The sequence below is a fragment of the Haliotis cracherodii genome, unplaced genomic scaffold (assembly GCF_022045235.1).
Source record: "Haliotis cracherodii isolate W230 unplaced genomic scaffold, xgHalCrac1.p SCAF_14, whole genome shotgun sequence".
NCBI classification, from domain to species: Eukaryota; Metazoa; Mollusca; class Gastropoda; order Lepetellida; family Haliotidae; genus Haliotis; species Haliotis cracherodii.
Window position 1 is genome coordinate 6,095,551 of NW_027266269.1, and position 72,089 is coordinate 6,167,639.

At 39.5% G+C, this 72,089-nt stretch overlaps 2 protein-coding genes across 2 annotated transcripts; one reads left to right on the forward strand and one right to left on the reverse strand.

Moving 5' to 3' along the window:
- The first annotated feature begins 4,170 nt into the window (after positions 1 to 4,170).
- On the forward strand, positions 4,171 to 15,171 carry LOC139460479 (perlucin-like). The gene is made up of 4 exons (XM_071241959.1): positions 4,171 to 4,238; positions 12,669 to 12,766; positions 13,219 to 13,312; positions 14,931 to 15,171. Exons 1-4 carry the CDS (start codon positions 4,184 to 4,186, stop codon positions 15,155 to 15,157), a joined length of 474 nt encoding a protein of 157 aa, XP_071098060.1. The 5' UTR covers positions 4,171 to 4,183; the 3' UTR covers positions 15,158 to 15,171.
- A 2,308-nt stretch (positions 15,172 to 17,479) lies between these two features.
- LOC139460480 (uncharacterized) lies at positions 17,480 to 25,747 on the reverse strand. Its single transcript, XM_071241960.1, has 5 exons — positions 25,450 to 25,747; positions 20,564 to 20,742; positions 20,045 to 20,130; positions 19,056 to 19,254; positions 17,480 to 17,765 (listed from the first exon to the last, which is right to left on the reverse strand). Exons 1-5 carry the CDS (start codon positions 25,745 to 25,747, stop codon positions 17,649 to 17,651), a joined length of 879 nt encoding a protein of 292 aa, XP_071098061.1. The 3' UTR covers positions 17,480 to 17,648.
- Positions 25,748 to 72,089: the final 46,342 nt, after the last annotated feature.

Consider the following 72,089-nt stretch of genomic DNA (forward strand, 5'->3'; position numbering starts at 1 on the left):
CCCTAGCAATGGACGCGTATCTAAATTCGCTACTGTTCTACTGTCAGCTAGTCACAATTGCAATGAGTTTGGTGAGTTTGGGTGAGTTAATATTTAACGTCGCAACGGCATTATTTCAGCCATATAGCGACGAGACCAAGTTTAACATGTTAACAATTGAGTCATCTATGAAAAGTAATATTTAAAATCAATTCATGCATACTATACTTAAAATAAATTTATGAAACATATTTGAGCATTATATAATACAGTTTTAAAATACCAGTAACCAAAAAGCTAGGCCACCTCGCTGGGGATCACGGGGACTTACAGTACCTCGGCATCCTGCATGATACCCCAGCAGGATTTACGTCATCACTTTAGCTACTGTGGCTGTGCATAATAATAGCCAATATTACAAAATATTCAGCAATGAGTTTGCTTAAAAACACTGGTTGATGATAGTTACATCGATTATGATAGGATTATGTGTCACACAGGAGGAACATATTTTTACGCTACGTTAACCTCCTGGACAGAGCCTTCAATAATGTCAGTTGCTAATAGCATCACACCAAATTTAAAAACAAGTATTTATTTATTCACATACATATTTAAAAATTATTATACAGACCAATTTCTTTCAGATAGCTGATGATAAGATGCCCGCTGACACGGGAAAAGAGATCTTTCAGATTTACGCTTTGATAACTTGCCCAGACTGGACCCAAGTAGAATGATTCATGCATGTACGTCCAGCAACAGAACACAAATTTAAACGGGCCGACCTTGTGTTTATGGTCTTGTGAACACAGGTCAATAGCACTTTCTCAAGATTCACATCACACTGTTTTGTTTTATCTCAATATTCATTTCAAGTTTGTCAAATTCAACTGGTACCTGCTCCCGTGATGCGGGCTTAACGGGTTGCACATGTGTGGGTCGGTCGTGCACACGTGTGCTCAACCCATGTGCATCCAGATGAACACTCGTTTCACGCGTGTTACACGCGTTCTCAAAGCGTGAAAGGGGAATGAACATCTAGGCAGTTGTGTGTAATTCCTGTCGACACTGCTGATTTATTCTTATAAAACTTGGGGTTGAAAAATGAATTGTCAAGTGTTTCCCGGACTCCAAAACAATATGCCATTTATGATCTATCTTTGTCTTTTACACTGAACCATGAGTTGGGTTTACTCTAGTGCAGCAGATTGTGTTAACACTTGTTTATGGGACCCAACATATGGAAAGATATAGGAGCGATCACTACTGCACATTGCAGTTGAAGTGTGGTGGTAAATTATAAACTTTACAGCGGCATTTCACTGAATATGCTGATGGTGGTTGGGTGGGGGAGGGTTGGGGCGGTGGAGGTGTGGTGGTGGTGGTGGTGGTGGTGGTGGTGTGTGTGTGGTTGGGTTTTTTTTGGTGTGGGGTGGTGGGGGGGGGGTGGTGGTGGTGGTGGCTTGAGCAGCTCAGTCGTCGAGTGGGAAGGAACTGGCTGAGCGGGGTAGCGTCCCGAAAACGAGCCAGAAACCGATGATCGTTGTTTCGATTATATTTCTACGTCTATCAACACCATGCACCGTGTAATTGAACAGTCAATCCTGTGATTGGCAACATGAGCATCAGTCTATGCAGTTAAGATTCTTCTCTTTATGACCAGCAAGGGTTGCTGAAGACCTATTGTAACCTGTTTTGTTAAATGAATGAGCATGTCTCATGACATGTGTTTGTGGTATATTCTTGCTTTGAACCGGGATGTCATTGATGGGATGAACGATATGTTTGCCATGTTCAAATTGAATGCTAAACAGAAATTGGTCTGTATTGTTGACCACAAGGTCTGTTGTATTGATTGTCAGTGAGCCTATCATATACTTTTCATCGCTATTTCGTCTTTTACGCCTAATGGGATCTGTTTTTCGTATAAACAAGACTGGTTACTCACTGGTGTTGACATTTGATAGTACATTGCATCTGTCATGTTCAGCCGCTATACCATTCACTCACTCACTCACTTAAATGTAAATGTTTACGGACCCCTGAAGATCCTGGGAATATTATGTCTTCAGCTATCCATGCTTGCCGGGCTGAAGCGTCCCGAAGGCGAGCCAGAAACCGATGATCGTTGTTTCGATTATAGTTCTACGTCTATCAACACCATGCACATGCCCGTGGGTTTCGGCAAGTAGTAAACATCCGAGACCTGCATCTCTTTTGGACCCTCACACATCATACATTAGTCGTGTCGCGCTATCGAAAGATATGCTTGTTGATTTGTTTGTTCTTTAACGCCGCACTCAGCAATATTCCAGCGACGGCGGGTTGTGTAATTGACCAGACAATCCTGTGATAGGCAACATGAGCATCAGTCTATGCAGTTAAGATACTTCGCCTCTTTACAACCAGCATGGGTTGCTGAAGACCTATTGTAACCCATTTTGTTAATGAATAAGCAGTGTCAGTGAGTATGGTTTTATGCAGCTTTTAGCAATATTCCAGCAATATCACGGCGGGGGACACCAGATATGGGCTTCACACATTGTACCCATGTCGGAAATCGAACCCGGGTCTTCGGCGTGACGAGCGAACGCTTTAACCACTAGGCTACCCAACCGCCCCTTGAATAACCATGTCTCATAACATGTGTTCGTGGTATATTCTTGCTTTGAACCGGGATGCCATTGATTTGAATGAACCATGTGGCGTGCGTCTTGTGTGCGGAAAGATATGTTTACCATGTTCTCGGGCATTTGAATTTTAAATGCTTAAAAGACATTAGTCTGTATTGTTGATATGGGTTGAAATATCATGTTGATGTGGTTGTCAACATGTGTTTATTTTTTACCATAAGTTCTGTTGTATTGATTGTCAGTGAGCCTATCATATACTTTTCATCGCTTTTTGACTTTTACGCCAAAAGGGATCTGTTTTTCGTATAAGCAAGACTGGTTACTCTCTGGTGTTGACATTTGATAGTATATTGCATCTGTCATGTTCAGCCTTTATACCATTCACTCACTCACTCACTTAAATGTAAATGTTTACGGACCCGTGAAGGTCTGAGGTAGAATAGGTCTTCAGCAGCCTATGCTTGCCCTAAAAGGCGACTATGCTTGTTGTAAGAGGCGACAAACTGGATCGGGTGGTCCGACTCGCCGACTTCCGTCGGTCGTAAACATTTTGTTTGTTTGTTTCTTTGTTGTTTAATGCCACCCTCAGCAATATTCCAGCTATATGACGGCGGTCTGTAAAATAATCGAGTCGGGACCAGGCAATCCAGTGATTGACATCATGAGCATCGATACACGCAATTTGGATCGATGACATGTATCAACCAAGTCAGCGAGCCTGACCACCCGATCCCGTTAGTCGCCTTTTATGACAAGCATAGTCACCTTTTACGGCAAGCATTGGTGGTTGAAGACCTTTTCTACCCCGGAATCTTCACGGATCTGAAGGAATGAAAGTATTCATGCTTAACTGACAGATACTTGTCAAAACTGGGTTCGAAAAATGAAAACTTAGTGAATACTGCGTGAAATGGGGACATGTTTCCTCAGAAACTACTGAAGTTACATGAATGAAGGTTTGCGTGCTCATCTTAGAGATACCTCTCAAGACTGAGTTATTTTTGCCAGAGAAGGGGCCTATTGTGTGTATTAATTTCACATTTGATCATTTTTTTCTGATGACATAAAGCGGCCCATCTCTCCCTAAGGCTTTATAAGATAATAGTTTATACTCACCATTATTTGAACCAACACAACCCTAATGTCCCCCATGGCGGGGGATGGGAATGATACTGTTTTCTTGTTCATCTGAACCTTTGGGAAAATATTTGTTGTTTTCAATTTCCCACAAGCTGTATTGTTTTTAAAAACACACTGGATTATTTATTATAACATAACACCTGATATCCTGGACAGTAATAACGCCATGTACTGCAGAAATAAAAACCGAAGTCAGGTGTGAAACGTGCTCAAATTATGTGCAGCAGCTGGTGTCTGGGGCGGACATGAGTCTGATTTCGAAATGCAATACCTATAAGTGTTAGGTCCTTGATCATATACCTGTCACACTCCCATCAGGTGAATATTGAACACGCTCTCTCTTTTCCCGGATCTTTGTTGCAATATTTAAAAGCTGAGTTGGCGAGTCCCTGTCAGATTGCAGCTGTACACGGCTGACACCCAGAACCATGCGGCTCCAGATCCTGGCTGTACTTCTGTGCTCACTGGCATCAGCTACTGCAGGTAACTACTTACATTTACACATTGACGTGAGTTTGGTTTTACGCCGCTTTTAGCAATATCAGGGACGGGGACACCAAATATGGGCTTACATTGTACCCGTCTCGGGAATCGAACCCGGGTCTTCGGCGTGAGGAGCTAGGCTACCCGACCGCCCCTAACAGGGGAGGGTGATATATTGCATGTGTGTGGCAGTTAACTAGGGCGGACGTATGTCGGTTATGTATCCTAATGTCACAATTTTACATTTATACGCACTCGGTTAACTGACTCTCAGCCGACCTGTCTCCCCATGCAAAGTAACAATAAGTACCATCTTTTAACGTATTTTTATTTATTATGAATAATGTATCTATGATTAAAACTTACATGTGTATGTATTCTTTTGGTGCTAAATATTGTTCTCTTTTCAATGCAGAACTGAGCGCGCATCTTTTATATACTGCATGTTTATCGTCAGTTTACCATGCAAATTTATATGTTTGTACTAGCGAAGATATTGAGTGAAACGGCATTGGTAGATGTCAATATTTTGAGCGGCTCGTCGATCTGAATTAAGGAAACACCGACAATTGCCTTTGAACAAAGTATAGGGTTACATATGGTCAAACGTGCTTTCCCAACATCTGTATGTTTAACTCGCATATAGCAGCGCATGGAAGTGAGCGAAAATAAGGGGTCTCCCGGACATATGAAGAAGTAAGCCTTACAATGTTTAGTTGTACACACTGGTAAGGCATCACTCCGCTCATTGTGATGCAAATGATATGACAGATACAGAAGAAGGGTCACATTTGTCCCCCGTTGTCCCTAAACGTTGAACGTTCTTTTTGGCGTGTTTGCCTTACCCATCATTGGGTCCTGCTATCACCTATCACCGCTTACTTACTGCTAAGTGATGGCTTCCATTTGCCCATTGCTAATCACCTATCAGCGCTAACTAACTGCTAAGTGATGGCTTCCATTTGCCCATTGCTAATCACCTATCAGCGCTAACTAACTGCTAAGTGATGGCTTCCATTTGCCCATTGCTAATCACCTATCAGCGCTAACTAACTGCTAAGTGGTGGCTTCCATTTGCCCATTGCTAATCACCTATCAGCGCTAACTAACTGCTAAGTGGTGGCTTCCATTTGCCCATTGCTAATCCCCTATCAGCGCTAACTAACTGCTAAGTGATGGCTTCCATTTGCCCATTGCTAATCAACTATCAGCGCTAACTAACTGCTAAGTGATGGCTTCCATTTGCCCATTGCTAATCACCTATCAGCGCTAACTAACTGCTAAGTGGTGGCTTCCATTTGCCCATTGCTAATCACCTATCAGCGCTAACTAACTGCTAAGTGATGGCTTCCTTTTGCCCATTGCTAATCACCTATCAGCGCTAACTAACTGCTAAGTGGTGGCTTCCATTTGCCCATTGCTAATCACCTATCAGCGCTAACTAACTGCTAAGTGGTGGCTTCCATTTGCCCATTGCTAATCACCTATCAGCGCTAACTAACTGCTAAGTGGTGGCTTCCATTTGCCCATTGCTAATCACCTATCAGCGCTAACTAACTGCTAAGTGGTGGCTTCCATTTGCCCATTGCTAATCACCTATCAGCGCTAACTAACTGCTAAGTGATGGCTTCCATTTGCCCATTGCTAATCAACTATCAGCGCTAACTAACTGCTAAGTGATGGCTTCCATTTGCCCATTGCTAATCACCTATCAGCGCTAACTAACTGCTAAGTGATGGCTTCCATTTGCCCATTGCTAATCACCTATCAGCGCTAACTAACTGCTAAGTGATGGCTTCCATTTGCCCATTGCTAATCACCTATCAGCGCTAACTAACTGCTAAGTGATGGCTTCCTTTTGCCCATTGCTAATCACCTATCAGCGCTAACTAACTGCTAAGTGATGGCTTCCATTTGCCCATTGCTAATCACCTATCAGCGCTAACTAACTGCTAAGTGATGGCTTCCATTTGCCCATTGCTAATCACCTATCAGCGCTAACTAACTGCTAAGTGATGGCTTCCATTTGCCCATTGTTAATCACCTATCAGCGCTTACATACTGCTAAGTGATGGCTTCCATTTGCCCATTGCTAATCATCTATCAGCGCTAACTAACTGCTAAGTGATGGCTTCCATTTGCCCATTGCTAATCACCTATCAGCGCTTACATACTGCTAAGTGATGGCTTCCATTTGCCCATTGCTAATCACCTATCAGCGCTAACTAACTGCTAAGTGATGGCTTCCATTTGCCCATTGCTAATCACCTATCAGCGCTAACTAACTGCTAAGTGATGGCTTCCATTTGCCCATTGCTAATCACCTATCAGCGCTTACATACTGCTAAGTGATGGCTTCCATTTGCCCATTGCTAATCACCTATCAGCGCTAACTAACTGCTAAGTGATGGCTTCCATTTGCCCATTGCTAATCACCTATCAGCGCTTACATACTGCTAAGTGATGGCTTCCATTTGCCTATTGCTAATCACCTATCAGCGCTAACTAACTGCTAAGTGATGGCTTCCATTTGCCCATTGCTAAGCACCTATCAGCGCTAACTAACTGCTAAGTGATGGCTTCCATTTGCCCATTGCTAATCACCTATCAGCGCTAACTAACTGCTAAGTGATGGCTTCCATTTGCCCATTGCTAATCACCTATCAGCGCTAACTAACTGCTAAGTGATGGCTTCCATTTGCCCATTGCTAATCACCTATCAGCGCTAACTAACTGCTAAGTGATGGCTTCCATTTGCCCATTGCTAAGCACCTATCAGCGCTAACTAACTGCTAAGTGATGGCTTCCATTTGCCCATTGCTAATCACCTATCAGCGCTAACTAACTGCTAAGTGATGGCTTCCATTTGCCTATTGCTAATCACCTATCAGCGCTTACATACTGCTAAGTGATGGCTTCCATTTGCCCATTGCTAAGCACCTATCAGCGCTAACTAACTGCTAAGTGATGGCTTCCATTTGCCCATTGCTAATCACCTATCAGCGCTTACATACTGCTAAGTGATGGCTTCCATTTGCCCATTGCTAATCACCTATCAGCGCTAACTAACTGCTAAGTGGTGGCTTCCATTTGCCCATTGCTAATCACCTATCAGCGCTAACTAACTGCTAAGTGATGGCTTCCATTTGCCCATTGCTAATCACCTATCAGCGCTAACTAACTGCTTAGTGATGGCTTCCATTTGCCCATTGCTAATCACCTATCAGCGCTAACTAACTGCTAAGTGATGGCTTCCATTTGCCCATTGCTAAGCACCTATCAGCGCTAACTAACTGCTAAGTGATGGCTTCCATTTGCCCATTGCTAATCACCTATCAGCGCTTACATACTGCTAAGTGATGGCTTCCATTTGCCCGTTGCTAATCACCTATCAGCGCTAACTAACTGCTAAGTGATGGCTTCCATTTGCCCATTGCTAATCACCTATCAGCGCTAACTAACTGCTAAGTGATGGCTTCCATTTGCCCATTGCTAATCACCTATCAGCGCTAACTAACTGCTAAGTGATGGCTTCCATTTGCCCATTGCTAATCACCTATCAGCGCTAACTAACTGCTAAGTGATGGCTTCCATTTGCCCATTGCTAATCATCACCATTTATCTGTTGGCTTCCCATGTTAAGTTTCCACCTTTGTTATCTTATTACTTTTGTTGTTCCTACCAGTACATATATATGTTCTCTGCTTCATAGCATTAATTCACCCGATGAAGGAGTAAGTATATACTCCGAATATTATTTGGGTTGTTGTTTTACGCCGCACTCAGCAATATTCCAGCTATATTCTGTAAATAATCGAGTCTGGAACAGACAATCTAGTGATTTACATCATGTCATCGATCCACGCAATTGGGATCGATGACATGCATCAACCATGTCAGCGAGCCTGACCACCTGATCCCGTTAGTCGCCTTCTACGACAAGCATAGTCGCCTTTTATGGCAAGCATGGGTTGCTGAAAACTATTCTACCCCAGACCTTCCCTGTAGGATATACTCCGAAACATTATGTTGAGGTTACATTATCTTTAGTTTTGTATTAATTTGAAATTGAAAATAGAGAGATTTTTCATGTTTTACTACACATTTTTGCCCATCATTCGATATAAATAATTTTGCTATTTTTTATTTCTTCTATTGTAGATTTCCTGTGTCAGCACATTGTTGTTTTTGTTGTAAAATGAGCATTCAGATATCAAAAATGACTTGTTTAGAGACATGTGTTTGATTTACTTAATATTGACACATAAATGTGCAATTTACAACCAAAAAACTTGTCTACCATCACAGGAAATCACCACAACCAGCATTTTCTCATGCATAAGTGACGTCTTGTGAAGAAAAATGTGCTTTATTCTACCTTGGGGAGGCGTTACTCATTAAAAATAGGTTGGAGGCTACTCTATTAAAACAGATGAGGACGAACCCCCAAAGTGTATTCCTTGTAAAGAAAGGTTCACCGTCAAGCATATTTTGCTTGACTTTGTCGACTTTACAATCGCAAATGATTAACATTATCAAACAATAAATCTGAATTATATTTTTTCCCGTATAAGCGTATAAATTTGCCTGTATCATATTTGTTTTATATATGTAAATAACAAATTGTTTGCTTTTAAATTTGGTGGCATGCGTTTATCAACAAAGATTATTGAAGGCTCTGCCCAGGAGATAGAAGTACCGTAAAATAATTGTCCCCGGGTGTTACGTAATTCCTGTCATAATCGATGTAACTATCATCAACCAGTGTTTTAAGCCAACTCATTGCTGAGCATTTCTATAATATTGCCTTGTATTGTGCACAACCACCAGTAGCTAAAGTGATGACGTAAATCCTGCTGTGGTATCCTGCAGAGGCAGCTTATGTCCCAATGATCCCAATTGCAATTTATCAACATTTTACTGGACAATAATAGGCCATTGTATGCATACATGAAATTATCGAGTATATTTCTGTGATATTCGCTGCCTGCTTAAGTGTGTCTCGTCCTACACTGTCGTTGATCGTTTCTGATGCTATCCAGCATTGGATTTTCCGATAAAAAGCGTTCGCTTGTCACTCATCTAAGACCCAGGTTCAATTCCCCATTTGGGTACAATTTGTGATATCTTTTACGAGTAGTTCAATCAGTGCTTGGCACTGACATGAGATCGATCCAGTCTCAGCCAATAAGCCCCGTCCCCTAGCTTAAAGCTTCCGTCTTAGTTTCTGACGTTAGTGGGAAAAAACATTCGCGTGGTTCACTTTGGCGTCACAGACGGCGGGACTTTTATTTACGTGAGCGATGAATTGGGTTTGGCATAGTTTGATACTAGTCATTTGCCAAAGAGGTCTAAAGAAAGGGGTTATTCATATTTTGTTGTGGGTTATATCTTAAATTAGTTTTTTAAATTGTATGTGGTGAGTAAAAATGACGTATATGTTCCGTAACGGTCATTGAGGAAGGCAATGCTGAATATGTGAAGCGCATTACTTCGAGCACATCAGGCAGGGCACAGATAAGTAATTAATACATTATTCTACCATGAATCTGGAACATACGTGATTCTGATTGGTCAATCAGAGGCTATTAAATCACTATAAACCCCCTCTGATTGAAACAGCTGGTTTGACGGCCGCATCACTGCAGAAGCTAATATAAATATAATAGTACTTTCTTCTGTCATTGTCGGTAGGCATATTTAAATAATTATATCATACACATAAGAAAGAGAATTGATAGAATTTAGAAGTGAAACACATAAGAAAGAGAATTGATGGAATTTAGAAGTGTTACATATAAGAAAGAGAATAGATGGAATTTAGAAGTGAAACACATAAGAAAGAGAGTTTATGGAATTTAGAAGTGATACAAGGGAGATAATGTTTTCCATTTGCCCATTGCTGTTTCCATTCTTTTACCTATCCGTACTAATTACCCCCGGCCTCCCGTTTGCCCCTTGCCCATTGCAAATTACCAACCAGTGATAATTTAAGTCCTGGCTTCCAGTTGTCCATACCTTACAGCTCTCTGCCTCATAGCATTCATTCACCTGATGAAGGAGTACTCCGAAACGTTGTGTTCCTAATGATAAAGAAGTTGACATCCATAAATTCTCTTCACTATATATATATATGGTGATATATATTAGGGAAGAGAATTTATGGATGTCAACTTAAATATATATATTTGAAGAGAAATGTGCCATTTAACACGGTACGTTGGTTCTTGTACCATGAATTATATAGTGTTTATTTGCCTAGTCTACTGTTCAAGCATATGGGCCTGACTTTGATATCCTATTAATCAATTCACCGATTGGAACAATTATTGATTACTTTTGTTTGTTTCTTCGTTGATTATCGCAGCAGTCACCAATATTCCAGCTATATGACGACGGTCTGTAAATAATCTAGTCTAGACCATACAATCCAGTGATTGACATCATGAGTATCGATCCAATCAAACGGGATACGATGACAAGCATCAACCAAGTCCGTGAGCCTGTCCGCCCTTTCCGTTTAGTCGGCTCTTACGACAAGCATAGTGGCTGAGTTGCTGAAGACCTGTTCTACACCGGATCAATTACGGGTCAATTACTTGATTAGACTATAATTCATATCATTACATTACCATCATTAGATATCATTCCAGTAAATTTATGAAAATCACTTCGAAATTGCTTTTAATCATTGAGTTATTTCACTAGAATGTATATTAATATACCTACCAGTAGATATGTTGAACGTGAATGAAATGTCTCAACATGGAACTTTTAAACTGTTATTCCAATCTGTCAGAACATTGCAGCAATTCAATTTTCTTCTCACCAAATATATTCCTCTTCTTTCTAGACACTGGAGGAATATGATGAAGGAATGAGAACTCATGTGATTATTACTGAAAGCTTTTGCGTAACCGAAAACCATTGAAAATGACTAAATTTCCATGTTTATTGGTGAAATTCGGAATTCGGAATTTGTGTGATTTTAAAACTAAAACATATCTAAAAATCTGTAAAATATTATAATATTTAAGAGAGTGAGAAAACATTTATACCAGATTGTGCTCTGGTTTAAATAATGGTTTGATTTCTATCTGCACAGACGGAAATCAAATGACTGTCGTATTTATTCACACTTTGCAACAGCTGTTTAGCAATATGAGCTGCTGACTATGCCCCATAATTGGCGAAAATGGTAAATCAATAATTATTTTTTAGTTATTAACACTATCCTTGTTTATAAAATGTGCAAAATCGTAACTAACTACTTGATGTCATTTACTCGTTTTCAACATGCATTTTACGCAAAAGTGTGGGAATTCGTGCAAATGGGCTTGGGAAAAAGAATACATCACGCTCTTAGCGATACCTAATGGGTATCACGTGTCAGAACTGTACAAACCGTAGGCACATCGCGTCAAAGACCTCATTTGACCCAGAAGTAAGTCTGACAAAACAGAAAAAGCGTGCTCGGCCTTCTAATTTGATCAAACCGACGCATGCGCCAGTTTTGATTTCCAAGCTGGATCGGTCTGTTCCTATAAATATATTAACCCCTATATTGTCCTTTGAAGCGGAAATTATTTTTCTCTTAAACATCCACTCTACTTTGGCGGTGGGGAAGTATTGCGAGAAAAGCTTTCGCTCGTGACGCTGAAGTCCAATTTGCTCAGTTTATTCTTAAAGCCATCCACACTCACTCACCCACTTTACACCTGATATTGCTTGACTGATGAAGCTAAAATATGGAATGCATTTATATTCTTATTGTATTGCGTTCAAATTATTGTGATTTAAAGAACATACATTTCCACAAAAGATTTAGAAACCATAATCTCAAGAACTACAAGATGCAGAATGCCCTAACTTTGTGTCAATGTTAATAGCTACAAGGCTATCCATATGTAAAGTCATGTTATTTTATTCAAATTATTGTGATTTAATTTTATGGGTATATTTCTTAAAAATATTTTGAAAATCAAATTTTACGCAAAATTTAGAAATCATAATCTCAAGAACCACAAGATGCAGAAAGCTTAAACATTGTGTGAATGGTAATAGCTATAGGAACATCAAACTGTGTTGTTCAAGGCATTATAATTAGCTTCTGTATCTTCGACTAGGTCAGTTTTCTTTTTCCTCGATTCTAATGCAACAGTTTTCCTTTAACACACTTCTCTAGGAATCATAGTGTATTAATGTTTCTTAATATTGCAGGTGAACTCTCTCTTTGTGTTTCATTTGATTTTTGTTCTTCGTATAACAGGGATATCCGTTGATCAAGTTTGGGGCAAATCCCGTTAAACATCTTGGTTGAGGTCACTTAAATCATGTGATGATCAAATGTTAGGTTGAGTGATACAAGATGCATGTTTGTGTTTGGCCTACAATGTTTCGAACTTCTGCCATGGTGCGTGCTTTTTTTAGTGTATTCAGGTAGAAAGTCTTGTCCTCTTGGGTTTATGCAGCACAAGAAGTCCTGCTACTGGTTTTCCAACATACATGGATCATTTGCTGAAGCAAGCGTAAGTTGTGAAGCAAGTGTCATGCAAGAAGCAATAAGCCTGTTTCAGAATCTGACAATAATATAACCTGAACAACACTGAACTTGACTGATATAGGGCACAACCAAGGGAAGGACATGTGTGAACACTAAATTGAATGATGCATAAAGTCTACAGATCATATGTAACAACTTGATATAACAATACTCCAGGCACGTAGTGTCAAAGTACTGCACACGGTGCATGACAGTGCAATGCAGTGTGTGGCAAGTTTGAAACTTAAGGAATAAATATATGTGCAATCACTCCTACGGGAATTTATCAGCAAGGCTTTCTTTGCCAACAATGTCTTATTTGTCGCACAGTGGGTTGCTTTTGCTGTAACATACCTTGTTAATTGTTACCTGGATTATATTTGTATCAGGTTGAATATCATTATATTCAAAACATCATTGTGTCTCTGACTGTTTCAGGCTTACTGTTCCTACATGGAGAGCCATCTCGTAAGGATAAATAACAAAGATGAGGACGGCTTCCTAAGAAGTTATGCCGTTAGAAGAGGCAAAGGTGAAATGTTTGGTACTCATTCATATCTGATATATACTATTCGTCAGTGTGGTCAACGTCGGAGTCTGTAAACACCTAACACTCATAAACTGTGAGACCGTTCTTAATTTATCCGCCGTATTTAAACATTTAGGGCATTTGAGGAAAAAAATATTCTAAATACAATTTGGTATATGAGTAGTGGAGTGGTGGGGGTTTGCAAATGTACACATGAATTGATCTCTGAAGTCGGGCTATACTCACAGAATGCGTTAAAATCACTCTGAAATGTTATGCGGTTGTCTGACACTTTTATGGGGTCTTGTGGAAGGGAATGTTTCAAAACTGAAAGTTTTTAAGAGAAATGCATTTCTTATTTCCAGAAGGTGTTTAAAGTTAAAGTTCAGAAATGAAACGTTGTATAAACTTGGCTTTCTGTTAAGCAACATACATAGAGGTTATCACGCGAGTGTGTTTGGGGATGGTAAATATCCTGCATTAGGAATAAACATTGTATTTAGCGAGCCTTGGTGAGCTAAATACATAGTGTTTATTCCTAATACAGGACATTTACCATACCCAAACACACAAGCGTGATAACCTCTTTATCATATAATGTCATTCTTTAATTCTGTGCTTCAAGATCGCTTTCCCTCTCTCGCAAACATTACCGAAACATTGCGAGTTTTCCTGGAATGCGCGCATTAATATTCATTACGCCACAGGGTAAGTGATGTGTCAGTCCGACAGTGACAGTAGCCAATATAGTTCCAACTGAAATCTGTTTTTTATACAGTGGCGAAGAAACATATGCGCAAAACAACAATTGTTTTTAATTGCCTTTCGCGGCAATCCATCGGTCTGTCCGCTAGAGTAACTGCCCTTTGTCAAAGGGACAAAGGGAAGCTACTCTAACCCTAGTCTATGAGACGTCACGGCCACGGTCAGACGTTGTTGACAGTCGGTCAGTCCTGTCATAACGTTAAGAAGTGTAGTCAGATGTACACACAGCGACAAAACGAAAAAGGTAACAATTCAGACATGTTTCGGCCAAATCCAACTATTTTGATTTGTGGAGAAGGTTTCAAGCCGCAGAGGTCTACAAGCACATGGCTACTGATCCCGCTTGGCTAGGCCTAGTGCCCTCGCAAAATCGTTTCGAAATTTATATTTCCAAAGTTGCCAAAACTAATAAAATGCCTTAGCTACGTCACAGTTAGACACTGATTTTCAGTATATTAGACTGTTCTTTGGATAATGGTAGCAATTATCCCTGTAGTTTATCCAGATTTCCGATAGTTATTTCTGACTCGATCGCCGAATGACGAGGGCGACGCCATGTTTGTTTATAAACAGTGAAAGTAGTCCCTACATGACCTTTGATATTTGCATCTCTGTCCGCATATGACCCCAACGGATATCGTTTTTATCCGTTGGCTTTATCCTGCCGAGAAACCCACCCATTATATGATAAATATTAATATACATGCATGCGTACCTAACTACCTTAATACCGACTTTTGGCGTAGTATTTACAGTTGCCTTCATATAAAGTTGGACTGTAATAACATGGCGCCGTCTTTAAATATCTGTATGGTCGAATGAAAGTGCAATTTTATTGGTTCTAATTTGTTTATAGCTGAGAAGTATTGGCTTGGTGCGACTGATCTGAACCTGGAGGGGAGATGGCTGTGGGAGGGTCGGCGTCCTATGGTCTACAGCAACTGGTCTCCACATCAACCTGATAATTACAAGGGGAAAGAACATTGTCTGGAAATGAAACGGGCCTATAGTAACTATATATGGAACGATGCTTCGTGCCATGGGTACAGTAAGTCGCACTTCATTTGCGAAAAGGAAATCTGATGTCAGTCAGTAACATAAGTGAAAGTCAGTCGATAATAAAATACGACTGAAACATGGTTTTGTGTTGATTTTAAAGTGCGTGAATGGGTGTGTGTGAGTGAATGTAAGGAATTAAGTTGCGATCGATGACATGCTACAACATCGTCAGCGAGCCTGACCACCCGATCCCGTTTGTCGCCACCTACGACAAGCATAGTCGTCTTGGGTTACCGAAGACCTATTCTTCCCCAGATGTTCACTGATCTGACATAATTCAACGATGGTCCATTCTCTTCCAAGGATTTATCCACATGACTTAGAAATGAAAGATACCAGCAGAATCGCTTCATTATATTGGCAGTTTCATAATTAGATATATGCATAACGAGTCATTGATGACCCTATCCATCAGACAACTTTCGCTTGTGTCCAGCAATATTCAAGGAGCTACAGCTACAGCTCTTGTTGTGTAGAATTCACAGTATGTGGGTTATAGTCATTGGCAAGGGGTCAAGAACAAGATTTTCGTTCCCACAGTTTCCTTAAGAAAAAAACACATGTGGTTTTCAAGTAATTCAATCTGTCATTTTATAGTCTTTAATAGTGATACATCGGCTTCGCAGATTACCTGAATGTCTTACACATGTTACCAAGAAGCCCAGCGGTGACACCTTGCTAATGGCAGCCCGTTCCTCATTCTTCCAGAAGAGCATGGCGTAATCGCTGCAGATTCTGTGGACATGGTTGTCGTTAACATAAATATCTGTGTGTCTCATCCCACGGAGCTAACCTTGACGGCCATGGCAGTACGTTTATGAGCTCTCAGGAAATCAGTGAAGACTACCGCTGTGTGGGGAGGAGCATTGCCATCATGAGAAATGGCGCCTGGTGCTTGCAGTCCAGGGACAACGTAAAGTGAAAGCTCCCTCACCATGACACCATCTCCACCGAATCTTTCATCTAGTATGCCACACTCGTTACAACACTTACTCTGTCACCGATACACATCAATCCGCCAGTCTCTCCTTTACACAAAGGATTCGTCACTTTGCATAAGCCAGTGATGATGTAATCGACACAACTGCAGCCGCGTAGGGCCTTCTTGTAGGGCTTGTCAGTCTGTGCCACGAGTTTGTCAGCTCGTAAACGTTTACATACAGTCTGTGATGGTACGGGTCCTAAACCACGAGTTTCTCAGCTTCTAAACGTTTACAGAGAGTCTGTGCACAAAACCTTACATGACTTTTAAGGAGAATATGTTTTTCTAGTTCCATACATTGTACATACATCCCATACATTCGATGAAATAATTTCTAGAATCCTAATGATCAGGACCAAATATGGTGTAATTTGTTTTATATTAAACCTATGACCAAACACATTGTTTTCGTAATGACACATTGCAACAATGTAATTTTTGAGGCAGGCCAATCTGTTTTCCACAATGTGAAGCATAATTATATTTTTCAAGAATGTGGGGGAACTTTTTTTTTAACAAACAAATCTCAGAATTGAAAAGGGCAAATCAAGGTTAGAAAATAGATGTCACACAAAAATTACCATATCAGTCAGATGATCAAACAATGGTTTGAAAAAGGCAAAGGTCTCATACGAGCTTGTGGATAGGAATGTACTTCAAATTGAAAAAGAACCTATTGAGATCAGTGCCTGGTTTGTTGTTTAACCTTGTACTGACCTATGACGGCGGTCTGCAAGTATTCGAGTCTGGAACAGACAATCCTGTGATTGCTATCATGAACAACGATCCACGCAACGGGTTCCCAATTTTGTCGCTTCTTACAATTGCAGGGGTGTGCTGGGGACACATTCTGCCCTGGAGTCCTCTTGGGGGCACCATGTTTAAGCAACTAAACGTAAAAGCAACGTCTTATTGGCAACATTTATTCACCTACACGGCTACTGGCGATAACGGGTTCACCAATCAATAGAAACAATGAATACAGAAAACTGTAGTGAACTCTGCTGAAATGCTTTCGAAACAGTTGGATCAAACATGTAAGTTGTACCCACAATGGATTCACGCAAAGCGTCTTAATCAGACGTAATTAGGAAATTATACCAAGAAAATAGTTTCAAGTTTCCCAGTTCAAATGAGACATCGAAAATGCAAGAGGGTGAATGAAATTCAACAGTCGTAGTTTAATCAGTTATCAAAATATGCCAAAAAAGGAACTATATATTATTCAGATTAATGTATATCAAATTCATAATGATATATACAGAAATTGGTTCGTAATAGGCCAAAAACATAAAACCATCAGAAGTCTCTGAGCATCTGTCAGAGACACGGTATGTGGGTCCCTCAGCTTCACGGGCCTCGTAGTATTGGCTGTGGTGACATACCTCGAACCTCTTGAACAATTGCAAAGTGTGCCTCACAATCAGGCCACGATGTAACCTGACTTCACTTTTAGAAAAATCGCCAAATAGGTTTTCTATGCTTTGGAAATACATTGTTTTGTCCCAAAATATAGCAAAATATTATTTTCGACTATGGATATTTGATCTGCACTCGTTTGATGAGGCTGAAATGAACAACAAGGGCGACGGCCTCATTTGGAGGGATCCTTATTGGAGCAGCAAGCAGACTGTTGCCATCAAGAGATATCTGAAATGGACAAGAACCAATTCCATCTTACATTAAATTCTAGTGTAAGTTTGACATATTATTGTTTGATATGCATTGGTAAGCATGTCTAAGAAGTTGACGGATGACAAAGTAGACATACTGTATGGATAACAACTTCTTTATTTTCTGGTACGAGTGACGTTATTATTAAACCTACTCATGTTAGTCTCTTTCATGTATGCCTATTGTTGTTACTGTTAATTCTTCACATACAATATAACATTGTGTACCATGTTCAGTATGCAGTCTTGGATCCATACCGAAACGTTGTTATATCAGTATAGTACAAACGTTTTTTTATCCATACATTGTGTCTACTTTGACATGCAAATATTAGTACATATATATGACCCGTGAAGATCCGGGGTAGAATAGGTCTTCCCATGCTTGCCGTAAAAGGCGACTATGTTTGTCGTCATAAAAGGCAACTAACGGGATTGGGTGGTCAGGCTCGCTGACTTGGTTGATGCATGTCATCGATCCCAATTGTGTGGATCGATACTCATGATATCAATCACTGGATTGTCTGGTCAAGACTCGATTCTTTACAGAATATTTATAGCTGGAATATGAGTGAGACGTAAAACAACAACATCAATCAAAACAAACAAACATAAAATATATGCATACATCTTCGAAGACATCTAGGCAGAATAAAAGCCAAAGAAAACAATGGTATTTGTTAAGGTTATTTAAAGACAAATATGCACATCTGAAAGGTCTGGTACTTTCTTCATTCTACATTCAGTGTTTACAATCTTCCGTTGCATCGGGTCAGGACTTGACCATCAGGGATCTGGACAAATTACTGGATTGGTGAAGTATAATCAGGTGAGGTGAGGTGAAATGGGGTTTAGCGTCGTGTCCAAGATTATTGCACTTGTATAGCGACGTGCATGCACGTGTATATGTGTTTGTGTGGCTGCTTGTATCAGTCCGGACTGATGCCGATTTATAGTGCTAGCTCACTGAGATACCATGCCGCAGTTTAACATGAATACCCCACTCAGACACAGTATACTGACTCTGAGCCGACCAGTCCTTGTTTTACCCCTTAAATGCCGAGCGCCAGACAGGGTAACAACAAGTACCTTCTTTTAACGTCTTTTGGTATGACGCGGCTGGGGATCGAACCCCGGACCTTCCGCTCCCCGGGCGTACGCTCTACCATTAGACCACGGAGGCGGTTGAAGTATCAGACGGATGCATCCAGAGTATTAGGGACAACGGCTTCATTTACCCAAACCGATACCTGACTAAACAACATACCAGAAACTGAGTGTCTGTGACTTTAATGGAGAGATTCGAAATCACGTTGGGTGTGAACGGAACGGGTGACTGATTCAGCTCCGTCGACCAGGCCCAAGATAGCCGAGTGTTGTAGGCGATGTCACCTGCGTCCCACCGTACAAAGAAACCCATCACCAGTGTACTATCACCATGTGCTGTCAGCGTCACCCCGTTTCGCCTGAAGAGAAAAGTCTTCAACGATAAAAATCATATCTCTATTCAAACTGTCTATTGTCTGTATAGACGTAAATTAGAGCATGTAGACCTGTGTGGGTCTGGGTTTCCAGTCGTTAGAACTGTGTTCGGGCTCGTTGACTGTAGTGATTGGGTGTCATCGTGGACAGGATTGATTTGCCTGTCCACGCTTTCAGTCTCTGATTTGCCTGGTGTTAGTCCCGTTAACTTACTGGCTGTCTTGGTTTGGGTGACAGTTTGCAGGGTTAAATTATATTCACTCAATCCCGTTTCCTCATCCATAGTATAGCAATTTGCCTGAACTTTCAGACTCTGATGTTTTGTTTTTTTTGTTGGTTGGTTGGTTTGTTGTTTAACGCCGCAAGCAATATTCCAGCTATATGACGGCGGTCTGTAATATAATCGAGTCTGGACCAGACAATCCAGTGATTGACATCATGAGCATCGATCCATGCAATAGGGATCGATGACATGCATCAATCATGTCAGCGAACCTGACCACCCGATCCCGTTAGTCGACAAGCATAGTCACCTTTATCGGCAAGCATGGGTTGCTGAAAACCTATTCTACCCCGGATCTTCACGGGTCCAGACTCTGATGTGCCTTGTATAAGCCCCGATTACCTACAAGCTGCCTTGGTATGGATGATATTTGTCAGTTATAAATGATATTCACTCCTCATCCACGGCATAGCAATTTCCAGAACGATCTTCGTCAATATAAGTGCATCTATTTCCAAATGCTGATTACTGTAAACTTTACAAACGCCTACTTCTCGACTCCATCCGCGGCTACCTCCACGATAATCTCCGTACCATTAGACAGGGGAGCAGGAAGTGGCGTTCTGAACTCTCGCACCTGTTGTAAAGTAGAGAGTGAGCATGTGAATGTTGCATAACAATAAGAGAGGATGCAAGACGTGGCGTTCTAAATATTATTTTTTTCTAAAACACCTTGCAGCAATGTATTTTTTTGTGGCGGACAATCTATTTCTATTGAACTAACTGAAGAATTACTATAAATTTTCATGCATTTTCTGTGATAAATTAATATTTTCGATAAAATCCCAGACGCCCCTCCGCCAAGATGATTAGTACAGAGTGAATGTTGCATTACAACCAAAAAGAGGAGGGGAAGTTGCGTTGTGAATATGGGCTTCCGTTGTAAAGTACGGAGTGTAAAGTATATAGGTCTTTCCAAATCGCTCACGTGTTTTACAGTCTATAACATGAAAAACATGAAGAGATGTATGGATGGATGTACACATAAATGTGTTTGGTTTACTATGTACCTGGTCAACCCAGAGGTTCTGCATGCACCTTCCTACATTTACTGGGACGTTGTCATGGAAACATGTGTCTGACGTGGTCGGTAGGTAGGAGAATCCACTGGGACAGGTGACATCAACGTGGGACTGGTTCCTAACCAGCATCGATACTGCATTCAGGACCCGAAACTCGGTGCAGGGAACTAAACATAACACAGATATCTCCTTATTCTAATTATTCATGGAATAACCATTGAAGTTCTGAGCAAGATATGGAACTGACTTAGTTATATAGACCCGTGAAGATCAGTGGTAGAATTGGTCTTCAGTAGCCCATGCTTGCCGTAAAAGGCGACTATGCTTGTCGTAAGAGGCAACTAACGGGATCGCTTGGTTGATGCATGTCATCCGATCTTAATTGCATGGATCGATGCTCATGGTATTACTCACTGGATTGTCTAGTCCAGACTCGATTATTTACAGACCGCCGTCATATAGCTGGGATATTGCTGAGCGCGGCATTAAACATTAAACATACATTTAGATAAGTTTTATAATGTTGGGTGTTTTTCTTGACAAGTTGTGTGTAGTATTTGGGGATTCCATAGTGATATGGTCCTGGATAGGCTCTGTATGGTGGTGATAGTGGGGATGGCAGTTTTAAAATCCCAGAACACAAAGCTAAGATCACACACAAGTCCGGAATCACGGAACCCAATTTCATCTATAAGAATGACATGACCATCTTTGTTGGACAAGCTGTTGCACATTGGTCATATGAAACGTTGACACATCATGGTTACTTTCATCTGCCAATACACATTTCAACATGGAAAATTCCTCCAAAAGTGTACAAAAATTGAAAAATATTTGTAAAAATACAAATAAAAAATAGGCATGATTGAGGCTGACCAGTAACAGAACACAGTCGCCAGACACTTTGGTTAATCTAAAAGCGTGATATCTTGACTGATGGAATATCAGTAACGGTGGGGCTGAGGTTAGGATGGGTAGAAGAAGGCCTTGAGAGACTCCCAGACAGGATCGAAATGGACGCACCACTGCGTTGAGGAAAAGATTCATTTCTGCACCAAAACGGGTCTGAAATCAAGACGCCCTTCAAGAGGAATGTGGCACAGTTGGGAGGTCGCCAACAGGAGGCATTGCAGATACACCATGTTTTCGAGGCAGGCTTAATTCACTACTTTAGGCTCATAATACAAACAACATGGATAAAAAAATATTAAATGTACATGGTGAAAAACAGCTGAAGGAAAGTACAATTTATGTTACAATCGGTGTATTTTTACGCTTGATGAGAGACAACATGTTTGGAGATGGCGTGGAGAGAGGTGCTATCCGGCAGTCATCAAAGAGACATGGTAGGTGCAGCTGTGGTTGCATGATGGTCTCAGCTGGCATCACATACGATACTGATGATCGGGCAAGGATACATGACCGGTAAACTTTCTGTGGGCCAAATGTTACATCCAGTGGTAATCCCATTTGCCGAGTGCGTTGGTCAGAACTCTGAGTTCCAGGATGACAACTCACCTCCAAACAGAGCTCTTGTTGCTGGCAACTAACGCAGCCAAATCTTCATGTCACCAATTGAACTTTTACAATGTCCTGGCTAATGGTTAAAGCATTCGCTCTTCCCGCTGAAGGCCCGGGTTCGTTTCCCCATGAGGGTACATTACGTGAAGCCCATTCAACTCGTCCCCAAACTTGATATTGCTGGGATCTTCCGTTAAGCAGCGTATAGCCAAAATCACTGATGCACTTACTCTATAAAGGGCATGCACTCAAGTATGCCCGTGCAGTCATAAATATGCAGAATATTGCTGTTCATTGGGAATCCAGAATAGTGTTGGAAGCTGTTTTCATATTTGCATCGAGCTCTGTATGCTTCATTTATGTGCAACGTGATTAACGTCCTGAGGCACTTGCTTCAAGTACGAGTAGCTATATTTTAGATCGTGCAATAATAGATATACTATACTGATAAAGATTTTTAATCTGGCGTACCCTCTCGATGATTCCAAACAAATTAGTGCATAATCAAGGAAATAAGTACACCTGTTTGAAGGCAAGTGTTTTAGGGAGGAAATCACGATGCAGTGTTCGTGGGATTATGATTAATTTACATTATGGCACAGTTGTTAGTGTGGTAAGTTCCGAATCGGGATCTATGAGGAATACACTGTGGAACAGCCCGTAGCTCTGTGTAGCGACATCTCAAACTCAAAATCGTTTATGCAGAGCAGCACAGAGATACGGTTCCCTCAGCTAATTTAACAACAAAATACTTTCAAATGCAGATGTCTTATTCGAATAAAATGGCTTAATAGTAGCAGTAGTAGTGGTTTATTTCAGTAAATCGGGCCACAGGCCCATTTTACAATATATATTCAAGCATTCAAACATGTTGCGCCACAAGTGCATGTAGTAATATCAATACTAATCAGTGTACACCAAAGTGTATCTGAGACCATATACATATTGTGGTAGAATTAGTAGATTATATAATAGACAACTGCTTGCTCCTCATTTTAAGAACAAAGAATGTAAACTTGGCAAGATTATTGATTGTGAAAGCGTTACTGGTGGTAAATAAAGCTTTACATTTATGCTCTGATGGAGATGTATAATAATACCTTGGCAGAAAGTTTCTTCTAAGATCGTCATAGAACGGACAAACTAAACAAACATGGTATTCTGTTTCTACATTTGGAATGATACAAAATGGACAGAGTCTTTCCCATTTTGGAATACCTAACTTTCTACCCTGTGATACCATAAGATCACTGCTCAACGTGCGAAACTGTGAGAGAGTAATCCTAAATGCAGCAATATTCACAACACTTAAATAATTTTCATATTCATTTGATAGCTTAATTGTTTTATACAAATATAATGAAGATAATTTGTCAAGAGATTCAAAGAGACACTGGTTATCAATATCAATACATCTTGTTCTAAAATCGGTTATAAACGAATGGATACACGAAACTGATTGTCTATTCCAAATTTCACCATATCCAAAGGAAAATAACAGATTTTTAACTTTCAGTGCCCAGCAATCTAGACCCTTTTCTGCCCTGTCATACTGGTACACATAGGTGTGATATAATGTACTGTTTTCTTTCTGAGTTAATAAACGCAGCCAGTACTTAATGATTTTCAGATGTTGATTTACTTTTAACGAGTATCTCCCAAGTTCAGCTCTTGCTACAATATTAGGAACAGTTCTTCTCAGTTTCAAAATGAGCTTGCACAATTTATCATGAACATTTAAAATATCTTTAGAGGGATGAAATCCACTTATCTCTGAGCCATATAATAGTATGGGCAGTACTTTAACATCAAAGATACGAAGTAACATTTTCAGGGAAGTTTATGAAAATTGTACATGTGTAATTGTAACAATAATATTACCTTCCAAGCTTGTTGGGATGATATCTTTTGAGTTTTATACCAGGAACCCGAGCTAGAAAAATGTACTCCAAGATATTTATAACTGGGGACTATCTCAAGAGGGCTGCCATTAAGAAAAAACTTTTCATAGCTTTTAAGCCTACCTGCCTTACGAAAAATAATGATTTTACTCTTGGTAGAATTAACCCTTAATTGCCACTTATTGCAATAATCCACCAACTTATCTAAACGTTTTTGTAACCCGAGAACAGTGCTAACAAATAGGATAATGTCAGCTGCAAATAAAAGTATATAGAGATCAAGCAAGTCTAAATTAACACAGTATTTCTTATCCACACTCAAAAACTGTACTATATCATTTACAAAAAATGAAAATAGGAAAGGTGAAAACTGGCAACCTTGCCGTACACCAAAAGGGCAGTCAAAGAAGGGAGTACATCTATTATTAACCAAAACACATGACTTCACATTTTGATACATATTATTCAAAAGTCTAAACATTTTCCCCTTTACATTACCAATCCACAATTTGTAAAATGAAGATGGTCTATGAACAGAGTCGAAGGCTGCTTTCAAATCGATGAAAGCATAATAAAGTCTACTTTTATATAATGATAAGTATTTCTGTATGATAGTATCAATTACAAAAACATTATCTACCGTTTGAAAACCTTTTCTAAACCCTGACTGTTCAGGAAAAATAAAATTTTGATTTTCAGCCCATTTAGAAAGTCTAGTGCACAGAATTTTAGAAAAGATTTTACCCGAGGCTTCGAGTAAAGTGATTGGTCTTAAGTTTATAAAGTGGCTTAATATATGGTAGGGTATAACATAAATACGTAATCAAGCGAGATTCATCCTCAATGCAATATCTGCAAATCATTTCCTATCCCTTTTTCCTATCTTATTGTATCCTACAGTTGAAACGTGAGATGAGGAAATGATATTTTTCTCTCAGTCTCTTTTCATGTTTGTATTGCCCAGATTTCAATGTGTCATACATCAATGTGGATTTGAACCTCTGGAACAAAGTGAGATGAAAATCAAGGGGTACAAGAAATGATTTCCGAGATGGTCAGGGCAAGGAATTGAATTTTGGGAGCATTTTGTAGTCATGACGGCCATATTCCAAATAGGATTCGAACCTCTTGTATAAATTGGGTGTCATTGCTATGACCAAACTTCTGAAGTTTCAGCTTCATGAGTGAACGAGCATATTTTCAAATTTACGACCAGACTTGGAACTACATATGTAGGCGCAGATATAGGTGACATACTGTCACCTACATCGGTGTCCATATTCATTAAATTTCAATGATCATTAAAACAATTGTTCCAGTTTTCTCTGGGACTTTCGGTTTCAGATCAGAAGATTCTTTCCCTTCGTTATTTAAAAGAAAAATGGCTTCTTGGCGGTGGCAATATAGTAATTCAAATGACATAGTGAATGGCATAGTGCGTTAGAAAATTACCTGCATAATACTGCCAGCCTGTCTCTTTATTCCCACCAGAGATTTCGGACAAATAACACAACTGACATCGTTGAGAAGTTGGGTAGTACAGAGCGATGTTGCACTGCAGCTCATGGAAACACATCGGCAGGTATGTAACCTTGTCAGCAACATTGTGTCCAGTGATGAAGGTGACATTAAACACGTGTCCATCCAAACTAACATGATGGAGAAATGTCAGATTACTACATGACTGTAAAGCTGAACTGTAAGAACAGGCTATGGTGAGAACAAAACGAACAAATTCCCACACAGCCATTTTCATGCTTCTCGATTCTGGGAGTGGTTCCTGGCCTCTAGAGAAATGGGGGAGTGTGGTATTGACAGCTGAGTGTGACGATTTATATATTATTTTTGACAACAGGCTACACAATCACGACTCTTGATTTCTCTGGCTTTGATGTTTCATATGGACATCTTAAACATTACACCTGGAACACACCGACCAATGAATTATTGATGAACAGTCCTTACAATGAAGCATGCTTTAGAGAAACTATAAACATGTGTCATTCATGGGATAATTGCTGTTTGTCAAACTGAACTTTTGATCTTAAATCGATTCGATTGTCTTTCAGTAATTGTTCTGATTGGTAATCATGTCACCAAAACAAGTAAAACTCATATCAAGAAAATTCACTTGAAAAATTAACACATGTGAGATTCTACGAGATCCTTGTACATGTCTTAATAGATAACAAAATGCAAATAGGTATCACATGGTTAGGAACAGGGGTTGAGGAAATCGTGAAAATAGTCTGCGACTGCACATGTCTTTTAAGGCATGATCGCACGGAAGTGGCAGGGCTCGGATCACGGTGGTATCAACCCGCTTCTTCTATTATTTTTTTTTAAAACAGCCAAACAGTAGATATTAGACAACCCAGGTATAGTCAGGGATGTGTGAATTTTCTCGTAAGACAAAGTAGGCATGTGGATCAATCCATTTTACCGTGAACAGGGATGCATGAAATTTAACCCTCAAAAAAGACAAATTTTCTTGCATTATGTCTTCATGTATCTTTGCACTTATAAAGAGCCACAAGCCTAATGTTGTCAACAATGATTCGACACAGACACATCACTGTTCACAACAAGTCCAAACAGACACTTCACTGTTCATAACAAGTATAAGATTCAACATTTATTACAAACAGACACTTCACTGTTCATAACAAGCATAAGATTCAACATTTATTCCACACAGACACTTCACTGTTCACAACAAGTATAGGAATCAACAAGTATTCCACATAGACACTTTACTGTTCACGACAAGCATAAGATTCAACATTTATTCCAAACAGACACTTCACTGTTCATAACAAGCATAAGATTCAACATTTATTCCACACAGACACTTCACTGTTCACAACAAGTAAAGGAATCAACATTTATTCCACATAGACACTTTACTGTTCACCACAAGTAAAGGAATCAACAAGTATTCCACACAGACACTTCACTGTTCACCACAAGTAAAGGAATCAACAAGTATTCCACACAGACACTTCACTGTTCACAACAAGTATAGGAATCAACAAGTATTCCACACAGACACTTCACTGTTCACGACAAGCATGAGATTCAACATTTATTCCAAACAGACACTTCACTGTTCATAACAAGCATAAGATTCAACATTTATTCCAAACAGACACTTCACTGTTCACAACAAGTAAAGGAATCAACAAGTATTCCACACAGACACTTCACTGTTCACAACAAGTATAGGAATTAACAAGTATTCCACACAGACACTTCACTGTTCACCACAAGTAAAGGAATCAACAAGTATTCCACACAGACACTTCACTGTTCACAACAAGTATAGGAATCAACAAGTATTCCACACAGACACTTCACTGTTCACGACAAGTAAAGGAATCAACAAGTATTCCACACAGACACTTCACTGTTTACAACAAGTAAAGGAATCAACAAGTATTCCACACAGACACTTCACTGTTTACAACAAGTATAGGAATCAACAAGTATTCCACACAGACACTTCACTGTTCACAACAAATAAAGGAATGAACAAGTATTCCACACAAACACTTCACTGTTCACAACAAGTATAGGAATCAACAAGTATTCCAAACAGACACTTCACTGTTTACAACAAGTATAGGAATCAACAAGTATTCCACACAGACACTTCACTGTTCACAACAAGTATAGGAATCAACAAGTATTCCACACAGACACTTCACTGTTCACAACAAGTATAGGAATCAACAAGTATTCCACACAGACACTTCACTGTTCACAACAAGTATAGGAATCAACAAGTATTCCACACAGACACTTCACTGTTCACCACAAGTAAAGGAATCAACAAGTATTCCACATAGACACTTTACTGTACACGACAAGCATAAGATTCAACATTTATTCCAAACAGACACTTCACTGTTCATAACAAGCATAAGATTCAACATTTATTCCAAACAGACACTTCACTGTTCACGACAAGCATAAGATTCAACATTTATTCCAAACAGACACTTCACTGTTCACAACAAGTAAAGGAATCAACAAGTATTCCACACAGACACTTCACTGTTCACCACAAGTAAAGGAATCAACAAGTATTCCACACAAACACTTCACTGTTCACAACAAGTATAGGAATCAACAAGTATTCCACACAGACACTTCACTGTTCACAACAAGCATAAGATTCAACAAGTATTCCACACAGACACTTCACTGTTCACAACAAGTATAGGAATTAACAAGTATTCCACACAGACACTTCACTGTTCACAACAAGTATAGGAATCAACAAGTATTCCACACAGACACTTCACTGTTCACGACAAGCGTAAGATTCAACATTTATTTCAAACAGACACTTCACTGTTCACAACAAGTAAAGGAATCAACAAGTATTCCACACAGACACTTCACTGTTCACCACAAGTAAAGGAATCAACAAGTATTCCACACAGACACTTCACTGTTCACCACAAGTATAGGAATCAACAAGTATTCCACACAGACACTTCACTGTTCACAACAAGTATAGGAATCAACAAGTATTCCACACAGACACTTCACTGTTCACAAGTATAGGAATCAACAAGTATTCCACACAGACACTTCACTGTTCACAAGTATAGGAATTAACAAGTATTCCACACAGACACTTCACTGTTCACAACAAGTATAGGAATCAACAAGGATTCCACATAGACACTTCACTGTTCACGACAAGCATAAGATTCAACATTTATTCCAAACAGACACTTCACTGTTCATAACAAGCATAAGATTCAACATTTATTCCACACAGACACTTCACTGTTCACAACAAGTATAGGAATCAACAAGTATTCCACACAGACACTTCACTGTTCACAACAAGTATAGGAATAAACAAGTATTCCAAACAGACACTTCACTGTTCACAACAAGTAAAGGAATCAACAAGTATTCCAAACAGACACTTCACTGTTCATAACAAGCATAAGATTCAACATTTATTCCACACAGACACTTCACTGTTCACAACAAGTAAAGGAATCAACAAGTATTCCACATAGACACTTTACCGTTCACAACAGGTATAGGAATCAACAAGTATTCCACACAGACACTTCACTGTTCACCACAAGTAAAGGAATCAACAAGTATTCCACACAGACACTTCACTGTTTACAACAAGTATAGGAATCAACAAGTATTCCACATAGACACTTCACTGTTCACAAGTATAGGAATCAACAAGGATTCCACATAGACACTTCACTGTTCACGACAAGCATAAGATTCAACATTTATTCCAAACAGACACTTCACTGTTCATAACAAGCATAAGATTCAACATTTATTCCACACAGACACTTCACTGTTCACAACAAGTAAAGGAATCAACAAGTATTCCACACAGACACTTTACCGTTCACAACAGGTATAGGAATCAACAAGTATTCCACACAGACACTTCACTGTTCACCACAAGTAAAGGAATCAACAAGTATTCCACACAGACACTTCACTGTTCACAACAAGTATAGGAATCAACAAGTATTCCACACAGACACTTCACTGTTCACAACAAGTATAGGAATTAACAAGTATTCCACACAGACACTTCACTGTTCACAACAAGTATAGGAATTAACAAGTATTCCACACAGACACTTCACTGTTCACAACAAGTATAGGAATCAACAAGTATTCCACACAGACACTTCACTGTTTACAACAAGTATAGGAGTCAACAAGTATTCCACACAGACACTTCACTGTTCACAACAAGTATAGGAATTAACAAGTATTCCACACAGACACTTCACTGTTCACGACAAGCGTAAGATTCAACATTTATTTCAAACAGACACTTCACTGTTCACAACAAGTATAGGAATCAACAAGTATTCCACACAGACACTTCACTGTTCACAACAAGTATAGGAATTAACAAGTATTCCACACAGACACTTCACTGTTCACGACAAGCGTAAGATTCAACATTTATTTCAAACAGACACTTCACTGTTCACAACAAGTATAGGAATCAACAAGTATTCCACACAGACACTTCACTGTTCACAACAAGTATAGGAATTAACAACTATTCCACACAGACACTTCACTGTTCACGACAAGCGTAAGATTCAACATTTATTTCAAACAGACACTTCACTGTTCACAACAAGTAAAGGAATCAACAAGTATTCCACATAGACACTTCACTGTTCACAAGTATAGGAATCAACAAGTATTCCACACAGACACTTCACTGTTCACAACAAGTATAGGAATCAACAAGTATTCCACATAGACACTTCACTGTTCACAAGTATAGGAATCAACAAGTATTCCACATAGACACTTCACTGTTCACGACAAGCATAAGATTCAACATTTATTCCAAACAGACACTTCACTGTTCATAACAAGCATAAGATTCAACATTTATTCCACACAGACACTTCACTGTTCACAACAAGTATAGGAATCAACAAGTATTCCACACAGACACTTCACTGTTCACAACAAGTATAGGAATAAACAAGTATTCCAAACAGACACTTCACTGTTCACAACAAGTAAAGGAATCAACAAGTATTCCAAACAGACACTTCACTGTTCATAACAAGCATAAGATTCAACATTTATTCCACACAGACACTTCACTGTTCACAACAAGTAAAGGAATCAACAAGTATTCCACATAGACACTTCACCGTTCACAACAGGTATAGGAATCAACAAGTATTCCACACAGACACTTCACTGTTCACCACAAGTAAAGGAATCAACAAGTATTCCACACAGACACTTCACTGTTTACAACAAGTATAGGAATCAACAAGTATTCCACATAGACACTTCACTGTTCACAAGTATAGGAATCAACAAGGATTCCACATAGACACTTCACTGTTCACGACAAGCATAAGATTCAACATTTATTCCAAACAGACACTTCACTGTTCATAACAAGCATAAGATTCAACATTTATTCCACACAGACACTTCACTGTTCACAACAAGTAAAGGAATCAACAAGTATTCCACATAGACACTTTACCGTTCACAACAGGTATAGGAATCAACAAGTATTCCACACAGACACTTCACTGTTCACCACAAGTAAAGGAATCAACAAGTATTCCACACAGACACTTCACTGTTCACAACAAGTATAGGAATCAACAAGTATTCCACACAGACACTTCACTGTTCACAACAAGTATAGGAATTAACAAGTATTCCACACAGACACTTCACTGTTCACAACAAGTATAGGAATTAACAAGTATTCCACACAGACACTTCACTGTTCACAACAAGTATAGGAATCAACAAGTATTCCACACAGACACTTCACTGTTTACAACAAGTATAGGAGTCAACAAGTATTCCACACAGACACTTCACTGTTCACAACAAGTATAGGAATTAACAAGTATTCCACACAGACACTTCACTGTTCACGACAAGCGTAAGATTCAACATTTATTTCAAACAGACACTTCACTGTTCACAACAAGTATAGGAATCAACAAGTATTCCACACAGACACTTCACTGTTCACAACAAGTATAGGAATTAACAAGTATTCCACACAGACACTTCACTGTTCACGACAAGCGTAAGATTCAACATTTATTTCAAACAGACACTTCACTGTTCACAACAAGTATAGGAATCAACAAGTATTCCACACAGACACTTCACTGTTCACAACAAGTATAGGAATTAACAACTATTCCACACAGACACTTCACTGTTCACGACAAGCGTAAGATTCAACATTTATTTCAAACAGACACTTCACTGTTCACAACAAGTAAAGGAATCAACAAGTATTCCACATAGACACTTCACTGTTCACAAGTATAGGAATCAACAAGTATTCCACACAGACACTTCACTGTTCACAACAAGTATAGGAATCAACAAGTATTCCACATAGACACTTCACTGTTCACAAGTATAGGAATCAACAAGTATTCCACACAGACACTTCACTGTTCACAAGTATAGGAATCAACAAGTATTCCACACAGACACTTCACTGTTCACAACAAGTATAGGAATTAACAAGTATTCCACACAGACACTTCACTGTTCACAACAAGCATAAGATTCAACATTTATTCCAAACAGACACTTCACTGTTCACAACAAGTATAGGAATCAACATTTATTCCACACAGACACTTCACTGTTCATAACAAGCATAAGATTCAACATTTATTCCAAACAGACACTTCACTGTTCACAACAAGTATAGGAATCAACAAGTATTCCACACAGACACTTCACTGTTCACAACAAGTATAGGAATTAACAAGTATTCCACACAGACACTTCACTGTTCATAACAAGCATAAGATTCAACATTTATTCCAAACAGACACTTCACTGTTCACAACAAGTATAGGAATCAACAAGTATTCCACACAGACACTTCACTGTTCACAACAAGTATAGGAATTAACAAGTATTCCACACAGACACTTCACTGTTCACGACAAGTATAGGAATTAACAAGTATTCCACACAGACACTTCACTGTTCACAACAAGCATAAGATTCAACATTTATTCCAAACAGACACTTCACAATTCACAACAAGCATAAGATTCAACATTTATTCCACATATACACTTCACCATTCACGACAAGCATAAGATTCAACATTTATTCCAAACAGACACTTCAGTGTTCACGACAAGCATAAGATTCAACTGTTCTGTCGGAAATGCCACATCAAAGCTTTTTGTCCTTTTAAACAGTATCAAATGCTTCACAGACAGTTGCTTTTGAAATATCAAGTAAAAACCGAGCTTACGACCATTTTCACTGGCGTAACAACGTTAGAATCTGAAATCTGCAACACTGGCGATGCGTGTTTTGCTTCAACACCATGATCGAAGACTATGCTCAAGTCAATGTCTTGTCCAAAATTGCGTCACACGAGATGACAGTGACAAGATAATAATAGGCCGCATACTGCACATGCCACTTTTGACTATCTACAGAATGAGAACATTAAAGTTAGCCGTTGACTTTCAGATCTTTACTCCTAGGTTGCCGAATTATTATTCTAACATACATTTTCATAAGATCTGAAAACCAGAAAGGAGACGCCCACACGGGTGTTCGTGCTATGACACCAAGGGCCTGGGCCAGACCCCTCATGTTGTTCGGTCAACGTCTATCAGGTGTTCCGTGACTTGAGACTTGAGACCCAGCAATTTTTCGGTGAGGGAAGATCCATTCTATCTCGCAACAAACACAAGAGGGTGTCTCAAGTCTGGCGAATCCTGGTTCAAAAGGTAACCAGTTGGGAAAATCAAACTTGGTGCACTAATGGAAAACATGGCTTACTTAGCTAACCTTTCAAACGTATTAGTAAACGCAGCGCTAGGAAACACATAATACAATCACTGTCCAGTAAGGGCGTTCCAGCCCACCAAATTATGCAAGTGTGTGGGCACAAGAATATACATTCTATAAACCCATATTTCACGAATCACTGAAGATCAACACCATGGAATGTCAACAGGTTGTACAATACCAGTTCAAGCAGAGACCCATCAAACCATTTTAGGATCATCAGTGGCACCCCAGCCGTTGAAAGAGCTTCCAATTACTGTATAACTAAAAACTGGAGGCCTTTTTGTTTGAGGTCATGGCTTGTTTTATATCTTTGTCGACGTCAAAGAAAGACATTGGTATATTTATATATATATATATTTCACCTAAATGGCGTTCTTTGTATAAGAAACATCTGGATTTGTAAAACATTATTTGATGCTTTTTCGACACAACATGAAATAAATACATTTAAATCAACAATTGGATTGTTTGATCATGTAGACTAATTGGACAAAACGCGCACCAGTTTTGCATCAGTTTTAAATATATATTATACTCAAAAGAATATATTTCAAAACGAACAAATATATTTGCAGAAATGGACAAGTATTTGTGCATTATTCAAAGGATCATCTTATAAGGGTTCAACCAACGGACACATCGCACGATATATTATCATTTGTTACAATTCTAAAAGATATTAAGTAAACAGTTATTTAGTATCCTGTAATCACAATCTTTAATAAAGGTGGAAACAATTGATTATAATCTCCAAAACTGGAGGAGCAATTCCCAAATCGTTTGTCACGAATGAGCTGGTGAATCGTTAGGCATCAATGTTCTGTCAATCGGGTGGATTAAAACAAGTCCAAGACAATTCCTACCACAAATGGGTGCATACATTTTTAAGGGAATTATTATCTGTTTTGTTAGAATAATGAAAGCAGTTTTGGTTATGTGATAGAATGAAAAAGCTAATCATTTTATGAAATGAAAATATTAATATAATGGCTCGTTTGGAATGGTCTTTAGTATCATAATGCAAAGCCAGTTTGAGCCTTCGTATATCAAGACAAGATTCATTAGCTAATACATACAAACTTTCAACTAGGTAATTTCTACATGCACCTAAGACCTTGATGGTGAATATGATGTTAAGCTTTTGAATGTAAGATTACGTGATATATGGTCTTAGACTCTTGAATGCAAGAATATGGGACAAATGGTCTTAAGCTCTTGAATGTACGATTACGGGATATATGATGTTAAGCTTTTGAATGTAAGATTACAGGATGTATGGTATTAAGCTCTTGAATGTAAGATTACAGGGTATATGGTGTTAAGCTTTTGAATGTAAGATTACGGGATATATGATGTTAAGCTCTTGAATGTTAGATTACAGAATATATGGTATTAAGCACTTGAATGTAAGGTTACGGGATATATGATGTTAAGCTCTTGAATGTAAGATTGCAGGTTATATGGCATTAAGCTCTTGAATGTAGGATTACAGAATATATGGCGTTAAGCTCTTGAATGTAAGTTTACGGGATAAACCATACAGGAAAGAACCATAATAAAGTTTAGATCAAATAAAAAACGCGACAGAACCCTTTCCTTATTCATAATAATATCTGCCAAAAGCAGAGTCGATTGAACGATTCCGACTATATGAAGAGCATGTGTTTACGAATCACTATCACATAGTGATGATGCCAGCTGTACGCAAACAGGTGTGCGTATTCTACCCCACCAGCTGCACCCGACACACACAAAGGCAAATCAATTTTAAAAACTTTACTGAGGCCTTCTATGTCGTATCCTTGATCAAACAGCTTCTGAACAAGAGTCTTATGACACTCTTTGAAATCAGGGTAGAGTATGCTGGAGTGTACTTTGTGTTCACGATAAAGCTGAGCGCATCCTGCCCCACCGGAATTGCATTTCAAGAGAATTAAGTAGCCATGGCGGCCATATTGAAAACTGCATTTTAACCTTTTGCACAAATTGGGGTGCCATTGTTGTGAAGAAGCATGCTTCTCCTTCTCACGATTTTCAGTGATCTATTGATATAATGTTCATCACAAATGTGTTTTTAATGCCCCATGGGATCTGTTTTGGCAGATAATCTGACCTGATTATTCTCAGGTGTTGAATTTCCTCTGCAAAGTGCCGGGCTGAATGCAGGTCATTATTATTAGAGCGGTGAGGTAGCCTGGTGATTAAAGCGTTCGCTCGTCACGCGGAAGATCCGAGTTCAAATCCCCACATATATACAATGCATAAAACATATGTCTGATGTTCTCCGCCGTAATATTGGTGGGATTTTGCTAAAACCATACTCATTCACTCAATCAAACTGTTTTCAATTTGGACAGAATATCAGACTTATCGGCCTTTTAGATGATGAACATGCAAAAGACAGACTAATAGTGGCGAAACTAGTTTTCTTTTCATATTTTACTCATCCTTGAAGATCCGTGTCAGAATTGGTCTCCAGCGACCCATGCTTGTCTGCCCCTGTGAATTTTCAACAACGAATGCTTGTTGTAAGAGGCAACTCACGGGATCACTTGCAGACTTCGTTGATCATGTCATCGTATCCTAATTGTGGAGATGGATCCTAATATCAATCACTGGATTGTCTGGTCAAGATTCGATCATCTACAGACCGCCATCATATAGCTGGAATCTTGCTGAGGGCGGCCTTCAACACCAAACAAATAAACATCAAATACTACTGTGGGAATATCACTGAATGGCATAAGTTGCTAGATATTTACCTGCATAATACTGCCAGCCTGCCTCTTGTTCACCCCCAGTGATGGCAGTTGAATAGTACAACCGACATCCTTGAGACGTTGGATTGTACAGCACCATGTTGCACTGCAACTCATGGAAACACCTCGACAGGCATGTAGTCTTGTCAGTACCACTGTGTTCTGTGATGAAGGTATCACTGAACATCAGTCCATCCAAACTGACATGACGAAGAAATGTCAGAATATCACATGACGGAAAACCTGAACTGTAACTCAAGGTTATGATAAAAAAACCCTGAATATATTCCCACACAGCCATGCTCTTGCTTCTCGGTCATGTGAATAGTTCCTGGCAGCTTGAAAATGGGAGCATTTTTACAGCGTACTTTTGTAAGCGATGGTTTGAGTTAAGTATCGACTACAAGCTTCTGTACACACACCGTTCACTGAAATATGAAATCGATTAGCTGATAACGCCTCGATGGTCACAACAACATGTACAACAGTCTCCAAAGTCTCACCAGTAAACAATTAACAATGACCCTTTGGATCTTTCGACATGTGCATGTTTTATTGATTTCACATTAATAAAAGCATTGCTGATAAGTCGACAGACTGCTTGGCATCAACGTTGAAATTTTCGATTATTAAATCGATTCGTTAAGTCTTTTGAACAACTTGATTACTCCTCCAGTTGAAGTCTGGGCTGTGTTAAGCAGATAGGACGCCATGACATCTCACTACTCGGGTGTTTCCAGATAACGGGGATAACGTCCCCATTGCTTCAGGCATATGTACTAGAATCTCCACGGTAAACAAGTAAGAAAGTCCCTTGTCGAAACGTAGTTCCAGGCATCTAGGACTTGGGAATATTGACAGCCTTGTATGAAGATGGTATATGTTTGGCATGGACGACAACCTACAAACTCAAAACTGATTATTGTTTTGATGTTTTATATTTACATCTGCCCCTTTATGTTCATGAAATGGGTGTCAACATGCCCCATTCATAACTGTAAAATTAGTCAGATTGTCTTGCGGATACCGAAATGGTGTTGGCTTGTAAAATTTGTATGAACTAAATGCCCCTTTATGTTCATGAAAAGGGTTTTACTGTGTCAAAATACACCCTTCATAACTGTAACATCAGTCAGATTTTCTTGCGGATTCAGAAATGGTGGTGGCTTGAAACACTTGTATGAACTAAATGCCCCTAATGTTCATGAAAAGGGTTTTACTGTGTCAAAATACACCCTTCATAACTGTAACATCAGTCAGATTTTCTTGCAGATTCAGAAATTGTGTTGTAACATTTGTACCCACTAGAACAACCATTGAAGACTGTAAAATCATTTCTGTGTGAGATAGTGTAAATTTGCACTACCAGGGCTGAGAATAGCGTTGGTACAAACAGTACAAAAGCATTTGCTGGTGACTTTAAGACCCTATTTTAGCAAAGTGCTGAGATGGCTAAATCGACGTCGACAGGTTCAAAAGTGCACCAACATTTGATTCTGGAATCTGCAATACTGGCGATGTGTTTGGCTTTGTGATGGATTTTTGGTTCAACGACCACGCCTCTACAGGTTTGCAAATGACCATTGCCTCACAAAAACTTGACCGATTTGGTGGAGAATCATGGTGTGGGGAGCCATATACACACGAAGAGATCAAAACTTGTGCACGTACATTGGAATTTAACAGCTATTTGCTACAGGGATGACATTTTACGACATCACAAGGTATACCATTGTTGACCATCTGAGGGACATGTCTCAGTCAGATAGTGACAAGTCACATACTGCACATGGCACTGTTTACTATCTTCAAAATGAGAAGACGACACTTCTCCCATGGCCTTCCAAATCGTCAGATCTCAACCCTTTGATTGACAAGTACATCAACATCAACATAAATACTACACAAGGTAAGAACACTTGGTCAAACTGTGTGAAATGTAGGCAAGATGTTGAAACAATTTGATTGGTATCCTGATTCGTAGTTGTCCGATAACAATAGGTCGTGCCAGGCTGGGACAAAATTTTAGAGAACATTTGTACACACTTGATCACAAATGCAATTTTCTGCATCAATCAACATCTAAAATTAATATTTACAGAATCGATCTTCTCATTTTGGTTCCCTGGTTCTTCCTACAAAAGCATACATTATATATTATTCATTACAAGTATCACATTAATAAATACATCATATGCTCCGCTGTAAACTTAAAATGAATCATAAACAATACCTTGTACTTTTACAATCTAATTTCAGTCAATTCATGTTCTCTGAAGATGAGTTTATAGCTGCCTGTGAATTCTTGTCATCAGAAGTCCGTGGATATTTGAGCATCGCCTGAGTCGTCGTTGTCGTACGTTGTTTGTCAGACCTCGAACACAGATGGATGGAAGGTGAGGTGAAATGGGGTTTATTGTCGCGTCCAAGATTATTGCACTTATATAGTGACGTGCATGCACGCATGTGCGTGTGTGTCTGCTTGTACTAGTCCGGACTGATGCCGATTTAAAGTGCTAGTCCACTGAGATACGATGCCGCAGTTTAACATGAATACCCCGATCAGACACAGTATACTGACTCCGAGCCGACCAGTCCTTATTTTACCCCCTTAATGCCGAGCGCCAGACAGGGTAACAACAAGTACCATCTTTAAACGTCTTTTGGTATGACGCGGCCGGGGATCGAACCCCTGACATTCTGCTCTCCGGGCGGACGCTCTACCATTAGACCACTGAGGCGGTCAGATAAGTACGTACACCATAAGCACATCAGACGTGTGCAGTCAATATTTTTTCAATGTTTTTTTGTCTCATTCGAAAATGATTTGATTTATTTTTACTATCAAAACCATGAACCTTCTTTTGTGATGAAAAATGTTCATGATAACTTAATTCGACTTTTTATGTCAATACATGCATGCTATTAATATCATGAAATTCCTAAGGTATTTAGTGATATCTAAAAATCGAAATTGTTATATCAATAATAATTATTCATTCATTCTACATGTTGCGATAATGAATCCAGATTCCCAGCCGAAGGAGGGACTCAAATCGCAGACCTTCCCTACAGGTACCAAATAATTTATTACTTTAATGATTTCTGTTCTCAATTCATAATCATGAAGATCAACGCAGTATTCTTTGCTCCCTCCCGTGAGTGCTAGACGTGCACCCTGTGTCGTCCATATCGACACGTATTGCGGGTAAGGTCATCTCCCTGTCTGCCGAATCCTGATAACTCAAACCAAACCTTCCCGTGAAGACTAACTGGGCCATCTACTGATCTTTTATCCTGATGTACACGAAACCTTCCCGTGATGGCAAACTGGATCATCTACTGATCTTATCTCCTGTTGTTCACCAAAGCTTCCCGTGAAGGCTACCTGGGCCATCTACTGATCTTTTATCCTGATGTACTCTAAACCTTCCTGTGAAGGCTAACTGGATCATCTACTGATCTTATCTCCTGTTGTTCACCAAACCTTCCTGTGAAGGCTAACTGGATCATCTACTGATCTTTTATCCTGTTGTTCACCAAACCTTCCTGTGAAGGCTAACTGGGTCATCTACTAATCTTTTCTCCTGATGTTCACCAAACCTTCCTATGAAGGCTAACTGGATCATCCACTGATCTTTTATCCTGTTGTTCACTAAACCTTCCTGTGAAGGCTAACTGGATCATCTACTGACTTTACCCCCTATCTCTACCAGATAACATTCAGATAAATTTTCAAAATATGACTTGACGTAAAGGGCGACTTTGCTTGTCCTAATAGGCGGCTATGCTTGCCGTAAAGGAAGACTTTGCTTGTCCTAATAGGCGGCTATGCTTGTCGTAAAGGGCGACTATATGCTTGTCAAAATAGACGGCAATGCTTGCCGTAAAGGGCGACTATATGCTTGTCGAAATAGACGGCAATGTATCCCGTAAAGGACGACTATATGCTTGTCGTAATAGGCGGCTATGCTTGCCGTAATAGACAGCTAATGGTATCGGGCGGTCAGGCTCGCTGACTTGGTTGATGCAAGTCATCGTATCTCAGTTACGTGGATCGATGCTGATGACATCAATCACTGGATTGTGTGGTCCAAACTCGAATATTTACAGATCGCCGTCATATAGCTGGAATATTGCTAAGTGCGGCGTAAAACAAAAAAGCAACCAACCAATTCATGTATATCTGATGGGGGAGGGGGTTGGGGTGAGGGAGTGGCTTGGGTAGCTCAAGTCACATGACCACAAGCGCTCGCAGACAATACGGAATAAGCGATGTCAAACACTGAGTGAACTGAGACAATTGACATTACATGTTTGTTTGTTTAACGCTGCATTCGGTAATATTCCCGCTTTAGGACGGCGGTTTGTACATAAACGAGGCAGGACCAGACAAACCTATGAGTGGCATCATGAGCATCGATCTTTGCAGTTGGGATACGACTACATGCATCAACCAAGTCAGCAAGCCTGGCTACCCATTCCCGTCAGTCGCCTCTTGTGTGGGTTGCTGAAGACGAATTCTAACCGGATATGTGTTTGTTGATTGAATGAGGATGGCCCATGACATGTGTTTGTAGTATATTCTTGCTTTGAACCGGGATGCTATTGCTTGGATGAACCATATGGCGTGCGCCTTGTGTGTGGAAAGATATGTTTACCATGTTCTCGGGCATTTGATTTTTGAATGCATAAAAGAAATTGTTCTCTATTGTTGGCCGAGACGTGTAAGGCGCAGAGTTGCGTCCCTTGGCTACGCCAAAAACTATGGTTTGGGAGTTCGAATCCCGTTTCGCCCCGATTATGTTTCTAGGTTTGTCAGCACAATACCCGTGCTCGTGGGTTTCACCGAAGTGGTAAACGTCTGAGACCTGCATCACTTCGGGCTTTCCTCCCACATTAAGCTGACACGCAGTGATGTAACTGGAATACTGTTAAAAGCGGCGTTCAACCCAACTCTCACTCTGTATTGTTGATATGTGTTGAAATATCATGCTTGTGGTTTACTTAATGTGGTTGTCTAGATGCGTTTTATTTTTTACCATAAAGTCTGTTTTAATGATTATCATTGAGCCTTTCACATAAGTTTCATCGCTATTTTGCCTTTTACGCCTGATGAAATCTGTGTCTTCGTATAAGCAAGAGTAGTTTTTCTCTGGCGTTGACATTTTATAGTATGTTGAATCTGACATACCCATTCATGCCACTCACTCAGTCATTAGGGTCGGTCGGGTAGGCTAGTGGTTAAAACTTTCGCTTGTCACGCCAAAGACCCGGGTTCGATTCCCGTCATGGGTACGATGTGTGAAGCCCATTTTTGATGTTCCTCGCCGTGATATTGCTGGAATGTTGCTAAAAGCGGCGCAAAACCACACTCACCCACTCAGTCATTCACTGACTTTAATGTAAATGTTTACGACCGTCGGAATGACGAAGTCATTGGAGTACTGAAATTGACTGAAACGTGTTCCAGTGTGAGGACTGAGCGAGTATTGCTTAACGCCGTTTTGAAAATTAGTTCACTTACAGAATGTCATGTGACCTTGAAGGAGGAGAAATTCCAACTTGACGAAGATCATACATTTATCACCTGGTGCTTACTGACTAGAACCTAAGATCTTGGGAGCGGATCCTGTCATGAATAACGGACGAAACTCTGCACATTGAATTGCAGCACCCCATTCGACTTGGAAACACCTGTTCCCCGAAATTTATGACATTATCAAGTTGGTTGGTTGGTTGGTTTGTTGTTTAACGCCGCACTCAGCAATATTCCAGCTATATGACGGCGGTCTGTAAATAATGAGTCTGGACCAGACAATCCAGTGATTGATATCATGAGCATCGACCAACGCAATTGGGATCGATGACATGCATCAACCAAGTCAGCGAGCCTGACCACCCGATCCCGTTAGTCGCCTTTTACGACAAGCATAGTCACCTTTTACGGCAAGCATGGGTTGCTGAAGACCTATTCTACCCCGGAATCTTCACGGGTCACATTATCAAGCAGATGTGCTCATTTACTGTAAATACCCCTTTGCTAATGGACATATATCATACTTGATAACAACAAATGTAGCTGTACATGTACATATGTAGCACACATGTTCAAATTAAACCGGACGCATTGATTAGTTGTTCGACCATAATGATTGTGTAGTTTTTTTTTAATTGCATATATGTCTGGTTGATTTAATTCGATATATGTCTGGTTGATTTAATTTGATTTATCTATTTTTGATTTAATTCGATATTTTCTTAGTTCATCTAATTTGACATATGTCTGGTTCATTTAATTTGATATATGTCTGGTTCATTTCATTTGACATATGTCTGCTTGATTTTAATTTAACATATGTCTGCTTGATTTTATTTTGACATATGTCTGCTTGATTTTAATTTGATATATGTCTGGTTCATTTCATTTGACATATGTCTGCTTGATTTTAATTTAACATATGTCTGCTTGATTTTATTTTGACATATGTCTGCTTGATTTTAATTTGATATATGTCTGGTTCATTTAATTTGATATATGTCTGCTTGATTTAATGTGGCATATGTCTGCCTGATTTTAAATATGAACATGTCTGGTTCATTTCATTCAAATGAACCAGACATATATCAAATTAAATGAACCAGACATATGTCAAATTAAAATCAAGCAGACATATCAGACATAGCAGACATCGATCCACGCAATTTGGATACGATGGCATGCATCAACCAAGTCAGCAAGCCTGACCACCCGATCCCGTTAGTCGCCCCTTAGGACAAGCACAGTTGCCTTTTACGGCAAGCAGGGGTTGCTGAAGCGCTATTCTACCCCGAATCTTCACGGGTCCGGCTGTTTCAGTCAATCCAACTGTACCTCCATCTCTTTTCATATGGCCATTGAATCGTCCATGTGTCTGACCTTGTGCCACACCAGAGAATGTCCGTCTACTCTTGTGTGTCACTAATCCACCGGAACAATAATCGTGGCACAGCAGTGCCTTGGATATTGGTTCTCCAACATAAACGGATTTGCTGAAGCAAGCGTTAGTAGTTGTTCTTACCTGAAATGGGGCGGTGGAGTAGGCCATGTGGTTAAAGTGTTCACTCGTCACGCCAAAGACCCGGGTTCGATTCCCTACATGGGCACAATGTGTGAAGCATTTCTGGTGTTCCCCGCCGTGATATTGCTGGAATATTGCTAAAAGCGGCTTAAAACCACAAAACCACTCACTCGTTCACTCTTACCTAATACAAGTTCCATGCTGTAGAGATAACCTGTCTAACATCTTAAATGATAAAGCAATGTTTTAAGAATAAAATTATTGAGCTGGAAATACTTCCAAAGCATGGCCTAAAGAAGGTAAAGGCAAACGTTAGGACAAAAACACAAATCCTGTTTGAGAAAGTGTTACTATGAGAGTGCTTGTAAAAGTCCATAAATTATGTGTAAATACTTGAAACAAACTACTATGCTCTAGGCACCTATGCTATAAGCTATTACACACGGAACATGGCGTTGCTATCCAGTGTGTGGCAAGTATGACAGTTAAGTATCAAATACATGCGACCAATCACGCCTGTGGGAATTCATCATCAAGTCATTCGTAGCCACTCAGGATAAACAATGCCCTACTTGTCTTACTCTGTGTAATAAACCATCAATAAGTGCCTGGAATTCACAACATTAGCAGCGTCAATGTATTTATATAATACTTCATGGTTACTGTCATGGAGAGTCACCTGGCAACCATCGCTAACAAAGATGAGGACGACTTTCTAAGAGGCCACGCTATCAGAAGGGGAAAAGGTTATCTTTTTTAAGCATTTAGAATTCACCCCCATATTGAAACATTTAGGGAATTAAGGTCCATATGACGAAATAGAATTTGGTACAGGTGACTTCAGTAGGGGGTTCAGGGTGGGGTTAAACACACGTGTTTGCCATATAATTAATGTTCATATGAATTTGACTTTTTAACTCGGGCTACATTCAAAAGTTATAACAAAGTGTATTAAAGTGGCTGAAATCTTAAGTGGATGTTTGTCACAAATTGTACAAAAAGCTTCAAAATAGAACGGTGCTTTTGTTGCTAGAAGTCATATAAAGCTAATATTTGAAATTTTGTATCATATTAAATATTTTGTATCGTGTATTGCAACACATATTGACATACATGCATAGCTACTACTACAATGACGTGGTACCATTTTCAACCCCCCATATGATTGAACAATGGTGTAACTTCACATTAGTAATGATTTGGTATTCACAGCTGACAGTTACTGACTTGGTGCCACTGAACCTAGAGGGGAGATGGATGTGGGAGGGACGGCGTCCTATGGTCTACAGCAACTGGTCTCCACATCAGCCTGATAATTACAAGGGGAAAGAACATTGTCTGGAAATGAGACTGGCCTATAGTAACTATTTATGGAACGATGCTCCGTGTCACGCGTACAGTACGTCGCACTTCATTTGCGAAAAGGAAATCTGATGTCAGTCAGTAACATAAGTGAAAGTCAGTCGATAATAAAATACGACTGAAACATTATTTTGTGTTGTTTTTAAAGTGTGCGAGTGAATGTAAGGAATTAATTTGTGAAAAATGAGCATCGATCAATGCAATTGGGATCGATGACATGCACCAACCAACACTCATAAACTGTGGGACCGTTCTTACTTAATCCGCCGTATTTAAACATTTGAGGACATCTTTTTTCAAAATAAAATTTGGTAAATGAGTAGTTGAATGGTGGGGTTTTGCAACATAATAACTGTAGACATGAATTGATCTCTGAAGTCATGCCTTATTCACAGAATGCATTAACATCACTCTAAAATGTTATGCGGCTGTCTGACACTTTTAGGGGGTCTTGTGAAAGGAAAAGTTTCGAAACTGAAAGTTTTTAAGAGAAATGCATTTCTTATTTCCAGAAGGTGTTTAAAGTTAAAGTTCAGAAATGAAACGTTGTATAAACGTTTGCTTTCTGTTTTAACAACATAATTATTAATATACATGCGTGCGTACCTAACTACCTTAATACCGACTTATGGCGTGATATTTACAGCTGCCTTCTTATAAATGTGGACTGCAATGACATGGCGCCTTTTTCAAATATCTATATGGTCGAATTAAAGTGCAGTTTTATTTGTTCTAATTTGGTATTCACAACTGACAGTTACTGACTTGGTGCGACTGATCTGAACCTTGAGGGGAGGCGTCCTATGGTCTACAGCAACTGGTCTCCACATCAGCCTGATAATCACAAGGGGAACGAACATTGTCTGGATGTTCCATGTTATGCTTTCAATGGTAAGTCGCACTTCATTTGCGAAAAGGAAGTCTGGTGTCAGTCAGTAACATCTATTGAAGTCAGTGGTAAAAAAACTTCGACTGAAACATGTTCAAATGTTGTTTTTAAAGGGAGCGAGTGAGTCGGTAGGGGTTAACGCCGCTTAATTTGTAAAAATATAAAGCAAATGTTATGTGATGTTTACTAAAAAAAACAATACGTGACAAAGTGGACTTCTTCACAAAAAAACATCTTTGTTAAATTGGGAGATTAAGGCACAACGTAGGCCTCCGACTGGTCACCAAGGAAGCTCCTCTTCTTGTCAATCTGATGCTCTATGAATATGAATTGGAATTTATTCTCGGATTGGCAAGGTCAAAACAAGGCAATTGGCCAAGGAGTTTAACTGAAGCTTCAGGTATATGGATCATTACACCGGACGGCGACCTTTCTGCGACCGTTCTGCGTTCTTAAGTTTTGCCAGGTCGGCGTTGAAGGCAGAGGGGTCGCAGAACGGTCGCGTAGAGCGCCCAAGGGAGGCAGAGGGAACGCTCAGCCATCGCCAAGAGCGCCACTGTCGCTGAAAAGTTTTAAACCTGCTTAAAACAGTCGCAGTGAGATTGCTGTCAATGTAAGTCGCTCAAGGGAGGCAGAACGGAGGCAGAGGGAACGCAAAAAGGAGGCAGAGGCATCGCCATGGTCGCAGAGAGAACGCACAGATGTCGCTGAATGATCTTCATATGAATCTGTGATGTAATCTTGTTTACCTTGTGCCTTCTCTCTGCGACCTCTCTTCGACCTCTCTGCCTTTATTCGCCGACCATAACGACTTTTGTACGTCCTCGACGATCCCTGTGCCTCCTTTCTGCGTCTCCTCTGCCTTCATAAAGCCACGTGTTTTACAGTAGGTAATATATTTATTTGTTTGGGGGACATCGCAAGGTCACATGTTTTCCATCAATAGCACCACATGCATGAGGTACATTCCATCGGTTCTTAAAGTCATCTGCAACTGTCTTCCACTCATTGGGGTTTCTTGGACATTGGACAACTTCGCTCTTGTACTCTTCTCGGATTGCTCTACAAACTTCAGGTACAAACACAGAGATAGTGCTACGTGATACACGATACTGGTATTGTAGCGAAGGATACTTGTCTCCTGTAGCAAGGTATCGGAGAGTCACAGCAAGTTTAAGACCAGGGTCCAAACTTTCTCTGTAATTAGTATTTTGTCTTAATATTCTTGGGCTTACTCTTTGAAGTATTGCATCAAACATTCTTGGTTCCATTCTAAGGTAATTGAAAAATGAACCTTCGTCCTCCAAACGTAGCTCGTGCAACAATTAGCTATAATGTCCGAATTGGAACCTTCTTTGATGCGTCAACCATGGGCGAACCCACCAGGTTCTCATTTTCCTTCTTCGTCTGTTCAGTTTGCGTTCCATTATACCAATACTCATTTGGTGTAACAACAGTGCTTGATGACCTTGTATGATAGCAATTGTCAAGCGCTGGTTGTTCATCACTAGTTGCATCACCAGGAGCTGACATAGACTGATAAAAAATCGTCTGCAGATGAGCCTTTTATAGTCAGGATGTTCAGCTGTTGCAAAGAAGGCAGAAGCATCGCTGAATGGTCGTTCGGCGATCGCGTAGGAGGCAGAGGCATCGCTGAAAGGTCGTTGAGCGATCGCCATTGGTCGTAGAGGGGTGGCAGCGCGGTTGTTAGTTGCAATAAGAAGGCAGAGGGGAGGCAGAGGGAACGCAGAGGTAACGCAGAGGAGACGCAGAGGGAGCGCAGAGATATCGCACAGTGAACGCCTAGGTCGTTCAGGGAACGCAGTTACATTAACAAAAATAACATATTTAGTCGCAGAAGTAAGGCAGAACGGTCGTAGGAGCGATTACACCAAAAGAGAGTTTTCTTGAGTATGGCGACCCCACTGCGCTCTAGTCAAATTTTAGGACGCAGAAGGAGCGCAGAGCGATCGCCGTTTGGTGTAATGGCCCCTTAACGGTCAAATAGCAAGTTCCCTTTGCCTGATTTACCTACCTGAACTAGAAATGAAGGAGACCTGTGAGGGCGCCTCCTGTTTCATATCTAGATCTATGCATAAAGATTCAGTGTGACAAAACACTCTTTACAAGACTCGAGGGATAACTTCACCTTCAAATAGGCAACCTTCCCTTAATGCGAGCACTGTTTAAGCAGCCCCAGCGTTTGCTGTCTACATTTCACAACTTCTGAGATACAATCGAGCTTGCTCTTTCTTCAGCCAGTTCAAAGAGCGTCACACGACTCTTGCCCAACTGTTGTTTGAGCAATGTTACAACATCCAAGGCCTCAGTAAAGCATAAAAAAAGTGGAGGACATTCCCAAGCATCAGTGACCAAAAGGATGTCTGATGCAATTTTGTTCATGACTTGTACTTATAGATCATGTAGAGTCACTTTGAGGTGGGACGAATGTCCAATCTGATACAGGTTTTCCACGTTTATGATTATTAACAACAATCATTATTGTGTGTATGTGAGAGTCTACAATGAATTTTCTCCCTTTATTTGCACTTAAGTATTCCAATTATATCACGGCGTGTCAGGTTTATGTGGGAGGAAAGCCTGACGGGATGCATGTCTCAGACGTTTACCAGCAAGGGTATGGTGCTGGCGAACCCAGAAACATAATTAGGTCGTACTCACAAAACTCACATTGGTGGTAACAGTATTTTCAGAAGTGAATTTTGTTCATGGGAAGTATGCCATGTTGCACTGTTATATATAAAGAAAGTCTACATGTTCTTCTCTTACTGATAAAGTGTCACAAAACGGATTTTATTGTCTTTAAAAAGGGGAACTATCGTATGTATGTAAGTATGTAAATTTTATTGGGAAAGTGAAATCAATTAAATTTGTCACAGGTTTCTTGGTCAAATGTTTTACCCTTATCGTTTTCAGAAACCAATCATTCGCAAATCTTTCAGTTCAAGTCAATTTGGAAATCGTCAGGCCAAGACAATAGCAGGAGATATTGGTAGATGATGAATCACACCCCTCAGTGACAAGGCATTTTCATGTTTCCTCGAGCACAATTTCCCGGCTTTGGGCACGGTGGCATATCAACAGCATGGCACAACTAAATATTGTGCAAGATGAGGAAAACCTCGCACCACCACCACATCCAAATATCACAACATCCGAAACCTCAAACTTGGACACTCCCTGCACTGTCCAAAGCCCGTAAGTGTTTACTAACTGCATTATTCATCAGTGGCTTACCCAACATTTGTTAAGTAACGAATCCTGTATCGCAATTCTTTAAAGGAGACATTAGCGGATCCATACGTATCAAAATGTCAACAGATTTGGTGGAGAAAGCGTCTTGATGTGCGGAACCGTCATTTACTCACCGACAAAAGAAACGCGAATTGCATACATGTTGGTTGATATATGAAAAATATACTCATATTAGTTATTAGATTGGGTCGATGCTCAAACGAACATACAGTTATGTTGTGTGAACAGACAGTCATGAACGCATCACATATGACGTCAGAGACCCATGGCTCGAGATTTGTCTTGTGCAGGATCAGCGTGTAAAGTTCGGAAATTACGTGATTATCGTGATAAGCATGAAGGCACTCCGTGGCAACACCTGCCTGATTGTTAGTTTTACCATTTAGTGGTACCCATTGGAAATATCTCTTCTTAACGTACACACTTCTCTATCTATTTCTATAGTTCGCGTTTCTTTTAGCGGTGAGTATATCTTGTTAAAGCATTTTGTAGAATGACAAAGCTCGTTCCCAGACAGCACGAGTCTCTACTGATTTCCCGAGAGCTCGGAACATAAACGTAACGCCCGCCCGTCAATGGCACCAAAGTTCAAACCAATTGAGCTTCTGTGAGGTGAGCTAAATTAACGTACACGTCAACGTAAGCCAGGGCGACACAATCTGCAGCAATTACGTCAAGTTCATCGGGGGAAGGGGCGGTCGGGTAGCCTAGTGGTTAAAGCGTTCGCTCGTCATGTTGAAGACCCGGGTTCGATTCCCGACATGGGTACAATGTGTGCAGCCCATTTCTGGTGTCCCCCGCCGTGATATTGCTGGAATATTGCTAAAAGCGGCGTAAAACCATACTCACTCACTCATCGGGGGAAATGTACTTGTGGTCATTCTGGTCAGTGGTGGACACACTTAGTACAAGGCTGACCCGTGAAGATTCCGGGGTAGAATAGGTCTTCAGCAACCCATGCTTGCCGTAAAAGGTGACTATGCTTGTCGTAAAAGGCGACTAACGGGATGGGATGGTCAGGCTCGCTGACTTGGTTGATGCATGTCATCGATCCCAATTGCATGGATCGATGCGCATGATATTATTCACTGGATTGTCTGGTCCAGACTCCATTATTTACAGACCGCCGTCATATAGCTGGAATATTGCTGAGTGCAACGTTAGACAATAAACCAACCAACTAGTACAAGGCTTTACGACTGTTATGCTTGACGTAACTGCCCTATGCAAAGACTCCGTTTACTGTTTGAAGAACTGACTTTGTGATGTCCAAAGCACATCTACCATATCTGCCCTGTCTTATATCGAACTACGTACATCTCAGTATACATTCCAATGGTCCTGAGGACTATTGTACTTTAAGGAACCGAATATCCCTCAGGTTTCCAATGCGGATTTGCGTTCCAAATTTCTACGAACCAATTATTACAAAATATATAAAAGTCAAAGTTCAATGTTCTGCAATCAAACATTTCAGGTTATGAAACTTTATTACCTTTGCCACTGTCCGAACAGCTACAGTAATGTGGTCAAATACACTGAAACCCATTTAATATATGACAGCAAGTTCGTCTTACATCATCATCCAAAAGCTAGTTAGTTATTCAGTACTTTTGAATAACAAAAAACAAACCAGCATAACTGTAGTTGATTAATATACAGCCTTTGAAAAACGAACCTGGTGCGGGCTTGTTTTTCGATATTCGAAAAACGAATAACGAACCGCTGAAAACCTCAGGCCCCTGGAAATGTGGGTGATTATTCATGTTCCCTGATTAGACATATTCCCTTTAACATCTACAAAGTGTCACGAAGAAATATTGAATGGTCCATGAGCAATGTGACAGATGGATAGATATTGTAACATCTGTTGTGTCGACGTAGGCAAGTGGCTTTGTTCGAAATATGCCTCTGTTCACCCAGTAGGAGGAAATGGAGATCGCTTTTACTCTTCTAGTGCTGCATAGGATGCTTGGGTTGTATATTCCCCAGGGAGCTGAGGATGGAAATTGAGTGCACAGTGATTAAGATAATAAGATCTAGCATGGTCTAAGCGCATGTAATGTAGAGTTGTGTTGTGTTGTGTTGTGTTGTGTGGCGTTGTGTTGTGCCGTGTTGTGTTGTGTTGTGTTGTGTTGTGCGGTGCGGTGCGGTGCGGTGCGGTGCGGTGCGGTGCAGTGCAGTTCAGTGCAGTGTAGTGTAATAAGGAAGGGATAATAAGTAACCAATGACATTTTCATGTTTGTTTAGATGTTGATGCATGATGTCTTCGTACTTTGCCTTTTATTGAATGTGGATAGTCTTCAGTTGAATGCCTCCCTTAACTGTGAGTTCTGTGACTGCAAGAGGCAATAACTGTGAAGGGACCTTGTGAGTAAACAGCTTGATGCCATCTACAAACACCTGAAACGTCAAACAGTAGTTAGCATTGTTAATAATTCAAAGTAAACAGCTTGATGCCATCTACAAACACCTGAAACGTCAAACAGTAGTTAGCATTGTTAATAATTCAAAGTAAACAGCTTGATACCATCTACAAACACCTGAAACGTCAAACAGTAGTTAGCATTGTTAATAATTCAAAGTAAACAGCTTGATACCATCTACAAACACCTGAAACGTCAAACAGTAGTTAGCATTGTTAATAATTCAAAGTAAACAGCTTGATGCCATCTACAAACACCTGAAACGTCAAACAGTAGTTAGCATTGTTAATAATTCAAAGTAAACAGCTTGATGCCATCTACAAACACCTGAAACGTCAAACAGTAGTTAGCATTGTTAATAATTCAAAGTAAACAGCTTGATGCCATCTACAAATACCTGAAACGTCAAACAGTAGTTAGCATTGTTAATAATTCAAAGTAAACAGCTTGATGCCATCTACAAACACATGAAACGTCAAACAGTAGTTAGCATTGTTAATAATTCAAAGTAAACAGCTTGATGCCATCTACAAACACCTGAAACGTCAAACAGTAGTTAGCATTGTTAATAAATCAAAGGAAACAGCTTGTTGCCATCTACAAACACCTGAAACGTCAAACAGTAGTTAGCACTGTTAATAATTCAAAGTAAACAGCTTGATGCCATCAACAAACACCTGAAACGTCAAACAGTTGTTAGCATTGTTAATAATTCAAAGTAAACAGCTTGATGCCATCAACAAACACCTGAAACGTCAAACAGTAGTTAGCATTGTTAATAATTCAAAGTAAACAGCTTGATGCCATCTACAAACACCTGAAACGTCAAACAGTAGTTAGCATTGATAATAATTCAAGTAAACAGCTTGATACCATCTACAAACACATGAAACGTCAAACGGTAGTTAGCATTGTTAATAATTCAAGTAAACAGCTTGATGCCATCTACAAACACCTGAAACGTCAAACAGTAGTTAGCATTGTTAATAGTTCAAAGTAAACAGCTTGATGTCATCTACAAACACCTGAAACGTCAAACAGTAGTTAGCATTGATAATAATTCAAAGTAAACAGCTTGATGCCATCAACAAACACCTGAAACGTCAAACAGTAGTTAGCATTGATAATAATTCAAGTAAACAGCTTGAAGCCATCTACAAACACCTGAAACGTCAAGCAGTAGTTAGCACTGTTAATAATTCAAAGTAAACAGCTTGATGTCATCTACAAACACCTGAAACGTCAAACAGTAGTTAGCATTGTTGATAATTCAAAGTAAACAGCTTGATGTCATCTACAAACACCTGATACGTCAAACAGTAGTTAGCATTGTTATTAATTCAAAGTAAACAGCTTGATGCCATCTACAAACACCTGATACGTCAAATAGTAGTTAGCATTGTTAATAATTCAAAGTAAACAGCTTGATGTCATCTACAAACACCTGAAACGTCAAACAGTAGTTAGCATTGTTAATAAAATTCAAAGTAAACAGCTTGATGCCATTTTCAAACACCTGAAACGTCAAGCAGTAGTTAGCATTGTTAATAATTCAAAGTAAACAGCTTGATGCCATCTACAAACACCTGAAACGTCAAACAGTAGTTAGCATTGTTAATAATTCAAAGTAAACAGCTTGATGTCATCTACAAACACCTGAAACGTCAAAAAGTAGTTAGCACTGTTAATAATTCAAAGTAAACAGCTTGATGCCATCTACAAACACCTGAAACGTCAAACAGTAGTTAGCACTGTTAATAATTCAAAGTAAACAGCTTGGTGCCATCTACAAATACCTGAAACGTCAAACAGTAGTTAGCATTGTTTATAATTCAAAGTAAACAGCTTGATGCCATCTACAAACACCTGAAACGTCAAGCAGTAGTTAGCATTGTTAATAAAATTCAAAGTAAACAGCTTGTTGCTATCTACAAACACCTGAAACGTCAAACAGTAGTTAGCATTGTTTATAATTCAAAGTAAACAGCTTGATGCCATCAACAAACACCTGAAACGTCAAACAGTAGTTAGCTTTGTTAATAATTCAAAGTAAACAGCTTGATGCCATCTACAAACACCTGAAACGTCAAGCAGTAGTTAGCATTGTTAATAAAATTCAAAGTAAACAGCTTGTTGCTATCTACAAACACCTGAAACGTCAAACAGTAGTTAGCATTGTTAATAATTCAAAGTAAACAGCTTGATGCCATCTACAAACACCTGAAACGTCAAACAGTAGTTAGCATTGTTAATAAAATTCAAAGTAAACAGCTTGTTGCTATCTACAAACACCTGAAACGTCAAACAGTAGTTAGCATTGTTAATAATTCAAAGTAAACAGCTTGATGCCATCTACAAACACCTGAAACGTCAAACAGTAGTTAGCATTGTTATCAATTCAAAGTAAACAGCTTGATGCCATCTGCAAACACCTGAAACGTCAAACAGTAGTTAGCATTGTTAATAAAATTCAAAGTAAACAGCTTGATGCCATCTACAAACACCTGAAACGTCAAGCAGTAGTTAGCATTGTTAATAATTCAAAGTAAACAGCTTGTTGCCATCTACAAACACCTGAAATGTCAAACAGTAGTTAGCATTGTTAATAATTCAAAGTAAACAGCTTGATACCATCTACAAACACCTGAAACGTCAAACAGTAGTTAGCATTGTTAATATAATTCAAAGTAAACAGCTTGATGCCATCTACAAATACCTGAAACGTCAAACAGTAGTTAGCATTGTTAATAAAATTCAAAGTAAACAGCTTGATGCCATCTTCAAACACCTGAAACGTCAAGCAGTAGTTAGCATTGTTAATAATTCAAAGTAAACAGCTTGTTGCCATCTACAAACACCTGAAATGTCAAACAGTAGTTAGCATTGTTAATAATTCAAAGTAAACAGCTTGATACCATCTACAAACACCTGAAACGTCAAACAGTAGTTAGCATTGTTAATAATTCAAAGTAAACAGCTTGATGCCATCAACAAACACCTGAAACGTCAAGCAGTAGTTAGCATTGTTAATAATTCAAAGTAAACAGCTTGATACCATCTACAAACACCTGAAACGTCAAACAGTAGTTAGCATTGTTAATAATTCAAAGTAAACAGCTTGATGCCATCTACAAACACCTGAAACGTCAAATAGTAGTTAACATTGTTAATAATTCAAAGTAAACAGCTTGATACCATCAACAAACACCTGAAACGTCAAACAGTAGTTAGCATTGTTAATATAATTCAAAGTAAACAGCTTGATGCCATCTACAAACACCTGAAACGTCAAATAGTAGTTAGCATTGTTATTAATTCAAAGTAAACAGCTTGATGCCATCTACAAACACCTGAAACGTCAAACAGTAGTTAGCATTGTTAATAATTCAAAGTAAACAGCTTGATACCATCTACAAACACCTGAAACGTCAAACAGTAGTTAGCATTGTTATTAATTCAAAGTAAACAGCTTGATTTCATCTACAAACACCTGAAACGTCAAACAGTAGTTAGCATTGTTAATAATTCAAAGTAAACAGCTTGATGTCATCTACAAACACCTGAAATGTCAAACAGTAGTTAGCATTGTTAATAATTCAAAGTAAACAGCTTGATGCCATCTACAAACACCTGAAACGTCAAACAGTAGTTAGCATTGTTAATAATTCAAAGTAAACAGCTTGATTTCATCTACAAACACCTGAAACGTCAAACAGTAGTTAGCATTGTTAATAATTCAAAGTAAACAGCTTGATGTCATATACAAACACCTGAAACGTCAAACAGTAGTTAGCATTGTTAATAATTCAAGTAAACAACTTGTTGCCATCTACAAACACCTGAAACGTCAAACAGTAGTTAGCACTGTTAATAATTCAAAGTAAACAGCTTGATGCCATCTACAAACACCTGAAACGTCAAACAGTAGTTAGCATTGTTAATAATTCAAAGTAAACAGCTTGATACCATCTACAAACACATGAAACGTCAAACAGTAGTTAGCATTGTTAATAATTCAAAGTAAACAGCTTGATGCCATTTACAAACACCTGAAACGTCAAGCAGTAGTTAGCACTGTTAATAATCCAAAGAATACTGACACTGTTACATGAAAGCGAGAAATCCTGTGAGTCGGCTGTCATCACACTATGAAGAGCTTTTCAACGGAAGTCCAATTCACTTTCAACTATGCACACATGACAATTATTTTATTATTTAGGACGACGTTTCAGAGCTACTTCTTGCATCTTCATCAGGTGAATACTGAGTAAGTGCATAGAGTTAATATGTATATATACCTGATGATATATTTACAGAACATAGGGTGGGATAAATGTACAAAGATAACAACGCAATTACAAAACCAATGAGATTAATTACAAATATAACAATATGATGGCGAAGCTAATAAAAGATGAAAATGACGGCCCTGACCTGTCCTGGGTGTGCGGCTTCAGAGCAGACAAACCAAGGAAGGGTATGGAAGGTGATATCTAGTTTAAATTTGCTACTGATCTTTTTGCAAGGAAACAATGTATTCTTGACATATTTGAATTCCATATGTTTTTCACTGCACAGTGAGTTATAGAGCATTTCTCTGTTTACCTTTAGAGATATATCGAACCCGATGATCAATCAGAGGTTTCAAATAGCATCAGCATCCCACTGTTTCAATTAACTGCATCATTAAAGCAGATAATATTTATGAGAAAATACTTATCCTTCAAATACTGACGTGGGAAGGTAGATGACGAAATGCAGGCTGGTCCCTGAAATGTTTTTGGGACGAAATTTCCAAATTCCAAATCCATTTTGAAAATACAGTATGCTCATTACCCATTAACTGCCTCCACAAAATATTACGTGAAAGTTTATGTATAACGCATCCTGTGCAATATAGTTTTTATGTCATCTTCATTTCTAGGAAGAAGTTTTGATGATTACCTTAAAGGCACCCTCGCCAAACAGAACATCTAGCTTAAATTCTCTGTTGGCAAGATTTGGGCCTGCTTCTGCCTGATGTATGATATACGCGCCATCTCCTTCGTCGCTTCCATACGTTATCGATGAAGGAACGTTTTCCAGATTAACAGTAATCTCTATCGGTGCAACGTCCTTGTTACCAAGGGAGAATTCAAACCTTCAAAATACAATCACATACACTTCACAAAATATACAGTCGAATCTTGTTGTGTCGAACTCGTGGGGACGCCATTGACGTCAATTGTTCAAATAATTCACAAGATAATGTACTCAACAAACATCTAACAGATATAAATTCGCTGTACATGGAATTCACCTGAGACGTCAATCGCCACATAAACAATCTGTTTAAAAGACAAAATAGGAATTTCAAGTTTTTAAGTTCTAACAGAAAACGAGCATAACACCAACTATGATTTTCGTTGTATACTGACAAGAATGTAATCGCACTGCAGTTATCGTTTATGTTCTGGAATCGTGTGTGTCTGTGATGCCTCAGGCCTTGAAGAACTTATGTATCTATCAACGTATGTGCCGCCATGAGACAACGAATCTGAAGTTGTTGAAAAATAAGATATACTTACTCAAGTGCATTTATGTTTGGAACACAGTGGAAGGTTACATTGGCCCCAGTCGTTAGGCTCTCATTCAGAAATATGGTCCTCTGTAGAAACAACTCAGATATTTCAGAAAATATGCAGTCGTTTAACCTACAACAGTTCGATGTGTGAGTTTCGACCCTAAACCATACCGGGACCCGCCGATCCTGTGTTTGATTTGCCCTAATTATGCTTGTTGCTTGGGACCATCGAATAAAGGTCTAAGTGTTGCTTCATTCAGATTTTTCCGCGTGCTATTAGATAACACAGCATTATTAACATGAAGTCTTCATTGTTCATATCCGTTGGACCATCCAAAGATGTATAAAGGGTACGAATTGCTTCATTCAGATAGCACAGCATTATTAACATGAAGTATTATTTATTCAAAGCACCATGAAACTCGCTCACTCAGTATTTGTTCCAAAGGTGACTATGTTCGTGGCATCTGGTGACATTAATACTGACTAATTTAGATACCTATTGGTTTTTTCACTGTCTTGGAGTATCAAGTCTCCACTTCTTCAGTTTAAAACTAACTTAAACATGGTTTGAATGTTTAGAGCGTCATACGACTCTTGCTCAGAAGTTGTTTGATCAAAGTTACAACATTCAAGGCATCAGTAAAGCTTTCAAAATATTTTATGGTAGACATACGAAGTACATTTCCAAAATTGACGCATCAGTTTTATAGTGCTAGCGCACTGAACTGCCTTCCCACAGTTTGACATGGATACCCTGCACAGCCCCATTGTACTCTGAGGTGGCCAGTCCTTGGTTTTGCCCCTTAATGTTGAACGCCAGTCAGGGTCATGGCAAGTACAAACTTTTATCATCGGCCAGGGGACCGAACCACCGACCTTCCGCTCTCCAGGCAGAGGTCTGCATCCACTAGATCCTGGAAGCAGTTTGTTGGTTGTGGACAAAATGCAGGTATGTCTACTTCTATTGTGATAAATGAACCCAGTGAGTGGGCGAGTGTTGTTGGGATTAATGCCACTATTACAGTATTTTTGCATGTGTCTATGTTGGACACTTAACTAACGTAATTGTCATAGTAGTTGCAACAGTAAAGCACTATTGCAATGTCATTATAAACAATCAAAACAATTCTCAAATGAAAGTGAAAATGCTTTCCAAAATTATAAAACGTACACACTAACTTTGGTTCAAATCAACAGATGACAGGGGAAATTGGTGCGGAGTTACAGGTAGCTCCGGTAATTGCGATGATAAACAAACGGTTAAAGTGATGATGATCTGTACTGGATTCGTATGATTTATTTTTCCCATTTCTGTCAAATAACTGAAAAGCCAAATGGCTGTAGTGAATGTAGCATATAGAGTTGGTTCCAACATATATTCTACATTTCAATCCACACCTCACGCCACGACAATACTTTAACCTCTAATTATATAACTGCTCTTAACCTCAACACAAAAAATGCTCAACTATTGAAGGTGAACGTTAACTTGCGTGTTTCACACCCCGATGACAGTTAAATGTGGATGTTCAAATCCTATATGACCTCATCATTAGCTATATTACTAAAACGTACACATATCCACCTACGTAATGAATTGTTTTACAACACACCATAACATTAACATGTTGTTATAGATACGTGAAGACCGGGGTAGAATAGGTCTTGCGTGCCGTAAAAGGCGACTATGATTGTCCTAAGAGACGATAAACGGTATCGGTTGGTCAGGTTCACCGACTTGATTGAAGCATGGGATCGATGCCTGTGATATCAATCACTGGATTGTCTTGTCTAGACTCGATTATTTACAGATAGCCGCCATATAGCTGGGATATTGCTGAGCGTGGCGTAAAACAACAAACCAGCCAACAACCAACCAACATTTTGGTATACTTACTGTTTTGACCTGATTGTCCTCGTTGTCAGTATGACATGATCTTGTCCAGGCACCAGTAACTTGTGAATATACAGCAAGGAGAAAGAGGTGGTTGGGACACTCCAACTTCTCTGTGCGGCCTTTATATGAAAATAATATACAGGCCTAGGTAGAAAATATAACATGGTGGGATACGAAGTAATATTATATATTTATTTGTGAAAGAGAGACGTGATTAACACACTCAATGCTTATCGAATTTGCTTACACATTTACCAATATATTTTATAGTATTTACAGCCTGTGCTGATAAACGACTGATAAGCAGAATCACATGTCAAAATTTCTCTCTTAATAATATAGCTACAGTTATCTCAAAATGGTCAACTCCGTGACTAAATTACAACTTCAAAAATAAATCCTGACATTATCTGTACATTACCAGTCTGTGTTTTCGACCTTATTAAAAACCTGAATACTGCATAGTTTGGGGCGGTGGGAAAGCCTAGCAAATGCTTCATTATCACTGTTTTCGATCGGCTATGTTATACCCATATAGTCGTATACCTCTGTATAGTTACAGAACTGAAAGAATTGAAAGATCACAGTGATATATGACTAAATGGTATATATGACCAAATGGTCGTGGCGACGTTTTGGTATCAGGTGTCAGGCTTGGTTGATCGTGTATCACCGTACTCAGATGACATGGTACATTACTAACCATTATATTGACATGGCACAGACTCGATGAACTTACATAGATCACCTGGTGCTGATTGTGGTATAAACAACCAGCAAATAGTTAGTATCAGAGTATTTAAACTGCCAATCAAGGTTACCTCTTGTTAGGACACAGGTGTAGCCCCCGGCTTCCAGTGGACCCGACTGTTCGTCACACTGCATGAACTCCTCACAGTTCCCATCAATGCAGAGGGCGCCAAATGAAGGCCACGGAGAGAGAACAATGTTGAACAACTGCAGCAGCAACATCTCTCACAGATGCAATGACGGATGCTGGCTTGGCAGTATAGTCCAAATAAGGTATACATCTGCTTCATGTGGATATTGATCGAACATAAGACATGAAGCTATTAAACAATATTTGTTTGTTCTTTGTTACTTTGCATTCAATATTAATTAATCTAACGAGATCATATTTCTGAATGAAAATGTAAATGACAGAGATAGTGTTTCTTCGTATCTCTGAGGATGAGCCAGGGAGGTCGAGGAGCCTAGTGGTTAAAGCGTTCGCTCGTAACGCCGAAGACCCGGGTTTGATCCTCGACATGGCCACAATGTGTGATGCCCATTTCTGGTGTCCCCCGCCGTGATATTGCTGGAATATTGCTAAAAGCGGCGTAAAACCATACTCACTCACTGATGATGTGACGACCAAGACAATTTTTATGATGACATCCAGTAAACAGTTTCCGTTTGGTTTGAAAGAGAAAGAAAGGATAATATACAAATGTTCGGCTCTTATGGTCTGTGGCACCTCATGAAGCTTACTAAGATAACAATAGTCAATGCAAGTGAATAAATAACTAGTCTTGATTATCTGCAGAAACAGGTGAAATGGGGTTTCACTTCGCGTCGGGTTAAGTTTATTGCACTGATATAGCGACGTGCATGTCGCGTGTGTGTTTGTGTGGCTGGCAACAAGTACTAGTCCGGATTGATGCCGATTTAAAGTGCTAGCTCACTGAGATACCATGCCGCAGTTTAACATGAATACCCCACTCAGACACAGTACACTGACTCCGAGCTGACCAGTCCTTGTTTTCGCCCCTTAATGCCGAGCGCCAGACAGGGTAACAACAAGTACCATCTTTTAAAGTGTTTTGGTATGACGCGGCCGGGGATCGAACCCCTGACCTTCCGCTCTCTGGGTGGACGCACTACCACTTGACCAAGGAGGCGGTCCTTCAGAAACAGATTACCATTTGGAGTGAAGGGCAAAATGGATGTGAAAACTATATGAATGAACCACTGAAAATGAAGCCTCATGTTGGACCAAATTCCTTGTTAAAATAGAGTTGCAATTTATAATAGAACTGTGATATGTCTGATTACTACACTATATCACCACCAAAGAAATTGGATTTCTCCACCATATGATTACAACCAACGTTTATTCCTGATACGACCCGTAAAGAGCCGGGGTAGAATAGCTCTTAAGCAACCTATGCTTGCCGTTAAAGGCGACTATGTTTGTCGTAAAAGGCGACTACCGGGATCGGGTGGTCAGGCTCGCTGACTTGGTTGATGCATGTCATCATATCCCAATTGCGTGGATCGATGTCCATAATGTCAATCACTGGATTGTCTGGTCCAGACTCGATTATTTACATACCGCCGTCAAATAGCTGGAATATTGCTAAGTGTGGCATTAAACAACAAAACAACCAACCAAACAAACAAAGAAATAGAATGTATGCCAAAAGGACAACGCTCCACGAAAACAGTCATCCTCCATAATGACAACATCAACGACTTGCCCTGGCCGTCGAGATCTATAGATATCAACCTAATCGATCACCTCTGGGATGAATTCGATCAACGTAGACACTCCCAAAACTGGCCAACGCGTTACGAGCAGAATGGCGCAGGACAGAATTCGTACACTTATCCAGTCAGTGCCGAGGAGATGCAGAGCCGTGATTGGTGCCAGGGGCGGTCACACGAGATATTGAGTTCAGCGCACCCTTGTGGCCTTATGTGACATGACAATGAACGGTTTTCAATGCCTTTGTACAACAACATGTGACTATCGAGCTCCACAATTTCATATTTGTATCTATGATATTAAATTAAACAAATCGACTTAATTAGGTGCAATAAATTTACAAAAAATCCTGTGCCTTTCTTTTTTGAAGGGTGTATTTGCAATGACTTCAGTCCCAAAATACACAGTATAACACTAACAATTTGCATAGGATATTCTACGTTGTTGTCTTTCTCAAGATGCGGATCAGATAAGCGTATACTTATCAATATGAAATAATGCAAAATCCAATAGCAAGTCTACAGAAATATTGCTTCCGACTTAAGAAAGTTCCTTCCTGCCAAGAGCCTCCATTAATCAAAATAAAAAACACAACATAAACGTTAATGTTATATGAGGCATACCACATTCGCTTAATGCAACGTGAAAATACTATATCAGCTGAGAAAATACTTATTAATGTTTTTGTGTATTTCATTTTTTTCGCTTTCCAGTTTACTCGGATGTCAATATTTATTTGATTTGATCAAAAGTTAATGTCAGCCATGAAGTTTTTATTGTAATGTATTGAAATGTGATAGGTTTTCATATATTTTACGAAAAGAAGAGAAATAACCCGTCCGTTAATTTCTATTTTGATGCTTCATTTCACTGGTTTTCAAAGATTCTATTTCTATGTGTATGTATAAAGTTCACTACCTGAATGAAATAAATCAGGATGATTTTGTCGACCATTTAGTCTTTTAACTGGTCTGACACTCCTGAAGAGAGATGTTACTGTGGCAGTTATTCAACATCTTTCTGTGCTCCAACGTAACAAAGCCTTCATTTGTAGAACAATGTGCTCACGGGAAATGCAGGGAATTCATTCCATGTACCAATCAGTTCGATCAAATGACTGGGGTGTGCTCCTGTTACATAACAAGAGGTAAATTTGTCTGAAATTCAAGGCCTCAGTAAAGCTTTCAAAAAGTTTTATGGTAGACATGTGGAGGACATTTCCTAATTTGACGCATCAGTGACAAAAAATAATTCCTTTTTTTTTTTACTTGTACCATATGATCCCGTGTTTGTCAGGTGAACAATTGACTTGCCCCTGCATGTGTTTGTGCCGGGTGCATCCGGAGGGGGGGGGGGGGGGGGGGGGGGGGCAGGATAGGCTCACCTTGTACACCTGATATCATTATTAGTGATTCATAAACACATGCTTATGCTATAGTCGAAATCGTACATTAGAGATGTCTATTGCATATGGACAGGGTTTTGTCGCTTAATTATTATTGAGCGAGTGGGATATTATGTGACGATATACACAAAATATATACAACGGGCCATCAAAGATGATTGACAGAATAGGGGTCGGAATTGGAAACTCAAAATCGTCGAGACCAACAATGGGAATTATATGTCGTGTGGGTCATCAGTCACAACTGCATCAGGTAATTTAGGGACAATAATGCGCTGCCTAGTCAAACCTACCAAGACCTTTTCGGAGAATGTCAAGACTCCCCAACACTGCAGCCGTCTGCATTTCCCAGATTGTCAGAAGGGCTGTTTTCCTGGTAGCAAACCCGGGTACTCTCCCAATGTCAGTCAACGGATTGGGAGGTACCAAACCTAAAGCACCGAGAACAATAGGGAGTCAGACAGCTTGATACTTGGGATGTAAGTGTGACATTTCGAAAGCGAGGTCCGCATATTTTTTCCTCAATCTTGTCAATCATATTCGTTTCAAAGGAGACAGAAAATTCAAGGATTTCATTGGATGTATGAAAAGGGACACGATCAGATTTTTGTGGCCTGCATACGTTTGAGGCTGTAAACGGGCCTATTTCAAAGACTTTTAAAATTCATCATTTTCCATGACGCCCTCTACATATTCTGGGTCGTGTCAAACTACAAGCATGGCGAAGACGGTAATAAAATGATCGAGCTACACAATCATTGACGTTTCGAGTGGGAAGTGACTGGTTCTGAGCAGCAAACAGAAAGCCTTCCGTTTCACTTTTCAGGCCAGCTGACCTCACCCAAACAAAGGACTCTGCAGGGTTGCTGATCCTCTAAACTCACGGCACATAAACCTGATACCGTCCAGCTGTACAGAACCATCAACAAAATCAACACCGAAATTGAGATAATGTCCAACATCCTTGCCTCGTTTGAGGAAACTGTGGAATGTCTTGTTTTAAACATGAGTTTTGACATGGGATCTATTGTCTGACATGAGTTTTCGTGTGAGGGTGTCAATACCCTGCATTTCTTGTTTCGTCCAATCAACAACACCAAAAGAATACGTAAGGACGGGTACAGCTTAAGTATTTGTGGACTGACTGACCCTCCGTCTTTTATCTTGATTCGTCTCTGATGACGAATGTTGCATTTGTCGTGCCCAAAAGACATTAGAAAAAGATTATTATTATTATTATTATTATTATTATCATTGTTATTATTATTATTGAAACAGGGATATACGGTTGTGTCCTTATGAGATGTAACATTGACAGCCACCATATGTCGTCAGTACATTACCGTTATACAAAATTTATGAGGCATGCTTCTGTTTTAGTAGGCCCTAAAAAACACATTTGTGATACTTATTTCACCGCATCCGTGGTTTCAATCAGAGGTTGTCATTGTGATTTGAAACCTCAAATTGACCACTCAGTAAGGAATATTTTCTAAATTCAAAGCTTACACACATGTCATTTTCACCTTTGTAAGTTCCCCGTCGAAAAATTGGATAAGTTTTCCGAAAAACTATGTCACATTATATTCTGAATTTGTAGGAACAGTTGCCACTGAAGAGCTTCAATGTCCAAATGGCTCGTTCCTCCTTGCTCAGCTCGCTTATGGCACCAACATACGGAGACGATCATGCCACACCAATCATGTCACCAATGAAAACAATAAAGTAAGTAGCAAGGGACTGTGTAACATTGTTACAATATGATGTGTCCTGTTTTGCATATCGGTACTATTAGAGGATACAGTACCCCTCGGTTGATAGTTATTTAAATATTGGAGTTTTCTTTGTAATTTTTTTTTACTCACATATATTAAACCACTGATTACATATATTTGGAAATTCGGGAGGCAGCTGGCAACAAACAAATGGAATGAGATAAAATATGTTGCCGTGTGGCATAAGAGTAAATATCGCAAACCGAACGTGGATACTTCAGTCTGATTGTTCTATCTCATTGTGGAATGGCATTGGCAATCTAGATATATTCTGGATTTTTTCATTGACTAGTTCCATCCCTAATTTGAAAAGGAAATGACTCTTTATGCACAGATCTAAAGATTAAACAAATGAGGCGGTCTCAGTGGCTGCATAATTTTTAAGATAACCCTTTTGTATTTGATATTACATACGTTGATAAGGAACAAGTATTTGAGTGAGTGAGTGAGTTGGGTTTAACGCCGTTTTTAACAGTATTCCAGTCATATCACGGCGTGTCAGCTTAATGTGGGAGGAAAGCCCCAAGTGATGCAGGTCTCAGACGTTTACCACTTCGGTGAAACCCACGAGCACGGGTATGGTGCTGACAAACCTAGAAACATAATCGGGGCGAACCGGGATTCGAACCAACAATCATAGGTTTCTGGCGTGCCCAAGGGACGCAACTCTGCACAGCGAATCGCGGCGTCCTAGACGACTGGGCCACCCGTGCCCCCAACAAGTATTTGAAGATTTGCGCATGTTATTGAGTAACTTTCTCTGAGTGAAAACAAACAATCCTTATCAGTACAAGAGAGAAGGAATTTACTTGATTTTACCTAAGCTAATTTATTTTACATTACATTCGTAATACAACACATTTCCAGCTGTTAATTGCCAATGTTAATGTTGTATCTGCAGAGAAAGGTGTCTGTAAGCGAAAGTCTGAAGCCTGGGGACAAAGTGACCTTCACCTTAAGAACAACATCCAGTTCTACATGGTGTGTATATCTGTCACTTCCAACTCACTACGACTACAACACGACGATGCTGCATGAATGCTATATGTACATTGCGACCTTGTTTCGCACTCGTTTGAGATGCCCATATTTTACCTTGAAATGGAAACAATTGAAGATATACTACTCAAAAGAAGTTAAGGATCACCTGATTCTTTCATATTACAATAGTTAATCTCTCATGCCATGACAGATTAACTTTACCAATATGAAAGAATCGGGTGATCCTTAACTTCTTTTGAGTAGTATAGTATGACAGTAATGTAACGTGTCTGTTCCCAAATGGAATCAATGTGTTAACCCAGAAATCTGTACGTTAAACCAAAAACAACCAACAACAGGTATATAATCCAAAAATCCAAAACAAAATTCACCAGGTATACAAATCGATACAAATTACTGCACAGCAATATTCAATGGCAATAGACAATATGATAGCAGTGGTCAGTATATAATACAAAATCAGTGGTGATAGCAAAAGTCAGTGATATTAATACACTCTTCAAAAAAGGAAACGCACAGGTAGATTTTTAGTAAATTTATTGTATCTAATAAAGTCGATATATTTAATTTAATATCATAGATACAAACAAGAAAGTTTGGAATTTGATAGTCACATGTTGTCGTTGTACAAAGACATTGAAAACTGTTCATTGTCATGTCACATAAGGCCACAAGGTAGCGCTGTATCTCGTGTGACTGCCCCGGGCAGGAATCACGGCTCTGCATCTCTTCGGCACTGACTGGATAAGTGTACGAATTCTTACCTGTGCAGTTCTGTGCCATTCTCCTTGAAACGCATTGGCCAGTTGTGGGAGTGTCTGTGGCGTGCTCTGACGTTGACGAACACGTCGATCGAGTTCATCCCAGAGGTGATCGATTGGGTTGAGATCTGGAGATCTCGACGGCCAGGGCAAGAAGGTACGAAGGTAGTCTAAAGGGACACGAGCTGTGTGGAGGAGCATTGTCCTGTTGAAAGAGCTCCCTCTAGCGGTCAATGATTGGAAGAAGGTGAGGTTGAAGAATTTTATTCATGTAGCGATTTGCTGTCAAACTTCTTTAAACCACAACCAAGTCAGATCTCATGGTGTAGGATATGGCCCCCGAAACCATGACACTACAGCCACCGAATTTGTCGAATTCACGTACACAATGTAGGGAAAAACGCTCATTTCGACCACGATAAACACGTTTACTTCCATCTCGCCGGTGAAGAAGAAATCGTGATTCATCGCTAAAGCACACTCGTCTCCAGTTTCTCAAATTCCAAGGCTGAAAGGTATGGCGCCAACGCAAGCGTTGCTGTCGATAATTGGTCTTCTGGGTCGGATTCCAGCCTTGCGAAGATGGTTCCCGACAGTTTGGTCCGATATCCTCCTCAAAGCAGGGATGCGTCCTGCTGTCTCTGTAGTTGTGACATGGCGATGACGTAGGTGGAACAGTGGAATGTAGCGATCCTGTGCAGGGGTGGTAACTCTTGGTCGACCAGTCTGCAGTAGAATTTAACTGTGTGTATCGGACCCAAAGGCGGCACATGGTGCTGTGGTGGACGTTGAAGGAATCCAGGGTGATAAGTGACATCACACGAAAGCTGGTCTTGATGCAACGAAGTTGGAGAGATGATCTAGTCACGCCTTCGTGATAGCATAGGGCATAGATAAGCCTTCCAGAACTTTCAACACAGTGCCATCACATCACGGAATATTCCACATGTTTGTATAACGCTCAATCTCAAGCTATGCTGTACGGGAAGTTTGCACATCACACTGGATGCACAGGTAGCCAAGTCGCGGAGTTGCGTCCCATGGGCACACCAGGTTCGAATCCCGGTTCAAACCGTTTTTGTTTCCAGGTTTGTCAGCACCATACCTGTGCTCGTGGGTTTCATTGAAGTGGTAAACGTCTGAGACCTGCATCACTTCGGGCTTTTCTTCCACATTAAGCTGACACGCCATGATATAACTGGAATACTGTTAAAAGTGGCGTTAAACTCAACTCACTCACTCTCACATCACACTTGCATCTTAATATGGTAACTTACACCACTGCTTACATACAAACAGTACTACATTCCTGACTACTAATCTTTGTCAAAATGCAATTCAATGAATCCCAACAGAAACAATGTTATACCGTTACAATCATTATTTAACAATAGAATCCACGGTCACGCAACAGTAATACTAAATCTACGTTAATCTGCCCCTGAAATCAATTTGATAATAATTATGGGACTGCATTTCATGATACATGAGGCTTAGTGGTATATTCTACAGTGCGTAGCTGATGTTGTTGGCTGTGTCAGAAACCAATAGTGTCCGGTTCGAATCCCACATTCTCCGTGATTATGATCCTTGGTTTATAAGCAATATTTCAGGGCTAGGGAGTGAACTGCTGTTGAACTTCAGATTTTACGCTGATTTGCCAGGATAAACTAAAATTAAATAACTAATTCAAAATAATTTATTTTTTCAAGCATTTTCCGTTTGACCCTATTTGAAAGTTAACATTCCTACAAGATCTTTATTGTTCAGCTCACCTTAATTTGTAAGTGTTCAATTTGAAGGTTTGGCATCACCGTGGAAAATCCCGAAATCACCTCTTTGGACATATATGTAGGAGAAACTGAGGATGAAATTCCTCTCCGACACATGGAGTATAACAGCAGAAAAGGAAATACTGGCCCATACTGGAATACTGCAGAAAGATGTCCTAATCTAGCAAACAGGACATTCATGTTAGAAGTGGTCTTGGGACAGAATGACTTTCAGGTACAACATGGACGTTTTACATGATCATACACAATACGGGTCCATTTCCGCGTTTTGGTGATCATAATGGAGCCGGAAAATGAGAGACTCGGGTCATGCATTTCAACTAAGGCCTTAAAGCCTTCAAAGAAAGAAACACCTGTACATAATGTCCAAAATTATTATCGAAACGACACTACCTATGAAGCAAAATGATTGTAAGGTGATAGCAGCTACGGCGTCATTTGACAAGTTTTACATAACTCAATTTGAGGCACCCACATTGGAAAATTGCAATTGTTCCGTTATTACTTCTTTTTACTTGTTTGATTCGTGTCAAAACAAACTCTATTTTGAATTATGAGCACTGTAATAGAAAACTGGTTAATGTTAATGAATTTAGGAAATAGGCAAACTGTTAAAGTGTACTGCACAACAGAGTGCTTCACACGTACGACTCGAGGTGTTGGTGATGGTTTATATACATTGTCTTTGCTAGTTCTATTCCTGTATCCGCTACAGTGTCATTTTTCTGTACTTCTGCCATGATGTTTTGGAATCCTTCTCTCTCACCTCCGGTAGTGGTGTCGAGGGATAGACCTTGATTTAGACAAAGAATCAAATACTTTTATGCAAACAATAGAGAATGTCAATTTATAATTTAATACATTCCTGCAAAATGATAGTATTTACTACTTTTATTAAGGCTAATTTGTCCAGTTGAAGATCTGAATAATATAAATTTTTATAGATTTAAAAATCATCTTAAAAGTAATGAGATGTGTAAAAAGCAAAGGAGTAGTTGGACACGTCTATGTTTAAGTCTTATCAGAGAAACAAATGTAGAGGAAGTGCAGATATTGTGTAACAAAGGCTGAAATTTGTGACTATTGTGAGGTATTTCTAAACTTTGAACATGAACAAATCATTGACCCAAGTTGATTTTCTTGACAGATTTTTGAAACATGCTGATACAGTCATAGCGTCATGGACGTGCCAACATTTAGATTTTAAGTGTATCAACGTTACTTTTTACCAATCTATGTTAAGATTGAATTCGTAATTTCAGGTATCTGTTGATGGCAATGTGCTGTTCAATCATGAAGTCCCCAAGGAATTCCAGACGGAGACAATGAACACACTCACAGTGACAGGAGACGTCCAAATCAAGTCAATTTACATTAATTAATATATTTCAGGATATCAAAATGGATTGCAATGTAGCATTGTAAACTGCACGTACTATAATTCGATTTGTCTTAAAGATGACACAATCCTGATCTGTATTCCTCTTCTAGTACTTGATATAGTTTTAATAGTTCCAAGGACTCTGAGTTTCTGAGATTTCGCTGTAGTCAATATGAGTAAGAAGGTAAAATGTTTCACAAGCATTACACGATTTTGAAACTTAATGCCTATGTCTATATTTGTATTAATAGTTTTTGACCATATACAATAAGTAGATCTGTATGTCCCACTGATTCACGATTTTAATATGAATATTTATGTTTACACTTGAATTATAAAAGAATAATGTTTTACATGTATTATAATTAGTCTGGACAAGTACAAGCAGCCACACACACATGTGACTTCGCCTTGCTGTAAAATCTTGAGATCAACCAATAAACACCATTTCACCTCGTCTCACTTATATAGCGATGTGCAAACACATTGTTTGTGGTTTTGTAACTTGAGTTGTTGCTCCTTTATTGTTGATATCAAGAGCTGTCTTGCTTACATTTAGCTTGAGACACAATGAAAAGTGGAATATGTATTTTGTAAACGTAAATGACACCAGAGAGCTGGACAAGTTCCTAAACAAGTTCCTATGGATCCTAGAAAAGTTCCTAAACAAGTTCCTGGACAAGATCCTAGAAAAATTTCAGACAAATTCTAACGTTTCTTTCTTGTTAAAATATTCTATTGAAATATTGTTTCAGAAGCAACTACATTTCATTGTGGAACAAGATGTTTCGATTCTTAACTTGAAGGTTCTGGTGTCCATTTGGGACAGTAAACTATATTATGGGCATCGCAATAGTGCTTAGCTATTGTGATACTGTTGCAGTAAGTGTATCTATGCACTTGTTAAATTACACTTTCAAATGTACCTTTGTCTTTGAAATGTTAACACCAAAGACGACTGATGCCCTCTAGGTTCATAGTGTTTTGAGGTCGTGAAGATGTTAAGATAGGTAGCTCTGAATATTTTCATATCTAATGTTATGAAAGGAGTATTCGTCGATAAATACATTATTGTCAGTATTGTATTCATAGATATACAATGCATTGATCAATCGTATTGCTATAACTTAAGGCCAAATGACATTATAAGTATATAGTTAACTTCCAATTCCAGATTTTTATTCTACCGAACCACAGACTGGAAACTGCTGAACCTCTGATGTTTCAATGGTAATACCTGATTCAGTGAATAATTGAAGCCAGATCGAGGTGTGCACGCACGCACGTACATGATCTTGTCCAGGCACAAGCAGTTTGTGAATATATAGCAAGGAGAAGCAGTGGCTTGGACACTGGAGGTTTATGTGGCATAATGTATTTGCATTAGTATCTGACAATATCCCACCCATCTGTTTGGTCTTCTTGTTTGTCTTTTTTCTCTGTCTTTTGTTTTCACGAAATGGCGATCAATGGCCTGGATGATTTCTGTTCTTTAGGTTCTGTGTCTGAAAAAATGACTCGTCAGTTGCATCTGAATGATTCCCTGTAAGTACGACACAGTTGACATTTACACCTGATCAAATCGAAAGAAATCGACCTTCGTGGATTCAGACAGTTTGCACATCGGTTTTTCGATTCATACCTAAATGAACCCAAAAAATCCACAGTCTATCCTCAGTAACAATTATTCTTTGGAAACATTATTTCCTGCTGCTCCGAAAAACACCGAAGGCTACATATGACCTGTAGGCAGAGGACGCTCAGTATGTTGAACAGTAAGGGTGTTAAAGTGGAACATTGTTCTTGGTGTCGACAAGTCAAAGTTGTGTTCTTCCTGTCAGTTACCAGTTTACCTGGATCGTATTTGATTATGTACATGCCACCAGAATAGTAATGCGTTTTCAATTTTTATGATGACCTTGAACTTCATTGGAGTCTATTGAGAATATTCTCAAAATATGATCCTAACCATTAAGTCCTGCATGACGTTTTTGTCAGATTCCGGTTAATACGTTGCGTACAGACACTGGGGCATATCTACTTAACACTGAGTGAGTGAGTGAGTTTGGTTTAACGCCGCTTTTGACATTATTCCACTTATATCACGGCATGTCAGCTTAATGTGGGAGGAAAGCCCGAAGTCATGCAGGTCTCAGACGTTTACCACAAACCTAGAAAGATAATCGGAGCAAACGGGGATTCGAACCCATAATCATAGGTTTCTGGCGTGCCTAAGGGACGCAACTCTGCACAGCGAATCGCGGCCCTTAAACGACTGGGCCACCTATATACCCCCCTTCTAAACACTGAATGACCTTGACGTACAAAACATGTGCACTGTCAACTGGGCCTCGACATATATTTTCAAAATCTTTTCACGTTTATAATCAAATGATTTGAAATGATTTGATGCACTTCGCGAGGTAAGACAGCACAGATCTTGATAATCGACAAGATTCAAACACTCTTGCTTCGAGAACTGATTTAGGTGGTGTTATCCTTCATGCATAAATGACTGGCAATGGTTCTTGAATTAAACTGTTAACAAGTCATTTCACGAGTGACAATTGACACAACCATGACAAATGACAAGTACTCTGTAAGTCTGTACTAAATGATTGGAAAATGCTTCACCTTTTCTTGAATTAATCCGAAATTTGCTCATATTCATGTGATCTATTGTGACATGGCGCTGAAGCGATTAACACACCACCGAAACGATCATCCACCGATATGACAGGATATGTCTTGGGGCATTACAACTATATTTACAATGCAAACGAATGTTTACACCCTGAAGGCCCGGGGATATATGATCTGGCTCAGAGATTCATTATAATTGAAAAACAATGTAAACTTACAAAGAAGAAATCAAAATTGTTTTATAGCTT

Coding starts and splice junctions, on each gene's coding strand:
- LOC139460480 (XM_071241960.1), bottom strand. CDS start 25,747: ATGGCTGTGTGGGAATTTGTTCGTTTTGTTCTCACCATAGCCTGTTCT. Junction 19,255..20,044: donor GCCGCGGATGGAGTCGAGAA/GTAGGCGTTTGT, acceptor TTTTCTCTTCAG/GCGAAACGGGGTGACGCTGA. Junction 17,766..19,055: donor TCACAGACACTCAGTTTCTG/GTATGTTGTTTA, acceptor TGTCCATTTCAG/ATATCTCTTGATGGCAACAG.
- LOC139460479 (XM_071241959.1), top strand. CDS start 4,184: ATGCGGCTCCAGATCCTGGCTGTACTTCTGTGCTCACTGGCATCAGCT. Junction 4,239..12,668: donor ACTGGCATCAGCTACTGCAG/GTAACTACTTAC, acceptor TGCTTTTTTTAG/TGTATTCAGGTAGAAAGTCT. Junction 13,313..14,930: donor TGCCGTTAGAAGAGGCAAAG/GTGAAATGTTTG, acceptor ATTTGTTTATAG/CTGAGAAGTATTGGCTTGGT.